The following is a 72,089-nucleotide window of genomic DNA, read 5'->3' as shown; positions in this document are numbered from 1 at the left end:
ACTGGAAACCACTAAAAAATACTACAGCCGCCTACAACTGAGCCTTCCCACCCTGGATCCAACGATCGAGACCAGGGCATCGCTGACTGGTTCCTTGCCAAAGGGAGATTACATCGCTGAACATCTTCCATCTGCCTACAAGACGTTTGCCAAGTAGAGTTTCCGGTAAGCAGAATCCACCATCCTCCCCCAACAACACACTGACAATTCTGCACATGTTCCTGTTTTTTTCCTGTTAGGCACACTGTCACTGTGATCTAACAGACCTGCGACGAGGACAGACCCGCTAGTAAAAACGAACAACCCGACAATCACTTTGTGAGTAGTTCCGTGATTACTAATGACCCTTTTGTATAAGGTTAATACACTATCGGGAAATTTCTTTCCCTTTTTTCTCTAGGCAATTAGGCAATCGACATCCAGAAGCGCACCTTCACCTATCTATTTCTTAAATCTACACAGGTGGATAAGTGGATCCACCAATCTTCTCGGTGCAGCTTTAACCCCTTGTACCTCACTAGCACAGCCCTTCATTTTATATCCTACCTATTCCAATTATGAGGCAACTAACCAAAAATGTAAAATAATACTTTCCTTTATATAAAATTATTTACAAGAGCTAGTTGGTTATAGGTTTTTTCTCGTACATTTTTATATTATACTGTTCCTCTGCAGTCTCTGTGGGACACAGGAACTAGTGGGGTAAAGCTCCATCCCTCCAAGAGGCAGGACACTTTCTTAACAAATGAAAAGAGGGGGCGTGCCAATAATCCCTTGTCTTTACCCCCGGTACTTCCTCTACATACCTTCGTTTTTTTAAGTGTCCTGCCTCAGGAGGTCACCATATCAAGATGGATTCGAGAAGCGTTTCGAAGAGCCTATGTGGCGAAGGGCAGATCACCACCATTCCATATTAAGGCACACTCCACGAGAGCGATGGGATCCTCATGGGCATGGCACAATTCGGCTAAGGCAGAGCAGATCTGTAGAGCGGCGACCTGGGCCACAGTTCACACGTTCATAAAATTTTATCGTTTCAACACCTTCGCTTCCGTGGAGGCGTTTGGCAGCACGCAGTAGTGCAGACCTAATGGAGGAAATTTTCAAATTATCATTTACCCTCCCTTTTTTGTTTTTTGGGGTTGCTTTGTTAAGTCCCCACTTGTTCCTGTGTCCCACTGAGACTGCAGAGAAAATTGGATTTATGTACTCACTGTTAAATCCGACAGGGGGACACAGGACTTCCCACCTGAAATGCTTTTTTTGAGCTGGAATAATTTTCCTGTTATTTTACTTTCGTCATGGTTTTTGTTTTATTTTAAACTTTTGGTACCAACTAAGGTATGTATAGGAAGTACCGGGGGTAAAGCCAAGGGATTACTGGCACACCCCCTCTTTTCATTTGTTAAGAAAGTGTCCTGCCTCCTGGAGGGATGGAGCTTTACCCCACTTGTTCCTGTGTCCCCCTGTCGACTACAGAGAAACGGATTTAACAGTGAGTACATAAATCCAATTTTTGGTTCTGCATCTGTGGTAAAGATGTTGTACAAGAAATTGGCTTTTATTTTTGTGTTCCTATTACTTCAGTCACTAAGTGATTATCTTATGTATTTTATGGCCAGATCTCAAATAGAGCATTTAAATTACTGATGTTCTTTTATTGTGACAAATAGTGATCAAAATACCTTTCCTCAATTGCTATATCCTATGCATGAGAATGGGAAATATGATGTCTGTGGTGCATCACAGTACTGGTGAGGTAAGAAGTGTAAAAGAAGGCGAAATATTGCTTTTTCAGACATTAAAGCTTTGTAGCAGTATGATGTGTCAGCTGTTCAATGACATACAAAGTCAAGTGAGGGGACAAGTATTAGCACTGGCCTAGCCACACGCCAGTTGTAAATCCAGTGAATAAATGAGAGCCAATACCTATTAATGCAGCAGATCCCAAATGTATTCCATGGTGCTGGAGACACTTAACACCAGATCAAACATTTCGGGACCACATGGCCCTTCCTCAGTGAACAGAGCATCAATGAGGAAGGGCCATGTGGTCCCGAAACATTTGATCTTGTGTTAAGTGTCTCCAGCAGCATGGAATAAATTTGAGATCACCCTGTTTGCTGCATTAACAGGTATGGGCTCTCATTTATTCACTGGAGCTGTTCAATGACCACAGTGATCGAAATATGACCTTAATTCCAATCTTGAATCAAACAGGAGAGTGGCAGAAGAGGAGAAAGAAAGAAACACTGTTTTTTAAACATTAACTAAATTAGTATCAATGCCTCATAAAAAAAACAATGAAATTGGTAAGTAGCAGCATGAAAACGTTACTATGTTATATAAACCCAGAATTGTTATTGGTTTTCAGTTTAAATGGTTACATAGTAGTTTAAAATATTTATCTAATCTGTTTATCAAATAATATTAATTTACCAAATAATTTGAACATTTTGCTAAACTTTCCAAACTCTTAAACATACATCTCATTCACACGAACATTCCATATTAGTGGAAAGTTCAGCGAACATGAAAACTCAGTTTTATGGAACAGTGAACATTCTTTTATCATTCCATAAATTGGAATGAATCGAATAGTGGTTCACAGGGCACACAAATGCATTCCTTAGCCGTTTACCCATTGTCTAACCTGTGCTCACTTTGCCCTGCAGCTGTAATGCAAATTGCCCTATTTTAATGTTTAGGATGATGTAATTTCTTGCTAAGTAAAGCTCATCTGGCCTCTGAATTATACTTGATGCATGCACAATTCACACCTTTTGTAAAATATTCTGTAAAGTACATGCACAAAGATTAAACAGGCAAAGGAACCTAGGGAAAGATGGCGACAGTGTGCACTGAAAACATTTCCATAAGCCAGTGTGCTCTTTTTTTGAAGAAGTGTAAGAGTTAAGCATCTGGTGTCAATGGGGTGGCGTCTAACAAACGGGCACCCCCGATGACTAAAGCTTTTCATGTTCTTTAAACATTCTGGTTCCCCTTTATTTTATAAATAATGTATTTCTACTTTGGAAAAGAAACCTTTGGATAATTAAAAAAAAAAAACTAGAATAAAATTTTAATTTGTACAAATAAATGTAGGTGTTTAAATGAGCCATTCTTTCCACCCTAGAAAGTATGATGCCAGTCACATAAAGTGCATAGTTGTTAGGCTCCACTTCAAATAAATAAAACTCCTAAATGTTCTTACTATCTCATTGGTACACATTTAAAACCACACCCTTTGCTTCCCTTATTATTAAATATAAATATTCCTTTAAAGTATACACCAAAACAAAACTTTCTGAGAAAAGCAAATATTGATTATAATAATTCTGTTTTATATACAGTATAAATGAATCCAAGCCAAATTGGATCACATCAAATATCAGTATAAATACAATGAGAAGACTCCTCATCAGAAATTTCTTTGCCATTCACAGACAATCGTTGTGGTCATGATCCAGAAAAAAAATATCCATTTCACCAGGACATAACAAGTCATATGGAAAATTAAAAAAAAATAGTAAAGTGACCAATAATATGGCTCAGCAGCTTTTGAAGTTAATGGCTCAAATGTAGCTCCTCTTCAATTCAGAACAGTGCCGTTACAGATCTTAGTGTACCAGATGACATTCTTTATTAAAAAATAGATGAGTTGTTGTAGAAGATCCAAAAGCTCAGCGTTTGCTGAAGAATTTGTAGTAGATTAAGCCACCAAGGATTGCAAATTCAAGAATAATTATGATCGACAGCAGAAGCTTGTTTGTCACAATTCTAAAAAGAAATGAGCAAGAGGATTAAATATGTTAAATTTGTGTCGTTTCTGCAAATTTTACCATAATTTAGATAACTAAATGATGCTAGACTGAAGAGCATAGCTTTGTTTCTAAAAATATTGTAATGTTGCTTGCCGATCTGTACTGTACTGCGCTATTGGGTGCTTCACCTGAAGAAGCGCCCAATAGCGTGAAATGCTTCAGGAAGGAGCGGCCAGCATGAGGTAGGCGGTGGGGGCATTGTGGTGTGTTGTACTAAAAGCTTTGTTTGGATGTATTAATATGAATTTACACCATGAATGAAATGCACAAATAAATGTTTAAAATAAGAGACTGCAGGTTTCAAATTTATATGTAACAGTAAGTATGTCAGATATAACATTTAGGCAAAGCATAAGCTTATTAATTTTTCTTACATGCCTCAGGGTGTGCAAGAGTACAGATATATAGTTCAAGGTGCCTTTAGAACCCAAAATAAACTAAAAACAGAACAGAAAAAGGTAAAAGGGAAACAGTTGGTGCTGCTATCATGCATAGATGGTATAGGTTATGCTAACTGCTATTTAGGTTTGGCCATGTAAGAAATAAAGACTTTTCATTGGCTGAGCTTTCAAAGTAACAACTTCCTTTTAATATATAACATGCCTTATGGAAACAGTAGTATTTCAGCAGTGACAAAAAGTTTATTGGATTAACAGAAAATATGCAATATGCATCATAACAAAATAAGACAGGTGCATATATTTGGGCACCCCAGCAGAGATATTACAGCCTCTAGACGCCTCCTATAGCCTCACAATCCTCCTTTTATGTCGCTCCTGCATTTTTCTTGGCCTGCCAGACCTGGGTTTTACAGCAACTGTGCCTGTGGCCTTCCATTTCTCGATTACACTCCTTATAGTTGAAACTGACAGTTTGAACCTCTGAGATAGTTTAAACTATGAAACTGAACATTTTTTGTTTTCAGATCTTTTGAGAGTTGCTTTGAGGATACCATGCTGTCGCTCTTCAGAGGAGAGTCAAACAGAAGCACAACTTGCAATTGGCCACCTTAAAGGAATTGTTCAGTTGTTCAGTATAAAAATAAAAACTGGGTAAATACATAGGCTGTGCAAAATAAAAAATGTTTCTAATATAGTTAGTTGGACATCAGTGACTTTCGGGGGGGCCACATGGGTCATACTGCTTCACTAAAAATCTTTGTTCAGAACACACCGCAGTACTCAGATGTTCCTGGGAAATGAAAGACATATCACTGTTATCTTTTTTGTTGAAAATGAAGTAAATTATTAAGCAGGCTGAGAGGGGTTCCCAAACTTTTTCATATGACTGTAAATTTGGCACATATCCCCCACCCAAATGGCATTATTTGTACTGCATACATCCTCTCCGTTTGCCAGTCATTACATTTCCCTAAGGGTGGTGGCACACGTGTCGGAACATTTTTTTTCTGAAGTCACCCGAAGTTGCCTCACGAGGAAACTTCAGAAAACCGAAACGTTCCATATGCCATCCTGCCGGCGAATCACATTCTTGCCGTCGGGAAGGCATTTCGAGGAGATTAGTCGCCTGAAGAAAAGGAGATTTGTCAATGGGCGACTACCCGAATCTGCACGTGTGCCACCACCCTAAAACAAATAGCTTTCTCCCAGGGGCCATTTTCACTCTGACCTATCATCAGTCCATTTATATCTGTAAACAGCACATATGCGATGTAAAGTTTATGCAATTAAAGAATGCACGCAAACACAGGCAGAATTTACTATGATGACAAGTACTCATTCGATTGAGCACTGTAATGGTTACTCTGAGCTCAGGAGAGGGGTTAGGATTTAAAAATGGGAGCAGACAGCTAAAGCAGAGTTTCTATGGGAACCAGCAATGCCATCTCTTCATTGGCTGTTGGCTGGAGAGTGTGTTTAGTAATCTGAGCTGAGAAATTTAGAATTTCAAAATTTCAAGTTTTTTTTTAATCGCCAAAACTGTCAAATTCAACTAGGGGAGTTATCCAAATTCGATTAAATCTTTTATCATTTTATCATACTCTGGCCCTTTAATAACTCTAATTAGACTATTCGCCACCTTAAACCTGCCGAATTGCTGTATAAGTCAATGGGAGAGGTTCAGGGATCAATTTGATGTTTGCAGCCTTACTAACATTGGAGTTTTTTTCTGAGAGCTTTTAAAACTCAAATCAAATTAGATTTAAATTTGATTCAAGTTTTCGGGTTGATCCTATTCACCCGAGTTTAAAATAAATTAAGTTTTTTAATTAATTTCGATTGGTCAAATTTCGAGTTCATGGGCATTTATGGGAGTTTAAAAAAAAAAAAAAAAAAAAAAACTCAAATGAATTTGAAGTCTATGGGCGTCAAAAAACTTTTGTCGCGCGGCAAATTTTTTTTGAAGCTCATCTTTTTATTTTGACGCACAACGCTATACAAGTCTATGGACGTCATTTTTTCGGCGAAACAAGGTGAAAAAATTCGCCCATCCCTACTCATAACTACTACTACTGTATCTGCATGGATGTCTCATTTATTTTCAAAAGAAAGCTACTATTAACAGGTAACCTTTCTCTCTACCAACAATCTCCATCCACTACAATACACTCTTCCTTCAACTTTCAGCCATTGCTGTTCTAAAGCCCCATTCTACAAATGTTTACACTGGCCCTGATCACTTCCACAATGAAACTTAAAATAGTAATTTAAACCTTTAAATATTTCCATGTACATACTGAATTGTATATCTGTCCCTTATGTTCCACCCATAATTATTACTTTCCTTCTCATTCATGTCCCCTTCCCAGAGACGAACAAAACTTCATCTCTGTAACTTACTTCCTAGGTACCTATATGTTCATCTTTAATGGACCTACATTTTCACAGAAGTCTACCTCTGTTTGAATGTTCCACTTACATACCTCCCAACATTTTGGAAGGAAAAAGAGGGACAAAAACATTTGGCGGGTGTAGCGCGATGCCATTTTTGACCACGCCCATTTTTTGTGGTCACACCCCCTAATTACCATGTTCATTTTACAAAATTTGGCAAGTTATGAAAGTTTGAAAATATTACAATTACTTATTTTCTTATCTCAAAGTATCTTATTTGCACCTGTTAGCTGTTCTGGACTCTCTGCCAAAAGCCAATTAAGTTAGAAACTTTTTATCTTTTTCTGTCTGTTCAGTGCAGAGAAAATACGGACTTTCCAGTACAAATAAGGGACTGCAGGTTGAGCTGTCAAAAGAGGGACTGTCCCTCTGCAAAAGGGACAGTTGGGAGATATGCACTTAGCAAAGTAAGCGAGGGAGAGCACAGAAGACGACCAGGAAGATGTTTTAATAAGTCTGTGCAAAGCATATGGTATTCGCAAAGGTTAAACAACTAGGAAGCCTTAAATGCACTTTGTTGCAGGCTCAGTAACTTCTATTTATTTCACTGTCTGTAGTTTGGGATAACTGCTGCAACTTATCACAAGTGTATCATAACTTTTATGTAGATAATAGGATGAATACTAGTCCTTATTCATATCTCTATGTATATTGTAACAGTACAATGTAGAAAAACCAACGTTCAAGAATAGTACTTACTTCCGTGACATGGATCTCAGGATTTTTCGGCTTTTACTAAGATTCTCACTTGTGTCCACCAACTTATGAAATTTAAAAAAAAAAATACAATTAGGGTAGAATTTCCCATAGGCATACTAGAATGTTGTAGCCATTAGCACGACATAAGGGGAATTTATAAAAATTCAAACTAATTAATTTCCTAATGAGTCTTAATGGATTTTCAGCTGAGTTTTATCACATTTATCAACACTTTCCTGACAGTCAGGAAAAACGCTCTCCTTCACAATGAATATAACTCACATTAAAAAAGCAGACCAGCACATGATTTTCCAGTGATTCTCCCTTTAAATGCAGATGTCCATTAACTGGGTGACAGTGTCTAGGAAATTATGATGATCTGCTTTTTTTTATGCCATTCCTATATATAACAAAGGGTCAGTGATTTTAGTGCGAGAGTTAAATGGACCTTCTTCTCTCTACAAGACACAATCGATCTGCTTTTTGTTCAGTTGAATCAAGTCTTTTATTATGACAGGAAGAAAAAAAATGGCTGCAGTAGCATGAATGCAGTCAAAGACTAGTGTATCGAGGGTTGGAAAGCATAATGTAATGGATGAACAAGAAACGATTAGAAACATTGAGGGCAATGTAATCTTCAAAATGCAAAGATTGAGGATTGCAAGGGAATGGGCTATTTAAGTTAGTAAACACTTATTATTCGAAGTGTTCCAATGGTGCAATACAAACTGCATTGATAAGTTTATTGGGGGGGGGATATAATAAGTACAATAACTAGTTTTAAAGCAGAATTTATTATTAAAATAATTATTCCTTTAAATAATACAGAGCAAATCAAACACACTACATACAATCTGAGGACTGATTTAGTGGTGTACTTATGTCTACATATTATTGGCATATTTTCATACACTTACTGATGAGCGAATATAGAAGAACTTACCCGTCCTTTGGTCCTTTCCAACTTTTCCCTCTGCTCACCTAGCTCCTCTATAATATCGGTGCCAATGGCATCAGTTTCAGCTGCTATACGATGAGATCTACCAATGCTGTCTGTTGCTCTGTTTAAGCTTTTAGTGCATTGGAGAAGCAGTGCCCTTCGGGATGCTAATCGTGTCTTAAAAATAAAAAAGTGCATTTAATATTTTCTTAGTGTCAATGATAAAATGATTTCAGCTTTCAGTTCATTTTATATTCTTCCCCATTTTTCACTGCCCTATTCCACTATAATTTCCAGTGTTTATATTGCCTGTACTTCTTCCTTTCTTTTTCTGTTCCCTAACCATCTTTCCAACTTTCTGGTAGTAGCTATTTGTGGTTCACTCACTTCCTTTTTCGGTTATTGAGCATTTCTCCATGCTCTATTCTCTCCTTTCTCTGCATTTACTGTACCTTTTGCTTATAAAACTGTATTACATTTGTTTCATAGTCTTTTATTTTTCCTAATTCTTGGTACCTCCATTTTCTTATCATCTTCGCCATTTTTTCTATGTCACATTACTACTCCTCTTCTTCATCTTCCCATCTTCTTTTTACTAAGAATATTTTTTCCTCCCACTTGCACTTCTCTAGGAATTTTCAGTTTTTCACATTCCCATAACAATTACTATTACTTACAGTACACTGTGCTCATTTTCCACACTGTAGATTTCTCTTTCTTTAGAGCCAGCTTCAAGTGCATTATAATTGGTTTCCATCTGAAGTTTAACCAGTTTAACCAGATCTCTCTTGTAGGCTCTCAATGTGCCCGTTGTTGGATGACAAAAAGTTGGAGAAGCAGATTTTAATTAATTTTCCATCTCAATCAGCTGGGAAAATGGGAATACTGCAGTGATATAATCACTGACCACAAAAACAAAATGCATCATATGGAGATAGATAGAAATGTGGTCATAAAGGATGAGAAAACTCCTGCTTTATGAATGAAAGAACGTGGTCATTTATTTAAACATCTCTATGCAAGCATAAAAGTGACCAACCTTTCCACATTTTCATAAACTCAATTATCCCAAATCTACTTTACTATGTCTTACAAAGTAGTTAAGTTGTATATTTAAAACATATTTTTCCAAAAAAATGTAATTGTGCTTGAAAATAGCCACCACTTATGCACAAAAACTACCTCAATTCATATGCTCCAAACTGTTTATATTCACATGAACTACTACATTTTAAAGGGGTGGTTCACCTTTAAGTTAACTTTTAGTATGTTATAGAGTGCCTAATTCTAATCAACTTTTCAACTGGTCTTCATTGTTTATTTTTTAGTTTTTTTTAATTATTTGCCTTTTTTCTGACGCTTTCCAGCTTTCAAAAGGGGACCCCATCTAATAATAAATGCTTTATAAGGCTACAAATTTATTGTTTTTATTACTCATCTTTCAATTCAGGCCCTCTCCTATTCATATTCCTGTCTCCTATTCAAATCAATGTATGGTTGCTAGGGTAATTTGGACCCTAGCAACCAGATTGCTGAAATTGCAAACTGGACAGCTGCTGTCGCTTGCCATTTTTGCTAATTCATTGATTCAATTGACTGAATGGTGTCAGCCAATCAGATCATGGTTATACAAATGAATGGAGCATGCACAGTAGCGATCTATGCCTGCACTTCTTCCACTTCAAATATTTTAAATACAAGGTACCGCCTCATTTTACAAAGAAAAAACGAATCCATAAAATATGAAAAACTGATTGTTTAAATTGGACTCTATTGGAAATGGCAATGCCACATTTCAGAGCATTTCTGGATAATGGTTTTCAATTAAACCATATATCAAGTCTCAAGTTATCTGTGTATGAGGGGGAAGTGCTACATCCCCTACACTGCTTCATGCGCGATTACATAGTTTTGAAAACAATATTTTTTTACCACTTCACTTGCTTCTTTCTGCTTTTCACCAAATTCTCTAAGCAGTTTTTTCTTTTCCTCTGCAACAATTTGAAAAGAATGTTTAGCATTAACAATTTTAAAACCACAAAACTATGATGAAATATTTTCTTCTTACAGACCATTCTGAAATCGCTTGCAAAATGCAGTTATGAGTGTAAATGTTAAAGACGTAAAGCTGCAAAAAAGGGGGAATTTTGAAGATAATATTAATTTTAGTCCCTAGTAAAACCAGCACTATGTATGATTCGTTAATGCCTGCAAAATGAAGTGTTTTTTTTTTGTTTTACATATCGTATAGGTCTCCGTTAAGAAAAGTGTTTGCAAGAAAATAGTTTACCGTAGCTCAGCATTTTTTCCTGCAATCCTTATTGTCTCAATATCGGAGACAGTTTTTAGGAAGTATTATATCGGAATCACTAATCCTTATACTTCCTTAATAAATCTATTTTATATATAGCTTTATGCGCATCTTTTCCTTTTCTAGGAGTTCCTAACCCTGTGACATGGTACTATCACAAAAACTGTCTGAAAAATGTAATGCTTGCTGAAAGCAACTGTGCAGCAAGCATTACATTTTAAATTAAAAATATGTTTTCTTTCTCTAGGCTCTTTAGCCTGTCATAAAAATAAATTATATAAAGGATAATGAGAACAACTAGTCTGCTTTAACGGTTAACTATACCCCCAAAATGAACACTTAAGCAACAGATAGTTTATATCATATTAAGTGGCATATTAAAGAATCTTACCAAACTGGAATATATATTTAAGTAAATCTTGCCCTTTTACATCTCTTGCCTTGAGCCACCATTTCGTGATGGTCTGTGTGCTGTCTCAGAGATCACCTGACCTTACCTAACTGTAACAGGAAGAAGTGTGGAAGCAAAAGACACAACTCTGTCTGTTAATTGGCTCATGTGCCCTAACATGTATGGTTTGTTGGTATGTTTGAGAGTACAGTGAATCCTACGATCCCAGGGGGCTGTCCTTATTTTTTAAAATGTCAATTTTCTATTTATGATTACCCAATGGCACATACTACTAGAAAAGTATATTATTATGAAAATGGTTTATTTACATGAAGCAGGATTTTACATATGAGCTGTTTTATGCAATATCTTTTTATAGAGACCTACATTGTTTGGGGGGGTATAGTTTTCCTTTAATAATAGGTCAGTGCTTATACAAATGATCAAATATGCCTGAAGACATCACATAAACAAACAGACTACAGTGAATATCTGGTATGCTAGATCATAGTAAACAGTTTCAAACCAACACACAAATATGTTGTATTGTGTTGCATTTTTACTAGCTGTTCAACCACCATTTCTACTGCATGCAACTAATTGCAAGACTAGCTTAGTTCTTTCTTTGTCACGTTAAAACTCACCTCCATAGCAGCTCTGTAGTCTCTGCTGTATTTTTTGAAGGCTGGCATAGAGTTCTTTGTAGAGCTCATGGAGTTTCTCATATTGTTCAGATGATATATCTGATACTCTGATTCCAGAATCGTTTCGTTTTCTCCACTGCCAAGTGCCTAGGCGACACCAGCACAGTTGTTTTGCCTTTAAACTAGTTTATTCAAGTATAATATATTTCTGCAGTGTGCTTAATACGTATGGATGGACATGTTTACTGCAAATGAGATTTTTAGTGTTGGCGAAAATACATTGCCATTTCGGATCAGGCGCACTCAGGTCAACTAAGAAACGGTGGCATGAAAGGAATTGTAGTTTTGGTCCCTGACTGCTCCGCTGCGAATATCCATAGCAGGCTCCCGAAACTACAATCCCTTCCCCTTTTCTGAAGGGAGTGGGACCTATGTAAATAATTTATGACACCTCAAGACACTTTATGCTTAAATGTATGCTTTTTCGGCGCATGTGATTTGTTTTGTTTAAATTATTTTTCATCATAATTCAAATAAGAAAATGACCCAAATGAAGACAACGATGAAACTTCCTTTTTAATTTTGTAGAAGGTCAGGCGCCAAGGGCAACTAAAACAGGGCAGCGTAAACTAAACCGGAAGTGATTCCGAGTACAAACAATTCTGTGTCAGACATGTCATCTGAGCAATATGAGAAGCTCAATGAGCTCTTTAAGGGACTGAACACGAATTCACAGGAAATCCCACAAAGGCTGCAGAACTGCTGCGGAGGTAATTGACAGAATCTTGTAATTTGTTCAAATGGATCTAAATCTGGGTTTAGTGAGCATAAGCGCACGCCGTGCAATTGAATTACTAGTGGTTAAGGCAGGAGTTATAATTGGCTGCACCTCAGTTTTATGAGCCCTTTGTGTATACACTGAATGTTGTGCTGTTGCTTTGCTTTCTAGAATGACAGGGATATTAAGCCTAAAATAAAAAGGTACCTAATTCATGTTTACATATATAAAGGGCTTAACATGTCCTACCATGTATTGTTGTAGCCAGTACTGCAATCACTAATGTTTGTGATATTGTCTGTGTGTGTCAATAAAGTTCGTTGTTACAAGCTAGCAAGGCCTCAGGAAACAATTTAAAAAAAATGGTTGTAGTTCTAAGCATCTGCATAAATTACAATTTCAGTGGTTTACAGTTGTTTGTACATGTAATTGCTATTGAATATAGTATTTGCTTGTCCCTTTCTATTCTTTACACTAGGGGTTCTGCCTTTTGAAACAGTATAGCTAGGGTTGCCACCTTTTCTGGAAAAAAAATACCGGCCTTCCTATATATTTATCTTTTTTCCCTATTAATAACATTGGGACCAGCCATCATTTTTACCGGCCAGGCCAGTAAAATATCGGCCAGGCCAGTAAAATATCGGCCAGATGGCAACCCTAAAGCTGGCCATAGATGTTGAGATTTTTATAAGATCAGATCCTGATCGTGAGACCACGATCTTCTCAGAACGATCGTATGATCGTACGAAATTACCATCAACTAAAAAGACCAATTTGCCAGGAAAACAAAGGGGAGCTGCCTGCTTGGCCCTGCAAACATAGATAGATTGCACTGGGATCGACAAAGATTTTTTGACCTGGCCGATCAATTTCCTGACAGATGTCGGCCGAAAAATCGTAAGATGTACGATCGTTTGAATACCACTAACCACACAATAATTTTGAAGGATTGGTCGGGCTTCCCTAAAATCGGTCGTTCGGCAAGAGGAATCGTCGCGTCTATGGGGAGCTTTAGTATAGCAGAAGCCAGCTGATAACCGGTTGTGAAAAAGTATGCAAAGAGAACTGAAGAACTAACTTCTATTGTATGTAGGGTTGCCACCTGGCCGGTAAAAATGATGGCTGATCACAATGTTATAAATAGGGAGAAAGATAAATATATAGGAAGGCCGGTATTTTTTTCCAGAAAAGGTGGCAACCCTAACTGTATGGCTTCCAAAGTCATAACTAGGAAGTCAGAAAGGGACAGCCCAACACTTCTTCAGTAGAAATTACATTTACACATAACTTTTTATAACAGCAGACATATTTAAATCAATTTGTACAGGAAAGTTGCTTAGAGTTGCATTATTTATTAAAATACTGTTTTTGGGTTTACATCCCTTATAAGTATCTTTATAGTACAAATGATTTAAATTGTAATTGTGTATATCTAATGCATTATTGTTATTGTAGTGATATAACTGGAAATATAAAGTGCAGTACTAACTACAGTGATGTCTTCCTTATGCTGTATCTATTATTCTATTGTCATCAAAGTATAATTTGCCATTTGAGATCGGTATGATTATATTTTATGTATTTAATTAAAAAAGTGACACATGGGCACATATCTGCACATGTTAAATACATAATTCTTATTTCTACCGGTTAAAACTGTATAGCTTTGAGTAAAGTTATTTACTTTAGCTATGGAAAGATCTTAAAATATTTTGCTTGAATAATGATATAGATGTTCTTTCACAATTCACTCCATTGGAATTGTGGCCTTATTTTGATTTTCCTTACCCTACTGAGTGATGTGTGCTGCGATGTTGTACTTTTCATCATTAGCTTAGTGAATTGTCATTAGCTTGTGAATTGTCCTGCTCCAGTTAATCAATTAATGAATAAGTATCCATACAACTGATGTGTGTATATATTAGGGAGAACAGTGTGGTTGATAGCGGATGCTTCAGTGTAGAACACTTGTTCTGAGAAATACATATATGGCCAAAAAAGACAACTTCATGAGTTTCAGCAATTTGAAGCCAAATGCTACATCTTGTTGCCTACAAATACATGTCCCAAACTTACACTCGCCCTCCCACGAGTAACCATCTGGGTGATGACTGATTAAATATCTGCAGGCCGAGAAGCAGCCCTGTCTGGCATTAGGCTTATCCAAAACAGGGCTGATTATTGGCCTTTTGATAAATTTGGACAGAGAATGCATATGGAGTCGATGTCAGCATGTCATACCTCCCAACTGTCCCGTTTTGAGCAGGACAGTCCTGATATTGACAGGTCAGCCCTCAGTCCTGGATTGTTACTGAAATGTCCTGACTTTCTTTTTGATCTCCTGCACTGAACAGCCAGAAAAAGATACAAAGTTTCTAACTTAATTGGCTTTTGGCAGAGAGCCCCGAACAGCCACCAGGTGCGCTTGGATACGTTTGTAACAACTGAAGATAAGCAAGATAAGAAAGTTTCTCTTGGGTAAACTGACTAGCAGCGTAAAATGCAGTCAGAAATGTGTTCAAACTTTCATAACCTGCCAAATGTTGTAAAATGAACATAGTAATTAGGAGTGTGGTCACAAAAATGGGCGTGGTCAGGAATGTTCACCGCGATACATGTGGCAAATCTTTTCCTCTTTCTATTTTAGAAAGAGGTATGTAATTGGTTTTTTTTTCTCAAAGCCCACTAATTTAGCCTATTACTAATCTACAAGCTACAGTTGTATAATCAAGTCTTTCAATAGATGATTCTGTGACATTTGTATCTCAGTGCACTCTTACAAAGACAGCTGGAATCTTAGTCATAAAGCAGGGCAGGACTCCTCAAAATAGACCGTAGCATGAGTTCCTAGAAATACATTACTTTGGAGGATTAGTACCAGTTACTTTTTTTCAAAAATCTTTATACAGATTTTATACCATTTTACTAAATCTAACATAATTCTAACATAATTATAGTAGGAGCACCAGGAATTTACTCTGCACCAGCATTTATTGCCTTTATAGGCTTCCCATTGATTGTAAGCTCTTTGAGCCAGGCCACTCTCTACCTGTTGTGTAGGTTATGGGGGGGGGTTGTATGTAAACTTTATGTTCATTGTATACATCAACTTACTGTATAGAGCTGTAAAATATACCGTATATACTCGCGTATAAGCCGAGTTTTTCAGCACCCAAAATGTGCTGAAAAACTCGACCTCGGCTTATACGCGGGTCATATGCGGGTCTTATATGCGGGTCATATACGCGGGTCATACCGGGTCATATAGCGCAGGACTGTCTGTGTGATCGCCGCCCGGAGCAGGTCCAGGAGCTCCGGGCGGCGCGTCCTTCCCTGCCGGCGTTCGCTCTCAAAATGGCGACGCCCATGGCCGCCACGTGGGTAGCGGCCGGCGCCGCTACCCACGTGGCGGCCATGGGCGCCGCCATTTTGAGAGCGAACGCCGGCAGGGAAGGACGCGCCGCCCGGAGCTCCTGGACCTGCTCCGGGCGGCGATCACACAGACAGTCCTGCGCTATGGGAGAGGGAGGTGTGTTGGGGCCGCGGAAGGAGCGTATCTGCTCCGGGACCTGCACAGACAGTCCTGCGCTATGGGAGAGGCACAGACAGTCCTGCGCTATGGGAGAGGCACAGACAGTCCTGCGCTATGGGAGAGGGAGGTGTGTTGGGGCCGCGGAAGGAGCGTACGGTACCTTTTTTCTGCTTTCCTAGGTGCAGCACCTCATTGATCTTCTGAGCAGCCATGACAGGTAGGAGGTCACAGGGAAAACAAGTGGCAATTGTCCAGCTAATAGTTCTGACTCTTTTAAATCGTTTTAGATAGATTTCTATGCCATAAAACATGATTACACATTTACACTTTCACATTTTGAAATCTGACATGGGGCCCCTAGGCTTATACACGAGTCAATACATTTTTCCAGTTTTCTTAGGTAAATTAGGTACCTCGGCTTATACACGGGTCGGCTTATACACGAGTATATACGGTATTGTTGTTTTATAAATGTTTGTTGATTATATTGTCAGGGAAAATGGTCTGTGGTGGCCGTAGGTGAGTGCTGTATATGCTATAATCCAAGCATCATGGATAAAAGTTCTTATTCAGAAATGGTGGGAAGCTGTATTGCTTGCTTTACATAGTTACATAGTAAGATAGGTTGAAAAAAGACACACGTCCATCAAGTTCATCCATGTCTTTATATAACCTGCCTAACTTCTAGTTGATCCAGAGTAAGGAAAAAACCCTTCTGAACAGTGGCATAACAACTCCAGGCCGCCCACCCCCACAAAAATTTTTTGAAGGGGCCAAGCTCCAAATGCAACTTACCTGGCCTAGCTCTCCCCTGCTCTCCCAACCCGTTCGAGCGCATGATCGGCTGTAGAGTAAGCTGACCCCACGGTCCAAGCCCTCCCACGAATGCAAAAATCTTTTTGTTTTTGCTTTAATTTATATATGAATGTGATGTTCTTAATCCATTTTTAGGTGTAGGGTATTTTTTAATTAAAGAATGGTTGTTTTATAACTGATGATGGCCATGACATCCTACAGAATTTAGGACTTAAGAAATCCGGAAGTCCTATAGATAGTTGAATTTTGTAAATTTTGGCATATACACTGCAACATAGGTGTGGCTTGGTCTGTGGCATTTTATTATTTTGAAACATTACTTTCCTATTCACTCTGCCAATGTTCATAGATGTATTATGATATATTCATTAATGCGTAGAGTAAAGTGATTTGTCCCTGAAAGCATGTGCAAAATTTTCAATAGATTGTGGGTTCATAGTCTGGAATTCATTGACACTGTTTGTGTCAGTTCAGTGGCGGAACTACCGGGGGAGCAGGGAGAAAGAGCTGTGCATACACATGTGATTTAATCTTTGGTGACTGTTTTTGTCTTTTTTTTTTTAAATTTTGTAACACTGGCTTGTTTTGGTATAGGTGGGATGCAAGAGCAAACACAAGGGTTTCCAATGATATCTGTGATGCCACCAGGCATGCAGAATATGATGGGAATTCGATATCCAGCCCAGATTTCACATGGGACCATGACTATGCAGGTACTCTATCTATAATATTGTGTGTGTTATTTAGTACAGGAGTATTTTACTAATACTTTAATACTAATTTAGTAATACTAATTTAATACTAATACTTTACTAATGCAAGGTCTACTTTTAGTGATGTTGTCCTATTATGATCTACATCCATAAAAGCAATGTTAGCATTGTATTCCTAGGAAAATATTACTTAAATACTGATTAATGGGAAAATGTATATTGCTATATTTAACAAACAACTATTTCTTATGTGACCTTAACATAATAAAATGAAAAGTATGAAATAGGTGATTTAGACAAGCTGTTTGTGGACAGTGTCTTGAGATCTACTGTTCACCAGCTAAAGGTCAACTGGTAGATCCCGATCTACCATTTGGGCACCCCTGGTTTAGAATTTATGTAGTTACATAGTTAATGAGGTTGACAAAGGCACTTGCCCATCTAGTTCAATCTTGTGTCCAAGTAAATGCTAACATCAGGGAAAAGACTGACACTATCTCAAATTTGCATCAGAGGGGGGAAAGTTCCTTTGTGACTGCAAAAGGGCTAACAGTTCTTGAAAAAACTTTATCGTAAAGATACTGAACCAATTCTGGAAAAAAAAAACTGCACTTATGAATTTTAACCTAAGACCAGCCAAATCTGGAGCACTCTATATGAACATGTGCCAAACCATGATGCTCCCAAATAGATTTTTGTGGTTATACCTCTTGGCAACTACTAATGTTTTATACATATATAAATGCTGTCTGAAACCAGTGAGAGAACTGTACTGCTTAAATTCATTTTTTTTTTAATGGTTGTTGACCATGAGGATAATGTCACACCTAGTGAATGCCCATGTTTTGACTTAGTTACTTTTATCCGGGAGAATTGACTTTGTTCAATTCATGTTATTTTAAAAGGATAGAAAGACTCACTATAAAGTTATTACTTTTTTCCCCAAGTATTAATCAATGCATGTAAAGAAATTTTCCTTTGTGTACCATAAAGATGGATATTTTAAAGAAGAATTAATTCTTAACAAAGAAGTAGGCTAAAAAAGGTGCACATTATGTTTTGATATTCTGTACCAGCCAAAACCACCACAGCCCTTTGGCAGGGAAGATCTGTGTTTCTGAAGATGTCTCAGTACCTCCCCATCTTCTTTTCCGCTGATTCACTGCACATGCTCTGTGCTGCTGTCACTTACCTGATCTTAGAGGGCGACTCCTAATGTATTGCAATATTTTTCATATATTACATATTACATGAAGGCTGATAAGTAATGAGTTCAGATTTATATTACTTGGCAGCTCAAAAACCAGGAAAATTTGCATCAGAATTTAATAATCACCCTGAAGCATCAGCTTATATGGCTTCAGTTAACCACATTTTTCCATATTTGGTTTTAAGGGTTCTCCTTTTTAAATGGCAATGACCACTTAATTTGCCATGCATAAAGTTAATACTACTTTTCCAATTTTAAAGGGTTGAACCGGAAATTATATAATTCAGTAGACAGCTGAAATCCATAAAACATGCAAATAATTCACTTTGCAGGGTCGAATGCCGATGGGACCTATGCAGGGCACAGCAGCATCTTTCATGGGGCAGCCTTCTTTTATAGGAATGCATCATCCAGCTCCTCAGTATTCCATGGAGATGCAAAAGCAGTTTGCAGAAGAGCAACAGTAAGTAATCCTTGACTCCTTAAATACTGTTCACAGACTCTCTACAGAACTTTTAGAATACATGCACTTGTTAAACGTGCCATAATCTTATGAAGGTTAATTATCTCAGTGTCGGTGTTTGGCTAGGCTTACCATGAAATAGCACCTCTTGTCTTTGTATGAATTTTTTGACACAGTCTCATTGCACCCCATGCCTAATGGTTTAAAATTTAGTGGCGAGCACAACTTTCCCTTTTTTGTTATATAACTATTTTTTGCAGGTCTTTAAAGGCATCCACAGCTAAAAGACATTTTCATGAAATGTTTCTGCTATTTGTAGACATAAATTTTTCAGTAATATAATTAAATAAACAATTTACACTATTGGGCATTATATGTGTATTATAGCTGCCTGATCTCTGTAGAGATAGAAATAGGGGGACATGGTTCTCTCAACTTTTAGCACTTTCCTTTTAGGTTTTACACTGTGTGGTTTATATAATACCAAAATTACCAAATTACCAATACCAAAATAACCAAATTATTATTATTATTTTTTTTTGCTTTCTTGGTTCTTTGTTCAAGCAAACTCAATCAAAGTTGTTTAAAGGTAAATAAAGTGGGCTTGACCGTTAATTATTTTACCCACTTAGGAAGAGGTTTGAACAGCAACAAAAAATGTTTGAGGAAGAAAGAAAAAGGAGACAGTTTGAAGAACAAAAACAAAAATTACGGATGCTAAGTAGCGTAAAGCCCAAGGTAAGTCATTAAATTATTTCCATCTTTTATATATAATGAAAGTGATTTAAGAAAATACCTGTACCTTAATTACTTAATAGAACAAAACAAATACACCCATAAAGTTCAAATTACTGTTTTGTTATTACCAAGAAAAAGAAAATCATTTAAAAAAATGTAATTATTTGATTAAAGGGAGTCTATGGGAGATGGCCTTTCCGCAATTCAGAGCTTTCTGGCTGATGGGGTTCCAGATAAGGGATCCCATACCTGTATATGAGGAAATGTTAAGATAAACCTCCTTTTGTATGCACACACGCGATACAATTGACTCATACTATTTTAAAGGAAATTCAAATTTTTAGAACAAATTAATGTAAAATTGCTAAGTGTGCTCTTCTAAGCACTTTTTTTATTCTACTAAACTGCAAATAATAACTGCACAGTGAAAGAAAAAATGAAGTTCTAAGCAACTTTTTAATATACATTAATTGCACATTTTCACTGGTTCTAAAGTTATCTGTAAATGTAATTGCTAATGAAAACCGTGTTAGTTTATCCCTTTCGGTTGCTTGGTTCTGAATCCTGAGACAATGTGCTACTGTTTCAGGAGTCAGAACCAGAAGATTATAGAATATAAGGGTGGTGGCACACGTAGCATTCCAGGGAAAAATCTCCTCTTCGGGTGACTAATCTCCCAGAAATGCCTTCCCACCGGCTAGAATGTGAATCGCCGGCAGGGTGGCACTCTGATCATTTCGTTTTCCCAAAGTTGCCTTACGATGAACTCACAAAATAACTCAAAAAACACTAATAATAAGAAATGAAAACCATTTGAAAATTGTCTCAGAATATTTCTCTCTACATAATACTTAAAGTTATTTAAAGATGAACAACCCCTTTAAACAGCAGTTACACTTACACATTTTTAAAATCGAATGTAAAAAAGAATATATATTGTAAATGATCTTTACAATATTACGTTTTATTTCCCAAGGCAAAAGTAATGTCAAAATACCAATTTTTAATGCAAACCCAAAAAGCAGCACAAAAGCCTCTGGCAAAGTATTGTTACTGTTAATAGAAATTCTAGTACTCATCAAGCACTAATACACAATATGCCACCGTTAGGCATTTATACTGACTTACATTTTACTCCATAATACAATATAATAAAAACACTGTAACTGACTGCAGATGACAGTGGATAACTCAGCCATTTGCCTTCAGGCTGAAAAAGTAGACTTCTTTGACTTTGGTTAGTGCTGTCTGTGCTTGTGGCAATGGTAGACTTGCAATAAGAATAGACAAGTGAATTCTCACAGGAAAGGGGGGTTTGAATAGCCCACAGCCCATCATAAGTTCAGGAGGAGTGGCAGAGGAGGCCTATCTATGCAAGGCTATGCTTTCTGTGTGTGCTTGTAACTTAAAACATGAGCAGAGACTGGTGCCATGCAAATTGCAGATTGTGTCTCAGGCAGCTGCCAGGTAATAGTGACCAGACGGCTAATACTTTTCCTCGGCGCTGGGCCTGGCCTGACTTGCTATCACTCTGTGTAACATGGCAGTCTCCCTCTGCATAAGCACATTTGAACTTCTGTAAATGTGCATAGAACTGTACACTTCTATTGGCCTGCTCCAACCCTCAGAACAATTGGCAGTTATTGTATAGTACAATCATGTTCAGTGAGTGCAGCAGGCTACTATGTATGTGTGGGGCGAGACATTGGCAAATAACATTTGGTGAAACTTAAAAAAAGACAGTGGTATAGTGGGCACACAAAATCAGTTATAGCAGATGCCTCTTTTGTCCCTTAATTAAGGTGCCCTGGATATGTTGTCCATGTCTTCCAAACTGCTGCTGGGTCGCTAACATTTCTAGCCTGAAGTGGAAAACAAATTAAGAAAACAAAATGTTGCAATCAGTTGCAGATTGTCTTAGAACACTGTCTACACCATACTAAAATTAATTTTAAAACGAATTTGTCAAAATTTGTGCTATTGTCAAGTTTTAAATTACAATGCCCTTTTAAAGCTTGCTTGATATGTCTTTAGATCCATACATTAAACTTTTAGTAATGCTAGAATTTCTGGTTTGGATTCCTAAACCCCATCCCCTGTTTTATCTCCTCTGGTTTCTGTTTACTTATTAAGACCAACTGGTCTCTTAAATGAAAGCTTGTACATTTGCCATGCTATTTGAAGTACAGTTCATTATCCAAATGTATTTTAAAATAGTCATAATGTGATTTCTCATAATGGGCTAGCTACCCAGATTGCATTATTGAAAACTATATTGTGTTGCTAATATGTCTTAAAGATTTGTACATGTAGTCTTTAATAAAGAAGTATGGATTTTTTTAATCTAGAAACCCATTATCCAGAAAAGTGTAATAAATCATAGTGTCCTGTTCAAAATCATTTGCTAATTCTGTTCTGATTTGTTCTTCTGTATAATTTTAAGACACTACTGTGTACTTGAGGGTAACTAAGCTAGCACAAACAATGCTATTATAGTTTATTTATTCTTCAATATGTTTTAGTAGCTTTAAACAGAAGCATCCCTTATCTGGAATATCCCAGGTCCCAAACATTACAGATAACAGACCCCATTCCTGTACAGTATGATGTGATATACTCTTCGTACGACTACTGATGTTTTGTTTTTTGTATTTTTTAATGTTCCCCAGACTGGTGAAAAAAGCAAAGACGATGCATTGGAAGCTATTAAAGGAAACTTAGATTTTTTTTCAAGAGATGCAAAAATGCACCCTCCTCCTGTGCTACATACCAAGCCAACAGGTATTGCATAGTTTTGCATATTTGACAGCTGTACATTTATATCTGAACATGACATTAACACATAATAATGCTTGGATTCTGAAATACAGAGGTTTGCTAAAAATGCAAATTTTCTTCTTAGGTGGAATTTTCCCAGCACCTAACACCATGACGCCAAAGCTACCATCCTGGATCCATAATGATAATCTTGTCCCAGGTATTTAAAAAATGCTCATTTTATTTGTTGAGTAATATACTTTGCTAAATAAAACAGAAACTGTATATAAGTTATGCATATTGGTATTATTATTATCATTAACAGCACATATTATGCATATTGGTATACATTGAACACACAGATTTACATACAAAAAGTACAAAAGGTAAAGATGGGCCTACCCAGATTAAGCTTACAGTCCAACTCACAACAGGTTGTTACAGAATATTAATTTATCAAAACGCTTTACTACCTTACAGTCTATCCATTAGATTACTTATTTTGTTAGTAAATGTTTCCTTGTGCCACTTCAGGTGCATAATTGCTGTGTTGTATGACACTTGAACCTAGAGACCGAAGGGGCTGCCATATACACTAGCATTATAACCTTTCACCATAAAAGAACAAAACTGTAGTCTGAAGAGTCCAATGCAAAATCCTAGATGCAGCGAAGAAAGGATATATGTGAACAGACAGATGGAATTAATAAACTTATGTCTTATTGAGATAAGTGATAGAAGGTCTATGACTGTTTGTCGTTGTATTATTCTCTAGCTTATATCTAGATTACAATGGTACATATAGTACTATGAAGAAGAGATTTGTAATCAATCTTAGTTAAATTGTAACAGTAGTCAACTCTCCTCCAGCCAAGACTTCAAGTTTCATAATGCTTTGCATGTTCTGCGATTAATAGGAACAGTAATAATAACAGAAGCATTGTGGGAATTGGAATATTGGCTGAAGAAGTGCTGATTTCTGATAGAACTGTTTATGAAGTCTGGCAAACTAAGCAAGCAATAATTAAGGACAGACAGAAACTACTTTAAAACATTGAAAATCATTTAATATATATCACTATATTAAATATTATTATATTGCTTAAAAATATGTGGATGCACATCCCCTTTAAAATGATCAGATTATAATTTTAAGATATACAACAGACAGTAATGAGATAAACACCCCTCTTAAATTGATCACATTGCCCAAGATGCACAGCGTAAAGTTTTATCTGTATCTAACCTGAACTTTAGATAAAGAACCACATGCATGATCCATAATTTATCTATGTTACGTCATATTAATTTCACTTTAGTAATTGCAAAACTTTGCATTTACATTTTGCTCATGCAGTTATTTTCTTGCTGTCCCTAAGAACAGGATACAGAAATCTGAGTCAGCAAAGTTTCTACTGGGAATATTTTTGCTGATGCTCTGCCGGGAAAGATATAAATAGTTTTTTTTTTTCTTGCAATTTGAACTTTAGATATGTTTTCATGTTTTTCCTTAAAGCGTTCACAAGGCGATGTGGTTCACTGTGTAAACAGTTACTACTGTACAAATGTTATTTTGAAGGAATTTATTTCATTTTCGCATAAACACGACAATCATTTGTTCTAAAAACAATTGCTGCCAGTTATTATAGTACAGGTGTGGGACCTGTTATCCAGAATGCTCAGGACCTGGGGTTTTCCGGATAACGGATCTTTCCGTAATTTGGGTCTTCATGCCTTAAGTCTACTAGAAATTCATTTAAACATTAAATAAACCCAATTGGCTGGTTTTGCTTCCAATAAGGATTAATCATATCTTAGTTGGGATCAAGTACAAGCTACTGTTTTATTATTACAGAGAAAAAGGAAATCATTTTTAAAAATTTGCATTATTTGGATAAAATGGAGTCTATGGGAGACAGCCATTCCGTAATTCGGAGCTTTCTGGATATCGGGTTTCCGGATAAGGGATCCTATACCTGTACTGCCAACAAGACATTTGAGGTCACATATTCAGTTTTAAGAATATATATTCATGCCGTGCAAACTGTTTAGACGTATATACTCTCCGTTTAATGTGTGCATAGTATAGCCACACTCCACAGTTACCATGAGGCAAGGTGAAAATCTTGCAAAAAGCTACTCATGGTTACTTAAATAGCTGAAATCCACTGGGTGTTCTTCACCCCTGATCACCTGGAACAAAACAGCGCCTATTCCCACATCTGAGGCATCTGTTTGAACTATGAATTCACAGTTGAAATCGGGGTAATCAAAACTGGGCACTTACAGAGAACAGTTTTTAGATTTTGGAATGCTGTCTCTGCTTCTGGTTTCCATGTAACCATGGCAGATTTTCTACCTCTAGTTAACTCTGTTAGTGGGGCTGCGATCCTGGCAAAATTGGGCACAAATCTCCTGTAGTAGCCCACCATTCCTAATAAAGCTCTTATTTGTTTTTTTGACAGTGGCTGGGGCCAGTTTTGTATAGCCTCAATTTTGTTTAATTACCCCTCTTCCAATTACATATCCCAGGTAACGGGCACATTTTTTTGGGTTGGCTGTTAAAACAGCCACTCTGATTGAATCCAGAACAGCCTGGACTCTGGGTAAGTGACTTTGCCAATCCGTGCTGAAGATGACCACGTCATCAGTATAGGCTGAGGCATATTTCTGATGGGGCTTAAGAACAAGGTCCATCAGCCTTTGAAATGTAGCTTTGAAAGGCAGTACTTTATACTGGAATAACCCTTCAGGGGTAGAAAAAGCAGTTTTCTCTTTGGCCCTGTCAGTTAAGGGAACTTGCCAGTAATCCTTTGTAAGGTCAAGGATGGTTATGTACCTTGCTGGGCCAAACCTCTCAATCAGCTCATCTACTCTGGGCATGGGGTATGCGTCAAATTTAGAGACTTCATTTAATTTTCTGAAATCATTACAAAAACGGAGACTGCCATCTGGCTTAGGAATTAAGACAATGGGGTTAGACCATCACTGCATGATTCTTCTATTACCCCAAGCTCTAACATCTTTTTAACTTCATCTGAGATCGCCTGCCTGCGAGCTTCAGGCACCCTATAGGGTTTCAAGTTTACTTTTACCCCAGGTTCTGTCATAATATCATGGTTAATCACCATGGTTTGCCCTGGCAACTCTGAAAACACATCCTTATTTCTTTGTAAGAACTCTTTTACCTCTTGTGTTTGACTTGGCGACAGGGTCTCAGATATTTTTACCTCTGGAACCATACTACCTGCTGTTTCCCTAGGGAAGTGTAATAAATAAAACTCACCCTGGTGGTCCAGTGGTGCGGTGTCCGGCGCCATCTTGGTTCATTAAGGCGCGCGCCTCCGTGTTCTTAAGGGCGCAGGCGCGCTGGCGTGATGACACCAGCGCACAATGGCGCGAAATTTGAAAATACAAAAGCCCAGTTTAAACCACAGAACCTTGCCCGTGATAGGATTGTTATCCTGGTGCTTCCTGAGCCTTGTGCTTTCTGTCCCTGAACCTGTATCCTGTTTTGATTGTCCGTGTTTGACCCTGCCTGTATCCTGACTATTCTGAACTCTGAATCCTGACCCAGCCTGAACTTTGACTACTCTCTCTTGCCTGATCCCATCTGTCTGTTTGATACCCGGTTTTGACCCTTGCCTGCCTGACTACTCTGATATCCTCCTGCCTCGACCCAGCCTGTCTCACCATCCGCTTGCCTTGTCCTTTTGTACCGTGACCTTCAGCCTTAAGACTCTGCTAACAGCCGTGCCCCTTTGCCAGCCAGAACATCTCGCCTTGCACCCCTTGTTAAGTCCATGTGACACCCAAGTAAGCTGAGGGCTCCTCGCGAAGCCCAACGGTGTTCACACTACTGGTGAAGCTGAGCCGAGACCAGGGTGCTTGGCACTTGTTCTGGTATTGGGTGCCGGCCGTGACAGGAAGGTTACAGCCGCAAGGGTCTCGAGGTCCTTCCAGGGCTTAATCAAATTTACATGATACACTTGTTAGGGTTTCCTTTTCCCAGGTTGATGAACCTTGTAATTAACTTCTCCTACCTTCTCTACAATCTCATAAGGACCTTGCCACTTTGCTAAGATTTTTCTTTCTACTGTGGGAACAAGAACCAGTACTCTATCCTCCGGATTAAAGGTTCTCACCCTAGCCGATCGATTATACACCCTGGACTGGGCCTCCTGAGCCTGTTACAATAGGCATAACCTTTTAGATTCTATCTTGCATTTGACTGATATGTTCGATTACACTCTTAAAAGGAGTGGCTTCCTGTTCCCAGGTCTCCTTAGTAATATCCAGGAGACCCCTTGGGTGTCTACCATACACCAATTCAAAGGGAGAGAACCCAGTGGAAGCTTGGGGCACCTCCTGTATGGCAAACATGAGGTAAGGTAAAAGGCCATCCCAGTCCTTACCAACCGTAGCTACCACCCTCTTTTACATGCCTTTTAGTGTTTTGTTAAACCTCTCTACCAGCCCATCTGTTTGGGGGTGGTACACTGAGGTACACAGTTGGGTGAGTTTCAGTAACTTACACAATTCTTTTGTTACCTTTGACATAAAGGGTGTCCCCTGGTCAGTGAGGATCTCCTTTGGGATCCCCGTACGTGTAAACATCAGAACCAACTATTTGGCAATGCTTTTTGCTGAAGCTTTCCTTAGTGGAATTGCCTCAGGATACCGTGTGGCATAATCAAGTACAACACGGATATATTGGTGTCCCCTAGCAGATCTGACTAGAGGGCCTACCAGATCCATGGCAATCCTGTCAAAAGGTACCTCAATTATAGGCAAGGGTACAAGGGGACTTTTGAAATGTGGCATTGGGGCCGTTAACTGACAAATGGTACAGGAATCACAATATTGTTTTACCTCTCAGTGTACCCCAATCCAGTAAAACCTTTGTAACACCCGGTCTTTCATTTTCTCATAGCCCAAATGTCCCCCTAACACATGGGCGTGTGCCAGATCCAGCACTGTACGTCTATGGGCTTGGGGAACTATCAGTTGCTCTATCCTCTCACCCCGTACTTCATTTACTCTATACAGTAAATAATTTTCCATTGCAAAATGAGGAAATATTTTATCAGGTTCCTGGGGCATCCCATTTACAACCTTTATTTGTTCCCGAGCTTTACTTAAGATGGGGCCCCTTAGTTGGGCAGTGCCGAAATTATCCTGGGAAATGGGTAGATCAGGCAGATCAAGTTCAGGCTCCGCCTCCTCTCCTACCAAGACCTCTAAGGGAAAATTGCAATTTTTATCCGAGACCACTCCTACAGCCTCACCTGGGGAAAAACACTCTAAAGGCTCAGGACAAATGGAAAGTTAGACTCTAAAGATTCAGGATATATTGGGGAAATAGACATTGGAGGCACACTTCCCTCCTCGCACCCTTTTACTTTACCCCATAAGTCCCAAAACACAGGAAAATCACGTCCCAAAATAACATCATGCATTAAATTTGTTACCACTCCCACTTCATGAATGCAAATTCCACCAGCCGTTTCAAAGGAGAGGGAAGCTGTGGTATAGTTTTTAACATCCCCATGTATGCAAATAACTCCCATCTGGTATGACTGTAGCTTCTGCTTGTCTAATAGGCTGGCATGAACCAAAGTTACCAGACTTCCAGGGTCTAGAAGGCCAGAAACTTCCTTCCCGTCTACTTTGACGGTACACATTTGTGGCTCCACTTCTGCACCCAGTTGGACAATACAAACAGGCTTAGCAAATAAGGACAAATGTGGTTGTGCAGTGCTACAATCCATGGGTTCCAGGGTAAGAGGGCAACTGGCTGCCATATGCCCTGGCTCATGACAGCGCCAACTTGTCCTCTATCCCTAACTTGCAGGTCTGGTTTATGGCTTTGCCCTCTCAATGGCTTGGTCATGGAATCATTTCCACGTTTTGGGGCCTCTTTCCACCCCTTAGTGGTTGGTAGGTCTTTACATATACCCGGTGCCTTTTGACTCTTAGGGCCAGCACTTTTAGCTGTTGAACTTTGAAGAAAATCCTCTGTGGTAAGAAACCGCTCCACCAGGGCCACCATCTGGTTAGCATCAGTTGCATCAGCTTGGCTTGCAAAACGTTGCGGGTAAAGCATGGATAAAGCGATCCAGGACCACTCTTTCCACTATTCGTGCAGGAGTTAATTCCTCTGGTTGTAGCCACTTTTGGACAAGATTTATTAGGTCATACATCTGAGACCTTACAGGTTTGACCACATCAAATGTCCAGGCATGTACCCGCTGGGCCCTCATAGCCAGGATTACTCCCAACTGGGCCACTATTTCCGCTTTTAACTTTTGGTACTGATGGGCATCCTCAGGATTCAAATCAAAATAAGCCTTTTGCGACTCTCAGGACAAAAAGGGAGCAAGCACCCCTGCCCACTGGTCAGGTGAAATTTTTCCTGCTCTGCCACTCTTTCAAATATGGCGAGATAAGCCTCCACTTCATCCTCTGATGTCATCTTTTGTAAAGAGTTTTGCACTCTTTTATACACAGAGATGGGCTCTCTTGATCCACTTTGGGACTTTTCCATAGTCTCAATCCGTTTTAGAAGCTGACTGTTGATAGCCTGCTGTACCTTTAAAGCAGTTTGAACAGACTCTGCAAGTATTTGATTAGTCCGCTGCTGATGAGCATTGGTTTGCTGCTGATGAGCATTGGCTTGCAGCAGATGATCATTGGTGTGCTGCTGCTGAGCATTGGACTTTACAAGTTCTTTTAGTAGTGAAAGTCACACTACTGTGCTTGATATAACAAACCTTTAATATGACTGTCTCTTTAAGGAGCTGCCCGCATCCGAGCAACAATTGTGGGGGAATCACTCTTTAGGCAGTAGCAGCTGCATCTCCTTTCACACAGATAGTAGACAGTACACAGGTTTCCAGCTGATCTTTGTACGTGATTTTTATTCCACACACCAACATAAAAGTTCATAATCTTTTAGTAGGCAGAAAACAAAATAGTTCCAGCTGTGCTGGTAAAGAAAAAATGTCCTTTTCCCAAAGGATCCACAGCCCCACTTGGGCAATATAAGTCCAGCAAATACAATAAACTGTTAACTCACAGTCCTTTGGAGATTCCCTGTGCTTTTCTCCTGGAAGCCGCTTACTCCCAAGCACTTTAGGGAAGTAGCTGGTAGCCAGTCCTTGCTACCGGAGAATTTGTCTCCTTGTCAAAACTTGCGTCCAGCAATACAGTCCTTATGCTCAACAACACAGGTCACATGCAGTTACACTGAAAACTTGTAACACAGCCCCAATAGCTCTCCTTTCTCTCTCAGCCAGGGCAGAGGGCAGCCTTAATTGAGCCCCCACCTTTTTACTCAAGGTGAGGCTATTCATCTCCCTGCTACTCAGAGCCTCATGTTCACATCCCTCTGCACTGCTTCATAGAGGATTCTGGGAGGGATATACTTTCCATCTATGATTTTCCCAACCATGCTAATATATATATATATATAGAGAGAGAGAGAGAGAGAGAGAGAGAGAGAGAGAGAGAGAGAGAGAGAGAGAGAGAGAGAGAGAGAGAGAGAGAGAGAGAGAGAGAGAGAGAGAGAGAGAGAGAGAGAGAGGAGAGAGAGAGAGAGAGAGAGAGAGAGAGAGAGAGAGAGAGAGAGAGAGAGAGAGAGAGAGAGAGAGAGAGAGAGAGAGAGAGAGAGAGAGAGAGAGAGAGAGAGAGAGAGAGAGAACATTTTTCTAATTTTGCTTCTGTACATTACCACAATGAATTTTAAATGAAACAACTCAGATGCAGCTGAACTGCAGACTGTCAGCTTTAATTCAGTGGGCTGAACAAAAAGATTGCATACAAATGTGGGGAACTAAAGCCTTTTTTTAACACAATCACTTCATTTCAGGGGCTTAAAAGCAATTGGACAATTGACTCAAAGGCTATTTCATGGGCAGGTGTGGGCAATTCCTTTTGTTATATAATTATCAACAAAGCAGATACAATCCCTTGTGCTGATTTGAGGGGGGTACTTGTATGTGGAAGATTTTGCTGTGCACAGACAACATGCGGTCAAAGATGCTCTCCATGCAGGTAAAACAAGCCATCCTTAAACTGCAAAAACAGAAAAAACCCATCCGAGAAATTGCTACAATATTAGGAGTGGCAAAATCTACGGTTTGGTACATCCTGAGAAAGAAAGCACTGGTGAACTCAGCAACGCAAAAAGACCTGAACGTCCACGGAAGACAACAGTGGTGGATGATCGCAGAATCATTTTCATGGTGAAGAGAAACCCCTTCACAACAGCCAAACAAGTGAACAACACTCTCCAGGAGGTAGACGTATCGATATCCAAGTCTACCATAAAGAGAAGACTGCATGAAAGTAAATACAGAGGGTGCACTGCAAGGTGCAAGCATCAAGAATTGAAAGGTTAGGTTGGACTTCTAAAAAAAAAAAAAAAAAAAATCTAAAAAAAGCCAGCACAGTTATGGAAAAACATTCTTTGGACACATAAAACCAAGATCAACCAGAAGGGGTGGAACAGCTCATGATCCAAAGCATACCATATCATCTGTAAAACATGGCAGAGGCAGTGTGATAGCTTGGGCGTGCATGGCTGCCAGTGGCACTGGGACACTAGAGTTTATCGATGATGTGACACAGGACAGAAGCAGCCGAATGAATTCTGAGGTGTTCAGAGACATAAAGTCTGCTCACATCCAGCTAAATGCAATCAAATTGATTGGGAGGTGTTTCATAATACAGATGGACAATGACCCAAAACATGCAGCCAACGCAACCCAGGAGTTTATTAAAGAAGTGGAATATTCTTGAATAGCCAAGTCAGTCACCTGATCTGAACCCAATTGAGCATGCATTTCACTTGTTGAACACTAAACTTCGGTCAGAAAGGCCCACAAACAAACAGCAACTGAAAGCTGCTGCAGCAAAGGCCAGGCAGAGCATTAAAAAGGGGGAAACCCAGAATCTGGTGATGTACATGAGTTCAAGATTTCAGGCTGTCATTGCCAGCAATTGGTCTTCAACCAAGTATTAGAAACAAACATTTTATTTTCAGTTTTTAATTTGTCTAATTACTTTTGAGCCCCTGAAATGAAGTGATTGTGTTAAAAAAAGGCTTTAGTTCCTCACATTTTTATGCGATCTTTATGTACAACCAACTGAATTAAAGCTAAAAGTCTGCAGTCCAACTGCATCTGAGTTGTTTCATTTAAAATTCATTGTGGTAATGTACAGAACCAAAATTAGAAAAAAGTTCTCTGTCAAAATATTTATGGACCTAACTGTATGTATATATGTATGTATATATGTATGTATATATGTGTGTATATATATATATATATATATATATATATATATATATATATATATATATATATATATATATGTGTGTGTATGTATATATATATATATATATATATATATATATATATATATATATATATATATATATAATGTGTGTGTGTGTGTATATATATATATATATATATATATATATATATATATATATATATATATATATATATATATATATATATATATATATATATATATATATATATAATCTCCTGATGGTGGTCCCTTGAGGTACCGAAACGCGTAGATGTTTATATGGTTTAGTAAAGGACTTCTAACAACCTTTATGCTCTGAGTGCTTCCTTTTATTTTTGGACTTTATATTGAATTGGGTTAGCACCCGGCGAAATGATCGAATGGTGGAGGTGAGTGCTGGCAACCAATGGCTTTATATATATATTGTAAAGTTCAGGGGGAGAGGGATCACCCATGCACTACGGCCACACAATAGTAGTATAAATGTCCTTTTATTTTAGTCAAGCTTAAACAAGCTTTATCTTCAGCAGGTACAAATGACAACATAAACAGGCTGTATCTTCAGCAGGTAAAAATGGCAGTTTGAACACAGTTTTTTCAGCATAAAGTAACAATGGCTTTCATGCTCAGCAAAACTGACAAATTAAACAGTTCATTTTTCCATTCAGGGATCAGGCTCACCTAGCCTTGCAAAACGTTGAACTCCCAGTCAAGAGAGCAGTTTCCAAACACACTTCTCTCGTGCAGACCTCACGTGTGTCTACCAACCCCCTTCCTGGGCTCTCTTAACTCCTCCACTGCTGCAGTAATTAGCCCTGCGGTGCACCCTCCAGGTACCTGAATAAAGGGGAAATATACTTGTTGTCTAGGACCCACCCCTGGAGTCCTGTACAATATATAGTGAATAAAGTACCCCCTTTTGTAAAATATAGGGATATTATAAGTTACCGAGGAGTTTCATGACCATATAAAAACACGAGGCCGAAGGCCGAGTGTTTTTATACAGGTCATGGAACTCCGAGGTAACTTCTAATATCCTCATATTTTACAACTGGGGGTACTTTATTTATTATAATACACAAATTTCAATGAGTCATGTGACAGAAATGACATCAGAACTCACCGTTAATAACTGATGACATCAGAACTCACCGTTTATAAGGATATAATTTACAGGATATTCATGGCTTTTGTGTATTATAACGGCTTCTAGTTCATACAGAAACATAAGCAGCGAGGGCATTGCGACTCGGGGCTCAGAGTGGGTGCATTTATTACATAGATTCTATTTAGCACTTCTTTATATTGCTCCACAAGGGTACGCAGAACACAAGATAAAAGCACACACAGCACTTCAATAAACACAAAATAATGTCATTGTGTTATATAGTGAATAAAGAAACCCCTGTTGTAAAATATAAAGATATTATAAGTTACCGAGGAGTTTCATGACCATATAAAAACACGAGGTCGAAGGCCGCATGTTTTTATACAGGTCATGGAACGCCGAGGTTACTTCTAATATCCTCATATTTTGCAACAAGGCTACTTTATTTATTATAATACACAAGTTTCAGTGAGTCATGTGACCGAAATGACATCAGAACTCACCGTTTATAACTGATGACATCAGAACTCACTGTTTATAAGGATATAATTTACAAGATATTCATGGCTTTTGTGTATTATATATATATATATATATAATACACAAAAGCCATGAATATCCTGTAAATTATATCCTTATAAACGGTGAGTAGTGATGTCATCAGTTATAAACGGTGAGTAGTGATGTCATTTCTGTCACATGACTCACTAAATTTTGTGTATTATAATAAATAAAGTACCCCCAGTTGTAAAATATGAGGATATTAGAAGTTACCTCGGAGTTCCATGACCTGTATAAAAACACTCGGCCTTCGGCCTCGTGTTTTTATATGGTCATGAAACTCCTCGGTAACTAATAATATCCTTATATTTTACAAGAGGGGGTACTTTATTCAATATATATATATATATATATATATATATATATATATATATATATATATATATATATATATATATATATATATATATATATATATATATATATAGCAACAGTAACAGCCTCTAGACGCCTCCTATAGCCCTTGATGACTGTCTGGATTCTAGATGGTGGTATTTTTGACTATTAGTCCATACAAAATCTCTCCAGTTCAGTTAAATTTGATGGCTGCCGAGCAGAGACAGCCTGCTTGAAATCATCCCATAGATTTTCGATGATATTCAAGCTGGGGGACTGTGACTGCCATTCTAGAATATTGTACTTTTTCCTCTGCATAAATGCCTTTGTATATTTCGAAGTGTGTTTAGGGTCATTGTCTTGATGGAATATCCAACCCGTGCGTAACTTCAACTTTGTGACTGATGCTAGAACATTATACCAAACAACTTGGGATGAATTCATCTGACCCTCAAATTTAACAAGGGCCACCTTAAATACCTTTTCTCATGATTGGACACACCTGCCTATGAAGTTCAAGGCTTAACAAGCTAATACAACCCATTTGGTGTTGCCAGTAATCATCATTGAGCAGTTACATGCATTCAAATTAGCACAATTTAATTAGCAAACTGTTTGCACAGACAGTTTTTCACATTTGATTTAATTCCATACAACTGAATACTGCTTCACTAAAAATCTTTGTTCAGAAAACACCCCGGTACTCGGATATTCCTGGGAAATGAAAGACATACCATTATCTTTTTTGTTGAAAGTGGAGTACATTATCATACAGGCTGAGATGGGTTCCCAAACTTTTATGTTAATTACTTTAAAATGCTTTCATAAGAATCCAGATATTGCTTAAGTGGGTCTGAACAAGAAAATAGCGGGGGTGGAGGTGGGACCACTTCAAAGAGATGTTGGTATAGAGGAAACTGGACCCAAGTTATAAACTGCTGAAATGTAAGAATAGAAATGTAAGTCTTCAGTACGGAGTAAGTCACATGTCAAAATCCTTGGCAGAGACAAGCAACATCACTGTTCTGGGGCATGAGCATTCATGATATGATTTTAGATTTGCAAATAATCTTCTTAGGCGTAAAATTTGATTAGTCGGGATGTACTAGTGATGTTGTCACTATGACTAACCTTGCTGCTAAAAAAACCTCATTAGAATGTTTTTTAATAAATGTTCAATTTTCAGTTTATCAACTGTGATAGTTTTTTTATTTTATTCAGAGTTTTACAAGAACATTTTAGAAACCACAATGACGGCTACTGGAATAGATACAGCGAAACTATATCCTATATTGATGTCATCAGGTCTTCCCAGAGAGACTTTGGGGCAGATCTGGGCTTTAGCTAATCGGACAATGCCAGGAAAACTTGCAAAAGAAGAACTGTACATTGTTTTAGCAATGATAGCCATTGCTCAGGTATGCTTTCGTATTTCCCACAGAACATATACACATTGAGATTAATGGCAGTTGCCATCCAGAATAGTCTGCTATTTTGTAACATGAGAAAGGCTTTAGCATGCACATTGCAAATGTGAGAGAGGCTTTATATACATTAAAGCAGATGATTTTATTTGAATATGTATATCTTGTGCTATTGTTCATTTACACCCTTTTTTTAAAATATATTTATTTATTTGAAAGTTGCATTCTAATTATGCTACCATTCATTAAAATGATCAAGTGACAAATTAACAGTATGCATTGCTTGTACTGCATCTGCAAGCACTGACTTACTGGTATAGTTAGCAAACTGTGAAAATTATTGTTTTCCCCCTTTGATAAATATGCCCCTAAAATCTTATGTGACTAGAAAGTGGCAAAATCATTCTCTGGCAAACTGTGGCGATCTCTTTTCTGAGTCAGTGTATTACCACTTCTATACTATTAAGGGCTGTCTGTTTGCTAGATAGCTGCTGTTCACAAAATGAAATAATTCAACAACCACTAAAAATTAAAAAAATTAAGCCCAAATGTGTATTGTCTCAGAATATTATTGTCGACATCATATTATAAGTTACTTTGAAGACAAACTACCTCTTTAAAGGGGACCTGTCATCCATACATAAAAAGCTGTATAAAAAAAAAGTCCTTTTCAAAGTAAACATGAAATTAAAATATTTATTTATTTTTAAATTAAAGCATCCATACCTGTTATAAACACGTTTTAAAGTCTTAGCTTCAAACAAGGATTGCCTGCCCCGACTCTGCCTAAATCATAGAGGTAGGGTAGCTATTAACCTTTTCATTCTGAACTTGCTAGATGTCCCTACTCCCGTCACATCCCCCCCATCCTCAGTATCTAATTGTATAGCCAGGCCATGGGTATCAGGTGCCCAATTCTGTTGCAAGATTTTAGAATGATGCAAAGCTTGCCTTAATACCAATGTCCACAAAATTCCAAGATTAAAAGAAACAAGATTTAAATAATTTATGTAGTAAAAATTAAGTCTATTTTGCTTGACTAACATCATAAAATAGGATTTGGATTTTTTTTAAGGTGACAGGTCCCCTTCACAGTTCAACTTTATTTTATTAAAAAAAAGATTACATTTTAGCATGCATTTTAGCTGGGAATGTATTTTTCTTTTCTGTTCTTGTCTTTTTTTTACTTGCAAACCCAGTGTGTGGGGTTTCCTGTCTTTGACAAAGGGGCGTGTCCCCGAAACGTTGCATCTACCGCATTAAACGTGCAAGGTGTTCCTTGCTTGCAGCAGCCTGTGTGCCTTTGGATTTCTTTTCCTGATACTAAATATGAGCTTCCATAAATTATAGGCCAGGGGCTAACCCTAGTATCCTAGACCTTTGTGCCACTCCCTCTTCTCTAATGAACTGTAGGCTGTTTTTCTGATACAGTTTGAAAAACATATACCTTCTTCAGACAGTGTAGTAAAACATAACCGCAAGTTAAAATCAAACATCTACTTTATACTAATTTAATTCTGTTATGCACTTTTATTTATAATGTTTTTATATATAATAAGAGAGGAGGACCTGCTCCCAATCTGGATGTTCTGACCCAGATTCCATCTGCTCCCATACCTGTTTTAAGTGGTTTTCCAGTGGCTTTGCCAACCCCATCAAATCAGCTGCATATGATGTCTACAGGACCTGCTTTGACGTTAACTCCTGTCCAGCAAGCTACAGTAATGAACAAATCTTCAGTAGCAGGGGAAACGGCATCAAATTTATTAAACACTTTCACACCTTCCTTCCTTGCTCATAAGGTAAGAAGATATGTATACATGCTTATAGTTTAATCATAGCATATCAAAGTTGATTTGTTTTACTATGATGTTATTATATCTTACCGTATTCTATTAATGGGGATAGGGGTGCACTGAATCCTGAATTCACTTCATACATTTGACAAATCTGAGCCTTTTTGTGCAAAGTCAGTTGTTTAGTTTGTTTGTGTTTTGATCAGGTATGTGAGTGGGATCTAATACATCTACTGGGGAAGGCACCCCCCCAATATTATATTGATCAGTGAAAATCTGACACCCAACTCATGAAGAGAGGCAGATGCTGAGAGGGAAATAGTGAAGAGTAACTTATTATTACAGAAGCTGTACAGAATGTTTGATTATATTTAGAAAGTGTCCTATTACAGAATCGTGAAGTTTATAGTAAATTTTCATTTTTGCAATAGTTCCCCTTTAACCCTAGACTAAAACTCAGCCGACAAGCACTATGCCCTCATAAATTATGAATTTTTGCAACTTTCTTTCTGAACTGGGGCCAGCATTCCTCTTGTGTCCCAAACATCCCATGCCATCCCATGTGCCCCAGGCATCCTATATGCTTGCACATGTGCAGAGAAGAATTTGTGTACTGCACTCATTCTGGATGCTGCAGAGGATGCTGGGAAACAAAACGACATAGCCACACAATGCTGAGAGGAACAGTACCCCAGACTGGTGCATTTTTTTGAAGAAGAGGAATGCTAGGTTGGAAGTAAGAGACTAGAATCACTGAGGTGATGCTAAACAACTTATAACCCCTCCCAGTAACTCTACCTATCCTCTAAAGCTCTAGACTAAACGGGTTTTTATAGGATTGTTACATGGTAAGGGCCTTTTCTGTAATCAACGCCTTGCCTCAGATTTACCTTACAGGGGTGGCAAAAAGCCCTTTTTACTGGAAATTGCAATATTTTCTTGCCCAGCACACATGTAGTGGGGTGGGGGGATGCATTATGTCAGAAATCCATTACATTATGGAATTAAAGAAATGGTCCCCTCTCTTGTATGACTTGTTGAAGCATTACAGCAGTCTTCATTGAAAAACAAAAGATTTTTAAATGGATTATTTTAATATTTTACCTTTTATTGTGTAGCCTGTTAAATTGGAAGATGATGATTTTCAGGATTTTCAAGATGCCTTTAAAACTGGACCCCTAAATGTCCCATCAGACTTCCAAAGTGACATTTCAATAAATAAAAAACCTCAGATACATAACAGGTAATGTTTTCTTGGTTGTCTTAAAAACTTTTGTGTTTGCTTTATAGTAATGCAAAGCTCTGTCTACACAGAATTATGCAAATGATTATACTTTAGAGTTTTCTTTGGAGCCCCACCGTCCAGAGGCTATTTATTTTTAAAATCTTGCTGTGGAATTATATTTTGAAAGACAAATTGATATACTTCATGCATTGGTTATTACCCTTTGACTGGTGTAAAACCAAACTAACTGGCCTTCATGTTACCACCCACAATGTCGTCTCCTCAGTCGAATTTGTATTTAGCAGCTAAGATAATTTTGCTGACTAATCGTATTAGATATTCTGCAAATCTATATATTGTACTTTATGCATGGTATATGTCTTACATCAATGGAAATATTATACCAATATAATACAGGTATGGGACCTGTTATCCAGAATGCTCGGGACCTGGGGTTTTCCAGATAATGGATCTTTCCGTAATTTGGGTCTTCATGCCTTATGTCTACTAAAAAATCTTTTAAACATGAAATAAACCCAATAGGCTGGTTTTGCTTCCAATAAGGATTAATTATATCTTCGTTGGGATCAAGTACAAGCTACTGTTTTATTATTACAGAGAAATCATTTTTAAAAATTTGGATTATTTGAATAAAATGGAGTCTATGGGAGACAGCCATTCCGTAATTCGGAGCTTTCTGGATATCGAGTTTCTGGATAAGGGATCCTATACCCGTATCTCAAAATGCCCATATTGTGTGTGCTATGTGTTAAAAACATATCTGGAAAGGTGATGTCATTTTGACTATCAAATCCAGCATGATTCTGCTTGTCATATAAAAGTAGCAGAATGGCTTCTAATGCAATTATAATATAATGTTTGTTTTGATATATTATTTTTCCCTTATTTTATAGCAGTAAAAAATTGATTATGCCAATTTCTGGTACAGCCGTTCCATCTGCCTCTGTTGATAAATATGCTGTCTTTAAAGAAATCACAATGGAAAAGCCTTCTGATAACACATCTACATTTGAAGGTAGGATTATCAATTTTGCTGAGTCTGTGTGTGGCATCAAAACAATACCTGAAATAAGCTAATTTTACTACTTTATACTAATACATTACTGCAGAAACGAATACAATTTTTTGTACTAAGTCAGTTAAATTCTTTAATTACACTGCAGCTATTGTTAGGATCCAGTATTTTCTGAACTTCATAGCACAGAATGGGGCATTTCTGCAGAAATTGATTGTCGCTTCAGACAGATAAAAGATATGGAAGGAGTTGGTAATCTTACTGCTAGAAATCAAAACATGGACAACAGGTCTAACATGAATGCAGTGTGAAAGGTGCAAAACAGATGGTGTTTTCTAAACCAGATTGCATCATTTTTCTATAGTTCCAGCCTAATTGTGTGCCCCACAAGTTCTGCATATCTATTCACGTTGGCACGTTTGCTTTTTGCTTTTTCCAGTGTAAGAGCAAATTCTGCCAGTGTGTCAATTATTAGTTGCAATTAGTGCTGGTAGTAAGCCTCAAGGCAGGTTTGTCCTATACGTTGCACCTGAAGCAGAAGCAAACACTGTTTTGGTGCCTGATGCAAGTATAGAAACAAGTACCTTTGTGAATAGGATTTAAATGATACAGTTTAATACTCTTTCTTGTGTTCATGAATGAGCCTTAATTCCTAAATTGTTAACCTTTTTGATAGAAATCATAACAGTAGATCTTTAGGTCTAATTTGGCAGAAAGACCATTTCATCAGAATCCTCCTGGTGGCAAAGACCAAACATCTTGCCAGTATTGTGATCAGGGCAAAGTCTGTGGTTGGCAAATCTCTTTTGAGCTTCAGAAATCATTTGCAAATTAGTTAGACATTGTAAAATGGATTATGCATTCACTGGCACACAGTAAAATATACTTGCTACTGTTTTTCCATGTTGAGGCAAGGTTGCAATTGTCTTTGTTCCTATATTCAAAATAGGTCATTTCAAGTACACAGAGGCCCAATCAGTCCCCCACCAGCCCACTAAACAGTGATTATCTATGGCATTTTACAGCAGCCCCTCTGAGATTTGCCAGAACTCACAGATTGCCAGTCCAAGCCTACCATGCCTCAAAGTGCACAAGCTGCCTCTTTAGTCTTTCATATATGAATCCCTCTCACCAAATAACATTCTGCTGTATAGACTACACACAGCCCTGGGGTCCTCTTGACCTTTTTTCTCCAAAAAAAACTCTGTTATTTTTCCTCTTGTGCTACTTATGTCAGGAATGATGCCAACTCAAACATCAAGGGGCACAGCTATATGGAAGTATCTTCACTTAGAGGAGTGTTGTAACTGTTTTGTCATAAAGCTTCTCTACCTGCATACTTGTAGAATAGCCTACATGCATAGAATATATTTAAGGTTTCCATGGGCTCTAGTTCTACTTTCAGATATTTGAAATAAGCATAGTGTTATCTGAGGATTTAGTGGATCAACTATTATTATTTGCCATTTAATTGTGTTTTATTTACTATAATCTGAGGAATAACGTTTATCACTGAAAGATTTAATTTTTTTTTGTTTACAGGAGAGAGCTTTGCAAACTTCAAGTCTTCTTCGGCTGAAGGTTCCATTGACACTAAAGCCTCAGATAGTATATTAACCTCTGATCTTTCTGCAGACATGGCAAATTTTTTGTCACCATCTCCTATTATACCTCTTCCACAGAAAACGACAGGTCAACATAAACCTTTAATAAATGCTTCAGACATTGATCCTTTCTCACTTGCAGTAACATCTACAACATTCAATCATCCCTTGCCAACCACAATCCCCTTATTAAGGCCTGCAACATCCAATGTACATTTTGTTTCATCAACTGATACTGTTTCTTCAATGACTTCTACTGTTTCATGTGAATTTGGAGATTTTGCACTTTGTGAGGCTTCTTCTGGTTCCCAGAATGACTTTGCTGATTTCAGGGCTTTTAACAATGACAACAGTGTTTTAGAACAAGATTTTGAAGACAAATATAAATCATTTAATACAGTACAAAGTACATCTAGTATGCAGTCTTATACAGCAACCACTGCTCAAGCAAAACACCATACAACATCATCTGTTACAAATAATTATGATACCCCTAAACCATATTGTTTGAACAACTCCAGTTTAATGCATGATGATATCAAGGACATAGTTTTCCCTGCTAGAGACCATTCCTTTGCCGATTCGCTTGCTGAAAAGGTCTCTGTGATGGAGAACAGCAATGAAAGATCATTTGTGGACAAGATTGCAGCTTTTAAACAGAACAGAGAGGACTCTGCTTCTATTAAATCTCTTGATCTTCCTTCTATCAGTGGCAGCAGCATTGGTAAAGAAGATTCAGAAGATGCACTCTCACTTCAGTTTGATATCAAATTGCCAGAAACGGAGGGGAATCTGAAGCATGTGATGTCTGATGGCTATCTGGATTTGCAATCAAGTGGTGGTCAAAGTCTGTCTCTAGCAGGTGAGGCATTTGATAGATGACATACTATATACATAGATATAGATATAAAACTGCTTGCACAATGTGTCAAAACAAATTAGCAATTACACAAAACAAGAAAATTGGGAGCACCTTCATAGTGCGGGAAACAATTATGGTCTGCAGGGCCAAGTCACATGGACATGTAACGAATGAGAGAACAATCAGAAAGAATGGCCCATTTAATTGCACCTATACATTGAAATTGTCCAATAATGTAAACATAAAAGAAAAGAAAATGTATGTATCTAAAAAACAAAACACAAAAGGTTAAAGATCAGGTTAGGAGAGAAAGCTATTCTGGGTATACCATCAATAGCTTCTGATCATTTATGCAGGGTCCGGTATTATTGAGAGACTAAACGTCTTCCATAAATGCACCCTACCAATGTATTATACTGTGCCCATACATATGTACTAGAATTTCAATAATCTTGAGCTGGCCTACTCCACCTTCAGAGTAACTCCCGGTTTGTGAGGGAGACAGGGGAGCATTTTGGTTAGAGTTCCAAAACCCTGTCTAAAAGAAACTAAAGAATAATACGCCTGATTAAAACTGACCACATGCACATGATCCATATACCGGTAATCCCAAGACACTGACACTTCAGTTTGGGGTGCCGCCATTATCGTTCTATTTAAGCAAAATCTCTTTTCTTTTCATGACTGGGGATATTGGACAATGCCAGTGGGTAGGTGCAATTAAATAGACCATTGAAAACAGTATTGTCGGCAGTATTTGTCAGTTGCTATTCTTTGCAGTGCTGTGAAGATGCATGCAAACTGTTGTGGGAACTGGATTCTTTGCTGAAAGAGAGCCAGCTTCAGTTACAGGGCTTCAAGAGTAAGGAACAACTGTGTTAAAAGGAACAAACAAATACAGCTGCAATTATAATGATTTAATAGGGCTCTATAAGAAATGTCGTATATTGGAACTTTCTAAAAAATTGGGTTTTTGGATTAATTATATCCTACCCGTTGTAAAAATTACAGTCACTAAAAAAAAGTTAGAAAATATTCTGTTATGGGTACCAGAATATAAAATGGATTAAAATGGCGTGCCTCAAATTTTATGGGAGACCAGGCACCCTAGGCAGAAGATCATTTAACAGGCACCTGCCCAGTGCCATAGGCAGGTGGCTTTTCTGCCTACCCCTACTTCCGACCCTACTACTTGCCACTCCCCCCAGTTTCATCATGTCTTGACCATAGATCTCTGAATCACACCCCTGTTCCGGCTTTTTAATTTTTGTTGTAACACAGAGGAGGCCCATGGGTGATAAGCAAACTTTTGACCAGAGTGCAAAAACATAGAGTGATTGCTAGGCAAGGCTAGAACTGTAACCTGTAAATTGTTAGTTAGTAACACTAGACTTCTGTTTGAAAAAAAAAAAACATAGTCAAATAGAAAAGGAAGGTATACATGGCAGAGACTGAATGTGCTTCACTTTTACAACATGATATTTGCTGTTTTGGCTGTCAAAATTATCCAGTTAAGTTAAATTCTCAGCCCTCTCTTTTAAATTGGGCTTTTCTAAAAATTCACAGTTACTGAGGGTCCTAAACTTTCCCTTTTCTGCAAGACAAGCTGCCGGCATCTTTCACCAACTTCCCAGACATCCCCGTGCTTATTTAGACTTGGCCCAAGTACAGTGCAGAGCTTTTCCAATAGGAGGCATGCCTTGTTCTTTAATGCCTAGGGTAATGTTGATTAGATTATTATCATTGTTATTATGCTATATTTAAATAGTTTATTTTGGTCCACTTGAGAGTGATCTATAGTGTCCTTCCCCATTCTGTATTTGCCAGCAATTTTTCATTGCTGCCCGCTCCCCTCACACCTTACACCCAGTGATAGAATTACTTTACAGAAGTATCAAACATAGCAGTCATCTGAGCATTCTTTAATGTACAGAATCTAATATGATGATGTATCTTTTTTGTAAATGCTGGATTAGGAGACTACCTATGGGATTTCTTAATGAAATCACCATTTTAAAAAACATTTACATTTTAAAATTCATTTATAGAAGAGCATGTCTTTGCAGTTGATTTGGTTGATTCTGACCTAACATTATTTTCTTAGAGACTTAAGTTCTCCCTGTGTGTGCATGGTTATTCTCCAGGTACTCCAGTTTCCTCCAACACTCCAAATAAATACAGGCAGATTAACTGGCTCTTGATAAAATTGACCATAGGATGTATGCATTGTAGGCACCTATGTAAATGATTATTAGTCTACATAAAGCTTTTCACAACATGTCGGTTCTAAACAAATAAAGGATAATCAGCAACTGGAATATTTCCCATGTTGTCTTTTTATTGAAGGTTTTCTTGTTTTTAGATATGGATGATTTTAAAGGAGGGAATAATCAACTGGAAAGCAATGACTGGTTTGAAAAGGATTTCATACTAAATCAACACTGCAGCACCAGTGATCTCGCTGTTTTGCAAGAAAAAGTGTCTTCCTTTGGAGACCCTACAGCAGCCATATCAAAGATGAATACATTTACAAATGAAAGCTTCTTTAAAGAAGGGAAAAGTACTATAAAGCCCTTGGAAGAACTAAATGAGGACTTTTTCAATAAGAAAGAGGAAGATGTGTCTGCTCTTAGTCTGGAACAAGACACAAAGAGCCATGAAAAGCCTTCTATTTGCATTGCTCCTGAGGACAAAAATAGTAGTGATTTTGGAGAGTTCCAAAGAGAAAAAACAAAAATAAGTAAGTTTGACTTTTTAATGGCCACCTCTCAGGGAAAAGTAAAGTCAAGTGAAGAAATGATTAAAAATGAGCTTGCAACGCTGGACTTGTGTGCTCAAGGTGAGTACTTTGTAGCTGGTCTTCATGGTTTGTTTTTTGCAGGAATGGTACATGTTATGCAGAATACTCAGGAACTAGGGGTTTCCAGGTAAGTGATCTTTGCACAATTTGGATCACTGTACTTTAAAGGAAAACTATACCCCCCAAACAATGTAGGTCTCTATAAAAAGATATTGCATAAAACAGCTCATATGTAAAGTCCGTCTTCATGTAAATAAACCATTTTCATATTAATATACTTTTCTAGTAGTATGTGCCATTGGGTAATCATAAATAGAAAATTGCCATTTTAAAAAATAAGGGCCGCCCCCTGAGATCGTAGGATTCACTGTACTCTCAAACATACCAACAAACTATACATGTTAGGTCACATGAGCCAATTAACAGACAGAGTCGTGTCTTTTGCTTCCACACTTCTTCCTGTTAGAGTTGAAGTATTTCTGGTCAGGTGATCTCTGAGACAGCACAGAGACCATCACGAAATGGTGGCTCAAGGCAAGAGATGTAAAAAGGCAATATTTTACTTAAATATATATTCCAGTTTGGTGAGATTCTTTAATATGCCACTTAATATGATATGAACTATCTGTTCATTTTGGGGGTATAGTTTTCCTTTAAATTAACTTATAGTATAATTTAGAGATTGATATTCTTAGACAATTTGCATTTACTTTTCAATTTTTATATTGTCATTTTTGAATTATTTTGATTTTTTTAGCAGCTGTCTGTTTACTAGGGTCCAAATTACCCTAGCAAACAGGCAATGATTTGAACAAGAGACTGTAATATAAAATAGGAGAGGACCTGAATAGAAATATAAATAATAAAATGTAGCAATATTGTAGCCTCACTGCACAATACTTTTTGGCTGCTTGGGTCAGTGGCGCCTATTTGAAAGCTGGAAAGAGTAATGCAAAAACTATAAGAAATAAAAAATGAAGACCAAATGAAAAGAATGTGCCATTGTATAACATAATTAAAATTAACTTAAAGGTGAACTACCCCTTTAAGTCTGATTAAAAAATAATTCAACCATTAAATATTGTTTTGTCTCCAGTAAGGATTCATTATGTCTTAGTTGGGATAAAGTACAAGGTACTGTTTTATTATTGCAGAGAAAAAGGAAATAATATTAAAAAATGTGAATTATTTTAATAAAAAGGAGTCTTTGGGAGATGGCCGTTACATAATTTCTTTACATTTAGTGATTTTTTTTTTATCATTAAATTGAGATGCTGAATTTCTTAAAAGTTTTTAAGATGGCAAATATTCCTTTTGATCCTTTTGATTTCATTCATAGGATCCCATAAAAGAAGTTTAAGCCTTGGTGACAAAGACATCAATCCTGCCCTTTTATCTGCTCCTGAGAAGCCTCGTGACCGTTCAAATACACTAAGTGAAAAGCCAGCATTGCCTGTCATCAGGGATAAGTACAAAGATCTTACTGGAGAGGTAGAGGTAAGAGACACCGGATGCTGACTAGTCATTCATCTAGTGAATATGCAGATTTTATAACACAGTTCTTTAATGACATATTACACTCAAAAGCAAAATGAGCTAATATATTATTAGCATAACTACATTCATCATGCGTTTTGCTCTTATTCTTTATGGTTTGGTTGGGGTTTCTTTTACTGAAAATGTCTAACAATCTCTGTTTCTTTGCTTTAGGAAAGTGAGCGATATGTATATGAATGGCAAAGATGCCTAGAAAGCGCCCTTAAGGTAGTTATATGATTCTTTCAAATAATATGAACACCATTTTTAAAAAAATGCTTACCAGTCAGCTCATTAATTACTTTATCACCGTAATGCTAATATTAAAAAGGGAAGAATGCATATTATAGAATAGAAAGGTATGGGACCTGTTATCCAGAATGCTCAGGACCTGCGACTTTCCAGATAGCGAACATAGAAAATCATGTAAACATTAAGTAGACCCAATAGGCTGGTTCTGCATCCAATAAGGATTAATTATATCCTAGTTTGGAGCATGTACAAGGTACTGTTTTATTACAGGGAAAAAGAAAATAATTTTTAAAGATTTTGATATTTTGTTTAAAATGGATCCAATAGGTGATGAATTTTCTGTAGGCTTCCGGCTGGCCCACACATCACTACTTCTAACATTCTCATTTTAGAAAGGTTGCAATAATAGCATGCTTATGAATCAATGGTTCAATATCATAAAAATCTTTTGTGTTTTGTAGTAACCATCCTTCACTGTGTTTTATGTATTCCAGATTATCGCAAAAGCTAATGACACTCTCAATGGAATAAGTAGCTCATCTGTGTGCACAGAAGTTATTCAGTCTGCACAGGGCATGGAATATCTGTTAGGTATGGTTTCTTCTTTAAAATGTCTTTTCATGCCTTTTCTGTAAAACATATATCAGATATGTTGGAAAATAACTACTTACCGTATATACTCGAGTATAAGCCGACCCGAGTATAAGCCGAGGTACCTAATTTTACCTACATAAACTGGGAAACCTTGTTGACTCGAGTATAAGCCTAGGGTGCTGGTAAGTTTTCTACTTTTTTACACAACTCTCCAGTAGATCCATTAAGTAGGTTCAGCAAGTTGAAGTCAAGTATTTAGGGGTGTCCAAACTGTATACTGTTGCCGCTTATCCACACCCAACAATTACATGTTAAAGAGAGAGGTGTACAAAATTTTCCATAATAAATAGCAACCCCTGAATGTTAATGGGTAGTTTCTGAACCAGTAGTACTTAGCGTCACTGCTAGGATGAGAGAGAGAGATTTATATTATGGTTGCTAATTTAGGGCAAGATTGAATCCACACTAACACATGTATAGTATGTGTGTGTATATATATATATATATATATATATATATATATAATATATAATATTAATAAAGCAATAGAAGGATCAGTTGGGTTGTTTTTCATTTACTTGAATGGTGTCAAATAAACAGCATTTTTTCCAAATCCCTCTCATCAATGTGTGACTGAGGCTACAAATCTCCCAATAGGCCATTACCTTTAAAGGGAAATGCTGTTTATTCGTGACCATTCAAATAAATGAAAAACATCCCAACTGATTCTTCTATTGCTTTATTATATATGTATATATATGTAGCATTGATATCTTTCTTCAGGCGGTATAGGGGCCACATGAAGTTGTGCCTGGTATGTGTAGGAGAGAGAGCAGTTAAATGAGCTGAGGGTGACTTGTGTGGGAGCTGCCTCTACTCACAGAAAGTAGTGCCATATTCTCCATTTCCTTTAGAGCAGCCAGGGGGGAGGGAGAGCGAGAGAGACTGGATCGCATGTTACCGGTTATTTACAGCAGCTGAAAACCGTCACAATCAACCTGCATCGGCACCGGAATATGCGGAAGGGGCCATGTGATCTTTTCTTCCATGGAAGCTCTGCCGCCCCAGGTCCTAAAGCCCAGGGATTGCATGTTAATTTACAGCAGGCACCGAGAACCTGAAAACCGGCACAATGAACTCAGCACCGGAAGATGCGGAAGGGGCCATGTGATCTTTTCTTCCATGAAGTCTCTGCCGCCCAGGTCCTAAAGCCCACTGGATCGCATGCCAATTTACAGCAGGTGCTGGACGCCCCTGCAGCAACAATAATTACGGTAATGGATTGAAAATGGCTTCCGGCTGAGCTAATGCATACAGCCAGGAACGAGGCAGCTGTGTGGGCCACAGGAGGGCCAAATTGATGCGGTTTGGGTAATGACTCGAGTATAAGCCGAGGTAGACTTTTTCAGCACATTTTGGGTGCTGAAAAACTCGGCTTATACTCGAGTATATACGGTAGTTTGACTTGACCAAATTTCTGTTTAAACACTTTTCATCTGCCATCTTTATGTGATATATTTTTGGGAGTATTCAGTCACCCGTGTCTATAAACAGCTTATTCGGAGAAGTTAGGTTGTGAATCTACAGTGGTTTTACACTTAGCAATATTATAGTCTGAATTAGACAATAAATACCACAGTGATGTAGTAAAGTCTATTTTATTATTTCTTAACTGTCAGAAAAGGCAGCAAGAACAAATATCAACAGTGACCCAGCATGTGACAAAGAACTTCAGTATCAGACAAGACATGCCCCAGAATAAACCAGCCTGTGTTAAATATGGCACAAATCTATATGTTAGCAAAGCCATTTCTTGATAAATAGGCATGTGTTGTGCCAGGTATATGCCCCAATTTCTTGTGAGTAAATCCAGTTGTTTAAATTAATTGTCTAATTAAAAAGTAATGTTTGTTTCATTTTAAGGTGTTGTAGAAGTCTACAGAGTTACTAAAAGAGTAGAACTGGGCATTAAGGCTACAGCTGTATGCAGTGAGAAACTTCAGCTATTACTAAAAGAAATAGACAAACTCTGGAACAACCTAATTGGATTCATGTCACTAGCCTCATTAATGGTAAGTTTTCTACTAAACCGAGAACAGTCTTGACTGAAACTTCCAGCACTGTTGAATTTTGCAAGTATAACTATTATTACATTTACTTATAAAGTGCAAACATATTATAATTGCCATACAGACTAACCAATACAGTAGGTAATAAGGACCCTGTCCACTAAGGCTTACAATCGGTGGGGTTGGGGTTATGTGAAATGCAAGGTATAAAAATATGTAGCTGTTTGAGTAGGTTGCATTGAAGAAATATTAATGTTAATTGATATGACTGTTAGTGAGGAGATCATGGATAATTAGGATGTGATGTGAGAAGGCTGATTTGTTATTCTGGGAATTTATGAATTGTGTACGGGAGTTGCTAGAGGTCAGTAGGTGTGTAGGCTTCACGGAAGAGGAGACTCTGTAGAGTAGGGGGATATTTGATATACATTTGATGGTTAATTATTATGTGGTGGAGTAATTCCATAGGTAGTGACCTACTGGTGAAGTCATGCATGTGAGGGTGTTTATTTGGAAGGTAGAAAGTATGTCATTGGAGAAATGAGAGGTTGTTTTGGATTGTATCTGAAGATAAGAATTGAAATGAAAGATGGACATTGTTGAGAGCTTTAAGTACATGACCTTTGAATCAAGAATGTATCGGTAGCCAATATAGGGTTTTGCACAGAGTTGCAGCAAAAGTAATTTGATGGATGAAGTAGATGGGTATAGTGTTGGGTCTGGACCTCGGTGTGAGTGTCTTTTCCAATGATACAGCCAACGCCCATACAAAGTTTCAATCAGAGAAGGAAATTTATTCAAGCACAGAATACAAAAGCATTCAGTAGCTTGGGAGAATTCTCTACCAAAACTCAGTTACATATATCTTTATAATATTACATCAGCATAGAAAATATTAGCCATTCATGATTGGTTACTGTCAGGCCTCACCTGTCTAGAGTCCAACAGAAGTGTCACAAGCTGTGGCAGGCAATAGTAGTAAGAAGGAATAGGCAGAAGCGTAGTTGGAAGGCAGGCGGGGTCGGTGCAGGCGCCGTTCAGTCGTTATCGGAAAGGCAGGCCGGAGTCGGATGCAGGCAGAATTCAATCGTAAACGTATAAACAGGCTGGGGTCAGATGCAGGCGTAGTTTAGTCGTAAGTCGAGATTCAAAGCCGAAGTCAAAACCAGAATCAAAATGGTCAGGGTTCCAAAGGGTACAGGAGCAGGTTTTTATCAACAAGCACAGAGCCTTCCCCTGAGCGTCCTTTTAAAGAGGTATTTTGGCGCCAAACGTAATGACGCCTGCGTCCTGTGTTATCACGCCACACACGTTCATGGACGTTTTTGACGCCCACGTCCGTTTCGGCGTGCGACATAAGATGACGCACATACGTCGGCGTGCGTCTTGGCGAGTGTGCTTATGCGCGCTGAAACCTCACAGTTGCATTCAGTATAAAGGTGTTATTACTTTTTTCCAAAATAATTTGTTTGTTAGTTATTATTCTAAGTAACCTAGAAGCCCAAGGTTGTATCATAACACAACATATTGTTTATAAAACCATCTTCCACCTTATCTAACAGCTAGCCTTGAGACTCCTCATGTGCAATCATTTTTCTGTCTGCATACATAAGCAAAATATCCAATCTGAAATATATGCTTTAGAAATAGAAAATGGCATAAAAATGAACCAGAGATTATATAGGCCTCGGAGACCTCAGACTATTTAGGATCCAACAATAGCAATATTACATTGAATGGTTTGTAGAGAAGATAAATGAGTAAGTGGCAGGCTAGTGTGGAAGAGGTGTGAATTTGATGCGAAGGAATTAACAGAGAGATGTATTGTATAGCTAGCAGAGTAGTGGTCCAAGCTTAAAGCCTTGAGGTACCCAACAGTGAGTTGGGAGGTTTCACCTAGAAAAGAGACAAAGAAGGAGTAGTTAGAAAAATATATCAAATCCAGGAGAGTGCTGTGCCCTGAAGGGTCTAGAAATATTATATCAGCAGTTTAAACAAAACTGTAGGTTGAGAAGGATCCAAGCACAAGTGTGTACTGTGACATTTATATTTTCTAGACTTGAGGCTAGATCTATTGGATGGAATTTTACATGGCAGTCTATATTGCTATTATGAGTCTAAGTTACCAAATCTATGGAAACATAATGCTGTATAGGTAATATTTTTACAGAAATAAAGGTAGACGTAGTAATCAGAAGGCCGAATAACACAAAATATAAGTGAAGACGGTCACAGTTATCCTAGTCGCAATTAATATTGTACTGTATCTATCACTGCTTTATAAATAATCAATGTATACTGTTGCTTGGTCTATACTCTCTCAAGGTGGTTGGGAATTGTGCATGTAATAATATTTCTAGGGCTCTCCTAATTTCTCTCTTCGTTATTTTTGTGAAATTATTTAATAATTTGTAATTATTTTATTGTGTCGTTAATTACAATAAAATACTCAAACGTGGAACTGTTTTGTTTTTTTTTATTATATTTACAGCCAGATGAAAGTGCTTTAGACTTTTCTTCCTGCATGCTGCGGCCAGGAATAAAAAATGCTCCGGAGCTGGCATGTGGAGTGTGCTTACTAAATGTAGACTCTCGCAGTAAGGTATGGTATAAATCCTACATATATGTACTTTATGAGAATTGGTCCCCCACTTAAATCTATTAAGTTGTCAAAAGACAGTGTGTGGTGTGTTGAACTAGCAGAGAAGCTGCTTGCCAGCTTCAGTGAATAGTATCTTGTAGCTGTACCTGTTTATCTTTAGAGGCTTCTAATTTGGGATCATGAGGCCTAAAATATTCATAATTGGTAATCCAGAATATGAGAATATTCATTTTACCTTTTTCATGTGTACATGAATCACTAGTTATAAGTGTAACGGTCAGTCTGTATGTGCATTATTTTCTGCTGGTATGTCAAATGACACTGTACTCTCAAATTTCCAGCACAGCTGCGCTTGGTAAAGGAGAGCACATGCATAGACTTGCATAGAGAGGGTACAGGTATGGGACCTGTTATCCAGAATGCTCGAGACCTAGGGTTTTACAGATAAGGGATCTTTCAGACATTTGGCTTTTCATACCTTAAGTGTACTAGAAAATCATATAAACATTAAATAAACCCAATAGGCTGGTGTTGCTTCCATGCGATCCAAAATAGAAGAAGGAAAAGGAACTCCAGCAGAATTACTGCAAATAAACTATAATTCCGAGTGGTGGCAAATACGAAACATATCCTGTTTGCCACCACTCGGAATTATAGTTTATTTGCAGTAATTCTGCTGGAGTTCCTTTTCCTTCTTCTATTTTGGATCGCAGTAGCAGTCGCAGCACAGAGCAACCGTAAAGGAATTGGACACAATTCGTTTGAAATTCGTACTGGCCACCATCCCCCTCTTCTATTTGGTTTTGCTTCCAATAAGGATTAATTATATCGTAGGTGGGATCAATTACAAGCTATTGTTTTATTATTAAAAAGAAAAAGGATATAATTTTTAAAAGCTTGGATAAAATGGAATCTATGAGAGATGGCCTTTCCGTAATTCGGAGTTGTCTAGATAACTGAATACCTGTATATGTCATTTCAGGATATGAGAAAACTACGGTTGCCACCTGACTGGTTTTGACCTGGACAGCCTGGTTTTTTGAAGGGCTGTTCGGGTCAAAACTGGCTGCCTGGTTTTCCAAATTCGGAAACAATACAAACTCCTGTGTATTATATTGTATTTGACATGCAATTGTTTATAAATCTGACAGATAAAATGAATTACGATGGCCATAGATGTTCAGATTTTATTCCTAGTATGACAAACATTCCCATATTTGTTTATTTCAATGTAATCTAAAACTAAGCATTCAGATTTAAATTGTAGGATTAAGTAAGGAAAATAAATCCGAAGATGTGCTGGCCATTTATTGACACACCATAATCATGTGAAAGTTTTGTCCCACAAAATAGTAGTGGATCCATGGATATCGTCAGATAGGCAATACATGCAGAGATATTATCGTTAGCCGACAGAAATGTCCTAACCTGTTTGATCACTACCTTTATGCAAACAAGGTAAATGGGTGTATAAAAGTGACAGTATAGATGAGTATTGGCAGGTATATAAGCAAAATCTGCCAAGTCTTGTGCTTTAACCTTAATTCTTTTCAAAGACTGCAGCTTTTTTTTTTCCTTTGCTTTAGTTGTATTTGAAGGAAAATATAATTGAAATGCTTTAGCAGCAACACTGTAAGGTGAATAGGTAGAATAGCTATGCTAGTCTGAAATACAATACTGTATTTTTATTAATAAAGATCTCTTACTGGTTGAAGCAGTATCATATCAATGAAGGATTCATTAGCGTTTGGTTGATTGGAGCCAGATACAGAGTGATTTTAAATGCGCTTGCTCTGGGTCAATGATCTCTTTTAAGGAATAAAGAGAAAGCTATTTTTCTCTGCAGTCTCCATGGGACACAGGAACTAGTGGGGTAAAGCTCCATCCCTCCAGGAGGCAGGACACTTGCTTAACAAATGAAAAGAGGCAGCGTGCCAGTAACCCCTTGGCTTTACCCCCAGTACTTCCTCTACATACCTTAGTTTTTTAAGTGTCCTGCCTCAGGAGGTGGATGAAGATGGTCTCTAGAGAGACCCAACGAAAGGAGACTGCGGTCAGTGGTTAGCACTGACACCCGGGGTAAGACTCGGGACAGGATCTCTCTGTACCCAAGTCCGCCAAGTCCGCCTGCTGGGCATAGTGTGGCAGCATGAGGAGATGCCTATTAGAGCGGGTAAGGGATCGGAGTGAACCGCTACCCATACGTCGCCCTGGTTTGCAATAGCTACGGGCGGAACGACATCACCAGCATCGCGAGAAGTGCGTTTCGGCATCGGTGGCCATTTTAGGATCTTGCTGATTGTGCCGAATGTCGCATTGAACGGCGTGCAGGCTGACCGCAGAAATGGGCAGAAGGGAATGCACACTTACTTCACCCAGGGTACTTCCTAGCATCCATGGCGGAAGGTAGGACAGGGGCATTATTCCCTCGTGGGGGGGTGAGGACAAATTACTTATTTAGCGTGCACAAAGTGCCGCACTAAATTTAGCAGTGGCCAGTCTCTCTGTCAAGTCTGCTCTCCTGGACAGATATTGCCAGTAGGGGGCGCAGAAGACCAGGATTTGCCGAGTAGCCAGCCAGCAGGTTTGTCTCAAGAGGAGACTGCACATGGTTCAGCATCTGGGGCATCAAAGGAAATCCCAGCACCATTGTGGGCCATACAGTTATCCCAGCCACTGGCATCCTTACAGCAAATGCCATCTATAGCTGATACCATTGCAGAATCAATTGGGAAAGCGATGCCCAAGATGGGGGAACTATCAATAGAGAAGCGTAAACGCACAGCCCCAAAAAGGGCAGTTTTGCCAGTTCAGAATCTGAAGGAGAAGTTATTTCCTCCCCTCTGTATTCAGGAGAGGAAGAGCAGAGACAAGGACCTTTACCACGATGTGGAAGGTACATTAAGGCAATTACAGATGTATTGAAATCAGAGTCAAAAGATGATCAGCCCAAGGCTAAAAGGCTTTCCAAAAGGCAGCGGAAGTCAGAAATTTGCTTTCCAGTCCATGATCAATTACTTGCAGTGGTCCAAGATGAGTGGGACACACCTGAGAGAAAATTCCAAACATCACAAACATTTTCGAAGTCATATCCATTTCCAAAAGAGTTAGTTGACAAATGGGGTGTTCCTCCACTGGTAGATGCGCCAGTCTCAAGGTTGTCTAGAAATACAACTCTTCCTGTTACAGACGTAGCAGCTTTCAAAGATCCAACAGATAAGCGTTTAGAGACTCTTCTAAAAGCCATATTTTCAGCTGTAGGGGCAGCAATATGCCCATCCCTAGCGTCAGCATGGGTCAGTAGGGCAATAGAAGCCTGGTCTGAATCTCTCATTACAGGAATCCAAGATGGTACTCCTAGAGCGGATCTTATTCAAACAGCAAATTATATCTCTGCAAGGCAGTTCTAGATACAACACAGCTGGCAGCTCGTACAGCGGCATTAGCGGTGGCCGCACGACATACACTTTGGTTAAAGAATTGGTTGGCAGATCTCAGTTCAAAGAAATCACTGACAGCACTGCCATTTAAGGGGTCACGTCTCTTCGGCGAAGAGTTCGAAAAAATTATCTCTCAAGCGACAGGGGGTAAAAGTACTTTTCTTCCCCAATCAAAATCCCGATCCGTGAATGCATTTCGGCGCGGAAAGTTTTTTCGTGACCAAAGCAACAGATCCACGAGATGCATGTCATCACCTCGAAGATCATTCTTTCATAATAGGGCCAATGACAAGCCGAGACCAAGCTGAAGCCAAACAAGCCCCAAGGCAAGCCTAGCCAGGAGAAGATTACCTCGGCATGACGGGGAACCCCCTCCGGGGTCGCAGTTTTCAACAGGGGGCAGACTTCTGCGGTTCTGGGAGGTATGGCTCCAACACTCTTCCGATATGTGGATAAGAGAAATTGTGACAGAAGGCTATCATCTCGTCTTCACATCAAGTCCACCTCGGAGGTTCTTCATGTCCTCGGTTCCCAAAGATCCAAACAAGGCTCGGGCATTTCAGGATTGTGTTACAACGCTACAACAGACAGGAGTAATTGTTCCAGTACCTCAGCAACAAAGATTTTATGGCTATTATTCCAACCTCTTCATTGTTCCAAAGAAAGAGGGAACATTCCGACCTGTACTGGATCTCAAGGGGTTGAACAAATTCATCAAAGCTGTGAAGTTCAAAATGGAGACGCTATGGTCAGTCATTTGCGGCATGGAGCTGGATCAGTTCGTGATATCGATGGATATCAAAGATGCGTATCTACATGTACCGATATGGTCGAAACACCACCAATACCTGAGATTTGCTTTCGCCAACCAACACTACCAGTTCGTAGCACTTCAATTTGGACTGTCACCCACACCCAGAGTGTTTACAAAATTGATGACGGTTACGGCAGCGACCCTAAGAATCCAAGGAATATCAGTAATGCCCTATCTAGACGATCTCCTAATCAAGGCAAGATCAGAACAGCAAGCACTAGCCATTCGGGAAAGGGCAGTGTCTCTAATACAACAATTTGGATGGAAGATCAATTGGGCCAAATCTCAGCTTCAACCAAAAGGATGATCTTCTTGGGTTTGGAGTTAGACATACAGGAAAAGAGTGTTTCTCCCAGCAGAAAAACAAGTCAGGCTAAAGAAGCAGATTTGGAACCTCAAATTATCTCGCAGGCCAACGGTTCATCAAGCAATGAGGGTACTGGGCTCCATGGTTTCGACGATGGAGGCGTTACCTTTCTCTCAAATACACTTCCGTCCTCTGCAAGCCGACATTCTCAGATGGTGGAAGAGGGGCTCTCTTCTGCAAACTTTTCCTCTGTCACAGGAGACCAAGGTCTCACTGAGTTGGTGGCTAGCCCCAGTAACACTGTCCAAAGGACAATCATGGGCCACACCGGAGTGGACGGTGATGGCAACAGATGCCAGCCTCACCGGATGGGGAGTAACGTGGCAAGGAAAACGGCACAAGGGGCTTGGCTCCAGCAGGATACACATATGCCAATAAATGTGCTACAATTGAGAGCAGTAAGTCTAGCACTTCTTCACTGGTCAGCACTACTCAGAACGAGAGCAGTTTGAGTTCAATGCGACAAAACGACAGCGGTGGCATACATAAATCACCAAAGGGGCACTCGAAGCAGAGGTGCATTAACAGAAGTAACAAAGATTGTAGAATGGGCAGAATAGAACGAAGTACTGCTGTCAGCGATTCACATTCCCAGAATCACCAACATACAGGCAGACTTTCTAAGCAGGCACGAAATAGTTCCAGGAGTATGGGAAATTCATCACTAAGTATTTCAGGATCTAGTTCAGCAGTGGGGTCTCCAACAGATCGATCTTATGGCATCCAGGTACAATTGGAAGGTTTTTCGATTCTTTGCCAGAAGCCGAGATCCCCTAGCAGAGGGGATAGATGCAGTGACACAAAAATGGATATTCAGACTGGCGTATGTCTTCCCGCCATTACCCATGCTACCCAGGGTACTCAAAAAGATAAAACAGTCGAATCTGCTAGTGATTGTCGTGGCGCCATCATGGCCAAGAAGAACATGGTACCATGATCTGCAAGAATTGTCAACAACAACACCAATACCGCTGCCTCGCAGACCAGATCTGCTTTGTCAGGGGCCCATACAGCACCCCAACCCAGGGCTGTTCAATTTAATGGCATGGAGGTTGAGAAGTCCATCTGGAGAAAGCAGGGATTCTCATCAGATGTAATAGCGACCTTGTTAAAAGCCAGAAAACCGGTGTCTTCTATGGAATGCTATAACCACAGGAAACAAAATGGAGTCACTAAGGCCTAGATAAAAGAAGTTCTGAAATGTACTTTAGTTCAACTTCAGGAAAGTCAAAGGTTAATGTTGTACTTGGTACTTGTGGATTTTGCCTAGGTAAGCATGAAACGCATTAGGCGCTCTAGGGGGTTTTTCTAATGTTTTTTAATACTTTGATGTAATAAACTACGGTATATGTTTTACTTATAAGCATGCCTTTGGAGAATTATTTAAGTATATATGGTTGTACCTCTGTTTGGTCACTAGAGGGCTCCGGCATGCTAAAGATTGATGTTATTTGACCTCTACTTCTAGGTTGATTAATATAATGTTGTACTTGGGACCAACTTATAATCGGTATTTGTGATTGTTTATTGATCCAGTATAGTAGAAGCAGAATTATGAAGTCTATGTGTAGTTCTGATAATTGAAACAGACGCCTAGTATGTTAAAGGGAAAACATATATCTGTCATGAGACTAGATACAATGGTATAATGGATGTGATAAATGTATTATTAGCATGATATAGTAAAGGAGGTAAATAAGGTCATGTCAAAATAGGAAGAATTTGTTTTGAGGAAAAGTGTGTTATGAGTAAATCTTGTGACATTGTTAATAGAATATAGAAACAATTTGTCATTGTGATGTATTTGTTTTGCTGAATTAACAGAATGTATTGTGTGAAAAAGGTATATAAGCTGAAACCTCTTTAATGTAAGCAAGCAATCTTCTATCTACCTCACTGCTCTGTGCAGCTGTTCTACTTCTATGCCGACCGAGAAGCTGTCTTATAGACTCTTGGTACCAACTAAGGTATGTAGAGGAAGTACCGGCAGTGGCGTAACTACCGGGGGTGCAATTGGGCCAGGGCCGCACCCCCGCAGGGCCCCCCGGCAGTCAGGTTGGCTGGAGTCGGCTGCGGCACGGACGAGGGTGGGGGGCGGGGCCCGGCTGCACAGCCCGCACCAGGGCCCTCCACCACCTAGTTCCGTCACTGAGTACCGGGGTAAAGCCAAGGAGTTACTGGCACGCCCCCTCTTTTCATTTGTTAATAAAGTGTCCTGCCTCCTGGAGGGACGGAGTTTTACCCCACTAGTTCCTGTGTCCCCTTGTCGACTACAGAGAAACGGATTTAACAGTGAGTACATAAATCCAATTATTCTGTTTCTGTAGTTTCTTAAGTCTCTGACATAAAAGAATGAATCCAAAGAAAATGAATGATGCATTTGGTACACATTAGCCCAGGGGCGTAACTATAGAGGAAGCAGACCCTGCAGCTGCAGGGGGGCCCAGGAGGTATAGGGGCCCCATGAGGCCCTAATTCATATACAGTTTCAATAAATATTGGAGAAACAAGTCAACCTCTAAACATTTTGGGGGCCTGAAAAATAATTTGCTGTGGGGCCCAGTAATATAGTAGATAATGTACCCCCTACTGTAATTTATAAAGATATTATTAGTCACCGAGGAGTTATGTGACCATATAAAAGCACGAGGCCGCAGGCCAAGTGCTTTTATACAGGTCACATAACTCCGAGGTGACTTCTAATATCTTTATAAATTTAAGTTGGGGGTACATTATGCATTATAATCTACAATTTTTGTGTGCAGTGGTTTATTTCCTATATAGCTGACTTTACTACATATCTGGCTTAACGTTCTATACAGTTGTAAATTTTAGTCTGTAATTGTTCCCTTGGCTGACTTCAGTTTTTGGTTTACCCTGTTTCCCTTATTTAGGACTAAGTACCTGCATCTGTACTCTTCTGGGTCTTTTAGTTCTTTTAATGTGGCCTGCTATGGGTGACGTCATCAGCTGAGGAGAGGGAAAGGAAGAGAGATTGAAACTGGTACCGGATAGTGGAGGGGAGCGACACTGGAGAGGGGCCTTGTGAGGGGAAGCCAGACAGAGCAGACTGTCACTTGATGTCTGCGAAGCAGAGGAACCGAAACTTGAGATGGTGGGAGGGAGGGGGAGCCAGACTGCAGACGCAGCGTGCGAGGAGGGAGCTGGGAACGTCATCACGTGAGGCACTAGACGGAGCCGACTGGATGACTTGCGAGTATGTTAGGAGGAGCGCGTTAGCTGGTCTAGGAAATTAGACGGAAGGGGGGGCAGAGTGGAGTAACAACTACAGGGAGAGCCGTGGCAAGTGCTCTCTGTCTTATAATCAGCGCGTTCTGACGCAAGAACGCGCCGTTTATAAGGATATAATTTACAGTCTGGTCCCATAGGGAAATGACCAGACTGTAGATTATATCTAGTTACGCCACTGCATTAGCCAATAGATGGCAGGCTTTGCTAACCATTGGTTCTTAGGATCACATAGAACCCTGATGTCACTGCTTGATTTTAAACTTTAACTAATAGAATTTAGTATTGGAAAATTAGATATTCCCTAAAAATGTGCCGTAAAATAGATTTCACAGGGAGAAGCAATGTGTTTACATTTTTAAAGTGACCAGAATTAATATTTCACCATGCTTGAAAGACAGCTCACATTAGAATTGTGTTAAATCACAGATTTAACTTCTTATACCTTTCATTGGTCTGCCTATCCCTTTTTTTCTTTTTAACTGAATTTTTATATCTTGTATCTGTTGAGGGTATTTAAATTTGGGGTTTCTGTTTCCTGCTTTGTCAGCCTGTGGAAAAGATTTTATTCAACGTTATATCTGATCAATTCACATTTTTTTTGCATACAAAATTGCCAAAAGAATTTTTGGTTTTCATAGAATTAAGGGAAGAAGGTGGAATTTATGCTTGGGTGGTTAACAATAGATGAGTAATGGCTTTCCATTGTGGGATTTAAAGGGGTGCTGTCATGATTTTTATGATGTACTTTTTTTTTTTTAAGTTGTAATATTGGTGTGTAGGCAGCCATCTCAGGTCATTTTGCCTGGTCATGTGCACAAGTCACATGACGGGGGCAGCTGGGAAACTAACAATATGTCTAGCCCTATGTCAGATTTCAAAATTAATGAGAAACGGATTTCAGTGCAGAATTCGGGTGGAGCAGAACTATTAACTACTGTGTTTTGAAAAAAAAAAATTCATGACAGTATCCCTTTAACGTTTTCTTTGAAGGCTGAGCCTCTCTATCTTCGTTATTCTGCATCTGTGAATAGAAAGACCATGGCTCTTTCTGTAATGACAGTGCAACCTAGAACCTGGTATACAAACTAACCCTGCGCCGCAGTGAAGCTGGAGGGCCAGTGTGTAGTAATGTGCTTCCTTAGACCTGAGCTTTTGGTATATTTGTTTTTTTTAAATATTCAATTCTTCAATATATGCTCAGCATTGCATCCATTTAGAGAAATGACCCATATTGATTTTTATTACACTTCTCTGTATACACTTCACTGCTGTCTCAGGTAACAGCTCAAGGATTTACTTTGTCCAGGCAAATATGTTTATTTTATTATTCTAAACATTTTCAGAAAGAAGAGAACCCTGCACTGGAACATCCTAGAAAAGTATGACACCCCATAATAACAGATCTTAAGTATACCATTTGTCCAGCCCATGTAGCAAACTTTTACATCTTTTTAAACATTTCATATTTTCACCTAACATATTATATATGTTTATTGGCTAATTATTCTTATGTGCATTTGTTCCTGAATTATGGAATGTTGGGTGCTTGGATAATAATTTCCTTTCTTGTCTGAGTCCTTGCATAGCAGGGGGCTTATATGTGTTCAGCTATGTGTTTTTAAATCACTTCTTGTTCTGGGTCAACATCCGCATTAAGTTACAATTGTTAGTCACATATGGAACCAAGCAGATAGCAAGTGTCTAGGGGTTGTTCGCTTTAAATTAACTTTTAGTATGATGTAGAGAGTGATATTCCGAGACAATTTGTTTGCAATTTTTATTATGGTTTTTGAGTTATTTAGGTTTTTATTCAGCAGCTCTCCAGTTTGCAGTTTCAACAGTCTGGTTGCTGGGGTCCAAATTACCCTAGCAACCATGCATTTATTTAAATAAGACTGGAATATGAATAGGAAAAAGCCTGACTAGAAAGATGAATAATAAAAAGTAGCAATAACAATACATTTGTAGCCTTACAGAGCATTTGTTTTTTTAGATGGGGTTCTTTGACCCCCATTTGAAAGCTGGAAACAGTCAGAAGAGAAAAGCAAACAATTCAAAAACTATGATAAAAAGAAAAATGATGGTCGATTGACTTAGAATTAGCCATTCTGTTACATGCTAAAAGTTAACGTCTAAAAAACAAAGGCCACAAATGTATTGTTATTGCTACTTTTTATTTCTCATTTTTATATTCAGGCCCTTTTCTATTTATATTTCAGTCTCTCATTCAAATTTTCAGCCTTTATAAGTGTATGTGCCATATCTGGAGTAAGCTCTATATTTTGATTCCCGTTCTTTCTTTCTTTTTTCTAGGCATTTAATTCAAAAAATGATAACTTTAAGCTTTCCTATGGTGGGCACCAGTATCATACCAGCTGTGCAAATTTCTGGATCAACTGTGTACAGCCCAAACCACCCGGACTCCTCCTGCCAAACCTATTATAGGAATATAATGGATTCATACTGGAACTCTCATAAAGAGATTACAATATTCATGAATGCTGCTGATCAAGAGTCAGGAAATGGAGTGAGAGAGGCTTACAATTAAAAATTAGGAATTTCTCAAATCAAAACTAAGCAAATCTTGCACTAATCACTGCCATTGTGTGCCCTGCTGTACATTTATTTTATTGTAAATATCTCGGCAAATTCAGGAAAGAATGAAAGCCAGTTACAGCTTATGAAGGTACCTAGGCATTCTTTTATTGTCAGATTTTTCCCTTGGGCGAGTGTAAGGATTGAGGGGGGATTTTGACAGCCACAATGTAAAAAGTATTTTTAAATAATTTCTGTTTTTTTTAACTTGTTGACAGCATGTTCAGTAAAACCAGAAAGACTTATTTAGAGCATGGCATGATTAAACAAGCTAAAGTGGTGAATTGTTGCCCACAGTGTCCGTAAGTAAAAATATGTTTTACAATCCAAAGCTTTCAAAATAATTGAAGAAACTCCTTTAGTCTCTATCTTTACTGCCTTGTAAGCAGTAGCAGTTCTTGTAGTTCCACCTGAGGCAGCTTGACATGGAGAACCCGTTGACCCTTACTGCCACAGCAAACCACACCCTGCTCTTTCTAAATTCTCCACAGAAGATTCTAGATCATTTATTCAGTTGTATTCTTATTCAGCTAGGAATTAGCATGCCCTAAATAACACACACGTGTATGTGTGTATATGGGTGTGTGTGATATATATATTATTTATTTTTATGTAGTACTGTATATATACAAACTGTCAAACTTTGCACAAATGGGTAGGGATGCTTTTTTTGTGATTATACATGGCTTATATGTTATACAGTGTTCTGTCATCCGTGGTATCGAAGGGAAAAAATGTTCCCCCTTTGAAATTCAGTTTGGTTTATGTAAAAAACATTGTTGGCAGTTCAAATAGTGTTTTAACATTTCTTTGGCATGATCCAAGTTGAGTGAGTTTATGTCAAAAAGGGGGTATTGTGTCCCATTAATAACAAAAACGGATACTGACACGTTCCATGAAGGTTCAGAATGTAGCATTCAGAAATAGGCATGTAAATTGCAAATACACTGGGAAAAAAGGAATGCTTGTTCTGTGCCCTCACACGCAAACAATTGTGCTGTACCCATACTGAGCCACTTTTTTTTTTTTTTTCCAAGAAATACAAATCCACAAGAAAAATAAATCAAGATCAAATACTCACACAAAATACACTCACACATACGTGTAATGCAAGGAATGATGAACAATTTCTAGCATGGCATGATTAAAGTGGTGAATTGTTGCCCACAGTGTCAGGCCCGGATCTGTGGAAAGGCCACCTAGGCCCAGGCCTAGGGCGGCAGTATTTTAGGGGGGGCGGCATGCTGCCCAACCACACCCATATTGGTTCAAAAACACTGGGGATGCGCTGGAGATACAATCATTTTTTAAATTTCCCATGCGCCAATCCCCATTGCTCCAGTCCAGATGATGAAAGGGTAGGGGACAGGGGCGACGAATGGCAGTGGGCCTAGGGGTGCCCACTATGTAAATCCGGCTTGCACAGTGTTAAGTAAAAATATGTTTTACAATCCAAAGCTTTCAAAATAATTGAAGAAACTCCTTTAGTCTCTACCGTTACTGCCTTGTAAGCAGTAGCAGTTTGGCAACTTGACTAGGAGAACCCGCTGACCCTTACTGCCACAGCAAACCACACCCTGCACTTTCTAAATTCTCCACAGAAGATTCTAGATCATTTACTCAGTTGTATTCTTATTCAGCTAGAAATTGGCATGCCCTAAATAACACACACACACATATTATTATTATTTATTTTTCTGTAGTACTGTATATGTATAGAAACTGTCAAACTTTGCACAAATGGGTAGGGATGCGTTTCGGGATTATACATGGTTTATGTTATACAGTGTTCTATCATCTCTAGTATTGAAGGGAAAAAAATATTCCCCCATTGAAATTCAGTCTGGTTTATGTAAAAAAACTAATTGTCGGCAGTTCAAATAGTGTTTTAGCACTTCTTTGGCATGACCCAAGTTGAGTGAGTTTATGTCAAAAAGGGGTATTGTGTGCCATTAATAACAAAAACGCATACTGACATGAGAGTTCAGAATGTAGCATTCAGAAATAGGCATGTAAATTACAAATACACTGGAAAAAAAGGAATGCTTGTTCTGTGCCCTCACACGCACACAATTGTGCTGTACCCATACTGAGCCACTGATTTTTTTGAACACATACTTGTAATGCAAGGAATGATGAACAATTTGTGTGCATACAGTTCCAAGGGCATCAACTTGAGGTTTTCTTTGTTGTATAAAAAGAAGCACTGAATGGATTGGGGGCATTGAGATTCTCATCGTGTTCATAGCCTAAAGCTGGCCACAAATTGACAAATTTTGCCCACTTAAAACCTCTGGAAAATAATAAAATTATCAAGAGGACCCGGTTGTAAAACAAACTGTAATATAAAAATGTTCTATAAATGTTCTAAATGTTGATTTATGATGTTTCTTGTATATTTTCTGTCACCCTAATAACATAATTTGTCAGTACTCCATTTTAATCTAATCTAATACAACAAAGGTGTTATACTGTATATGAGCCAATAGAAAAGCATTACATGATTTTAAAGGAGAAGTAAAGGTAAAATCACTGAGAGCACTACTTCGCCCAGTGATTGTTATTGGTAAGCTGCTACTACAGATCAGCACAAAAAATACATAGGCCTGGGCTACTTCTCACTCTGCCATTTTCTGTTGTCTCAAGCTTTCTTAGCCCCCTATTCTGTACTGTGCATGGGTGCATTCACATTAGAGAATCACACGGCTTCAGTAGGTACAGGGGATACTTGGGAAAAATAAAAAAGATAGCAGTGTGACTGAGAATAAAGTACCCTGGATTGGTGCATTTTTTTTACACCAACCTAGGGTAGCATTTTAGCAATTAGATGCACTGAAGAGGAATGAACAAATTGGCACTCAGTAATTTTACTTTTACTTCTCCTTTAATATTTTGAGTCCTCTTCTTGGTTTCTGTCTAACTCATTTAATATTATGAATCTCTGTTCACAGCATCAGAGTATCTCAGACAGGTTATCTGGAGGTAGAGAAAGGCATAACTCGTGTAAAGAGGTTTTCAGTTGCATTTAATGTATAATTTCTCATTGTTAACTGTAGGTGTTACTCTGCTGTAGGCTGTGCACCCAAAGTAATCATGCACTACGAGACACATGCTAAAGTTGTAAATCCTGTCATAGTCATTGCGGTTTTAATTACGCTGCTGGATGTCACATTCCATAAACTGTATAATTTGAGTTCTACTCAGAAAACGCAGTGGTAAATACAGACTCGTTTAATTTATAAAGCTCCATTTAATAGGACTAAAATCTATTTTATGAAGTAGATTTAAAATGGTTCTTTTGGCGCTAATACATTTTAATGTTTCCTTTAGATTTTTCTCCAGATCTATTTTAAGTGTTTGCTTTGTGTTGCCTCTGTGTGATATGTTTGTGAAGCCGTGTTAGTCTATTTATGTTGAATTGCTGTTGGACTGTTTTGTGTGTGGATGCGTGTTCTTTTCTTGTTTTGGTATTGCATGTTATTAAATGTTTGCCCTGCCTTTTAATAAAAAGGTTACAACTCTTAGGAAAATCTGTTCTGTGCTGTCATTTCAAATGTATCCTTTTTAATGTTTTGAAAATGTTTTGGATTTATTATAAGTTTTGTCACTTAAAGAAAAGTTACCCCCTCTACTAAACTGCTGATATGAAATTCCAATGTTTGACCCTTTTCTCTAAAGTTTCTGCTCTGTTTCTCTCCACTGACATGTTTTTAAATTCTATAAGTTACTTCTCCCATTTTGCATGACAGCAATGCACACCCACAATTCAAAAGCCTCCCCCTGCCCCTCAACACAATCCATACATGCATGCTTTTTCTTTTTAAAAAGAAATATGCATGCGCAGGAACATATTTAGTGCATGTATTTGTCCTGAGAACACTATTTACTATTACTACAGGAGTAAAGTTATTGACTTTCTAGTCCTCTAAGCTGGCTTTATTGATTACACAGACATCAGAATCATTGGTCTGGTAAGAATTTCTACTAACGATGGTTTATGGCTACTGTCTGTGCTACAGGCTAACCTCTGTCTCCTGAAAATAGTAGGGCCTGCACTCCCTTCCCTAGATTTATTTATTTTTCAAAATTGGACACTTTTTATTCAATGTGTTAATAAAAAGAAATTAATTAAATCTAGGTGTTGGTCCTACTATCACTTTTTGATATATACAGTAGGTATAGTAGAGAGAGTGTAAAAATAAAAGACCCACATCTGATTGGATGCTATGAGTTGCTAGATGTGGGAAACTTTTAACCCTTTAAGTGCCACAGAACGTAGAATCTACGTTCTGTGGATCAAAGGACCAAAGTGCCACAGATCGTAGATTCTACGTTCTGCAGCACTTCCGGGTTTGCGAGCGGAGGAGCGGCTGTTAGAGCCGCTCGCTCCGCTCCTTCACGATCCCCTGCCCCTAGACAACGAGCAGAGCAGGGGATCGTGTGGCCCCTGGGGCGCGATCGCCCAGGGGCCCCAAAGCAGCAGCAGGGACGCGTTTCCTATGCGTCCTGCTGCCTGCGCTTCACTTCCGCCCAGCTCCGCCCCCACATGCCTGATGATCGTTGGAGCTGGAGATCTGCTGCGTGGGACCCATTATCAACGATCTGCAGCATCTACCCCAGGTAAGTGTAACATTTACACACACAAAAACACACCAACACACACTTATTACAGTAATATACACTTACATTCACACTTACACACACTCACACATAGATTTTTGGGGATTGGGGGGGTCACACACACTCACAGCACCCATGTACACTTGCACCTATTGCTTCATTATACATAGAATAATGTATAGAATTCTTAATGAATCAGATAAAATTGAGCATAGGACTGGCCAGATATGGGATGACTTTGACGTAGTTGGCCAGCTTAAATATATTGCAATATATGGACAAACAATCCCTGTTTTGTTTAAAGGGTAAGGCATTTTTTAGTAGCAGTATGCACAAAATGTCGCTGTCTTAAATATATTGATAATGGGTTGAGTGCAGAGGACTCTTGTATTTGACTATATGTATTTTGTGGTCACAGCCTCATTGCACCCCCGCCTAATGGTTTTAAAAAATAGTGGTGAGCACAACTTTCCCTTGTTTGTTATAGTTTATACAGGAGCAGTGACCAGCTCCATGTTGTAGCTCCCACCCTTCCCAGCTATAGTCAGGTGATCCCACTGGTGTCTAATAAAAGGGCAGCCAAGTATGGAGGTTTACTTTGAAAGCAGCAAGTTAAGTTGCAGGTAATACCTAGTCCCTTTGTAAAATGTATAATGAAGCAATAGAATTCTTAATGAATCAGATAAAATTGAGCATAGGACTGGCCAGATATGGGATGACTTTGACGTAGTTGGCCAGCTTAAATATATTGCAATATATGGACAAACAATCCCTGTTTTGTTTAAAGGGTAAGGCATTTTTTAGTAGCAGTATGCACAAAATGTCGCTGTCTTAAATATATTGATAATGGGTTGAGTGCAGAGGACTCTTGTATTTGACTATATGTATTTTGTGGTCACAGCCTCATTGCACCCCCGCCTAATGGTTTTAAAAAATAGTGGTGAGCACAACTTTCCCTTGTTTTATATATATATATATATATATATATATATATATATATATATATATATATATATATATATATATATATATATGTATATATATATATATATATGTATATATATATATGTATATATATATATGTATGTGTATATATATGTGTATATATGTATATATATATGTAAGTACTGTGGGATGACGGCACACCAAAAAAAATCCAACAAGACAAATCTTAGAGAATAAATAGGAGGTTTATTGGACTGAACCAACGTTTCAGTTCCTCACAGGAACTTTCATCAGGGAGTGAAAAGCTTTGTGCACAGTGAGACGCTTAAATTCTGAATATGGCGCCAAAAATGGTTGCTGAGCAACCATTGTGTTAGTGTAAACAACCCAGTGATCGTGCCACCTGGAAGTGAATAAAAATAAAAACAAAGCCGCCTGTCACATAGTTAGGAGTTCTTACCTCATTAGCCGTGGCCTGGGCCCTTAACCCCGCAGTGATCGTGTACCAATGGCCAGACACAGTCCCCGTCCAGGGTCCTGTGCGCTGTGTGTGACTCGCGGCTTGCAGGCGCAGAAGGGGCGGAGCTTAGTACGTAGTGCGCATACTTGCGCATTCCTGCGATTGGAGGCCATTCCGCTCGGACTGACAGCCAGGAGCTGTAACCAACGCTGCTAAAGATAGCAACGGTGGCGCTCCCCTGCTGTATCTCCCAAAGCCCAGGCCCTGCAGCGTTATGAATGTATGGTCTGCGAGTTAACGCTGACCAATACACCCTGCTGTAATTAGCCTTGTTGGGTTTTGTTTGGCCAATGCTTGCCCACATTTGCGCCTCTCCCACAACATTAAGGGATACTGGGTCAGTGTCAGCCATAGGTCGACCAAAGAAGGGGCACAGTGTATCGGGGGTACTGCCCGTGGGTTCCTACTGCCAGGCTAAATCATGGGTAGGGTGACAAGGAAACATGGACCTAACGGCATAGACTGTGAACAAAGAAAGATTTAAGACATAAGGGGGAAATAACACAATAGCAAGAGACAATGAATATCAAGTGGCAGAACAAAATAGGTTATAACAGTCCACAATCAAGGCAAACAGTCCAAAAGTGGGTAATCATAGGTATGTTCATATGAAGCACCCCAGTGGAAGTATTTCGTTCAGACCTCGGGGGGATACAGTATCCAGCGTGTGTATCCACCTGGACTCCCTTCTTAGTAGGGCTTGTTCACGGTCGCCACCTCTTTCCAATGGAGGTTGATGGTCTATGGCCATACACCTAAACGTTGGGAGAGTATGTCCTTCCGCTAAAAAATGTTTAGCCACAGGTTGCATTGCTTTTCCTTCCTTCCATGCTTTGCTAATGGCAGAGCGGTGATTGCTGATTCTCTCTCGGAGAGTAGTACATGTTTTGCCAACATAGTATTTTGCCACATGGACAGGAAATAATGTAGACAATGTATGTGGAAGTGCAACTTAGTCTCTCTCGAATCTTGATTCTTTTGCCAGTGTGTGGATGTGGGAAATCAGGGCCTGTCAATAAGCTTCTGCATGTTACACAATTTGGACATTTGTAGCACCCCAATTTCTTCTTCTGCGCCAACCAGGTGGGGTCTGTACTTATAGTGCCTTTGAAATCGGTGCGCACTAACAAATCTTTGAGGGATTTGCCTCTTCGAAATCCCATCATGGGTTTTTGGTTGCATGCAGTGAAAGAGATTCGTCCATGTTAAGCATGGGCCAATGTTTGTTGATGCTGGTGGTAAGATGTTTTGATGCGGCTGAAAAGGTAGTGGTGAAAATCATAGGAGTATTTGTCTCAGTCTTCTGTTGTTTTCTAGACAATAGATCACTTTGCGTGTGTTGCAGAGCTTTATCCAACTGTGTGCATAATAACTCCTCAGAATAGCCTCTTTCAAGAAACCGACCAAACATGTCACGAAGTTGTGCTTCAGCTGTTTCTCTTATGTTATTGTTGCGTATTACTCTTAGGAACTGGGAATACGGAATTCCACGGATTGTGGCCGGCGGGTGGTTACTGGAGGCGTGCAATAAAGAATTGCGGTCCGTAGGCTTCCTGTATAGCCTAGTGCCCAATTTAGAGTCTTTGATGTAAATGTTTAGGTCCAGAAAGTCAATGTTGTCCGCGTGATGGTTGATAGTAAATTTAATAGGGCTATTTAAGTCGTTTAGATGTTGATGAAATCGCTGAAGGGCCTCTTGTGTGTCCACCCAGATCATGAACAAATCATCGATATAGCGAAAGTAAGTCAGTATAGACACACCGATTAGTGGAAGGATCTGGGAACATTCAAAATTTAACATGTATATGTTTGCATATGAAGGAGCTAATGCACTTCCCATGGCCGTCCCAGACACCTGTAGATAGAAAGACTTTTCAAATCTGAAGAAGTTCCTGGACAAAGTCATTTCTAGAAGTTGTATGAGGAATTCTGTGGGTACAGCGTTTGGTGGTGCGGCTATAAGAGCTTCTCTGCAGGCTTGGATCCCCTGGTCATGCGGGATGACAGTATAAAGACTCTTTACGTCCATTGTTACTAGTATGCTGTTAGAAGGGATGCAGTGTAGCTCGTTCAGTCGTCTGATCACATGACTAGAATCCTGTGTATAGGATGCCATGGTCTGTACAATTGGTTGTAAGAAGTAATCCACAAATGTAGAAATAGATTGGTAGAGGGAACCAATGGCGGAAATGATTGGTCTTCCTGGGGAGCCGACAAAGATTTGTGAATTTTAGGTAGTGTGTAAATTATGGGAGTTCTCGGGTGGTCTGTCACTAGGTATCTATGCGTGTCCTGGTCTATCCATCCAGCATTCTTAGCCAGTAGTAGAAACTCATCTAGTTCCCGTTTGAATTTGATGGTTGGGTCCCCAGGAAGGGACTTGTATGTTGTCGTGTCTGATAATTGTTCCAAGATTTCATTTCTGTAGTACGTATAGTCCAATAGGACAATGGCGCCCCCTTTGTCAGCTGCCCGTATTACCAAATCCCGATCTGCTTTGAGGGATTTGATTGCTTGTCTCTCTAGGGGAGTCAGATTACATTTAGGGTTGGATTCCTTTTTCATATTCATAATGTCTCTACTTAAGATGTTGCCAAAGGTTTTGATCGGGGCGGGGGTGTTGGGGGGCTCAAAGGTACTCTTGTTCTTAAACAGCGGTGTCTTACTTATTGTTGAGTCTTTGAAGAATTCTTTCAGTTTTAGTTTCCTCTGAAATTTATGAATATCGACCAATAGGTCAAAGGTATCTGGGACCACACTCGGGACGAATGAGAGACCTTTGGATAAAAGTGATGTTTCTCCTGCAGACAATGTGTGTCGACTTAAGTTAAAGATTATATTTTCCTGCCCCTTGGTGGTTTTCCTCTTATTATGCCTCCCACCTCGTCTCGTGTGCTTTCTCCTCCTGTTTTTTCTTTTGTTCTCTGAGACCTTGTAGCCACCCCTAAAAAAGAATTGGTGTTTATGTTCTCTGATGCAGCGTCCGAGTCTGTTGACTGATCTGAACTGTCTACAGTTTGGAATATTCTTGGTATGTGTCGTCTCCTACGGGGAGGTGCTCTATAATTATCCGTTCTCAAACCCATCAGCCATCCATACACTCTTTTTGCTTTATAATCCTCTGTTACTTTTGTCAATTTGTTCTGCTTAAATAGTGTCAAATCCTGTTTATACTTATCAGTTAGTTTTTGAAGTTTATCGATCCAATCAGATGAGGTGTCTGTTTTTAGTGTTTCCAGATGTTGATCCTCCAGTCGTTTGATCTCTTCTTTGACTGTAATAAGTTCTTTGCCCACTTGTTCAACCACCAACAGGATCAGATCAAAAGAGCATCTATTTAGAATCCCACACCATTTAGCACAGAAGTCAGGATTGCTACGTCCCAAAGTGGGGATGTTGGTGATTCTGAAGCCTCTAGGGATTAGTTCACTTCCAGGTGGCACGATCACTGGGTTGTTTACACTAACACAATGGTTGCTCAGCAACCATTTTTGGCGCCATATTCAGAATTTAAGCGTCTCACTGTGCACAAAGCTTTTCACTCCCTGATGAAAGTTCCTGTGAGGAACTGAAACGTTGGTTCAGTCCAATAAACCTCCTATTTATTCTCTAAGATTTGTCTTGTTGGATTTTTTTTGGTGTGCCGTCATCCCACAGTACTTATTAAGTTTTTTCCAGACTGGCACCCAATTTTTTACTTTGGCTATAGGTGTGCGTTCCACATTTCTCTCCATTTATG

The 72,089-nt window shown here is 38.7% G+C and overlaps 2 protein-coding genes across 6 annotated transcripts; one reads left to right on the top strand and one right to left on the bottom strand.

Annotated features, from left to right (window-relative positions):
* Positions 1-3,323: 3,323 nt before the first annotated feature.
* Positions 3,324-8,860, bottom strand: vti1b.L (vesicle transport through interaction with t-SNAREs 1B L homeolog). The gene is made up of 4 exons (XM_041581264.1): positions 8,771-8,860; positions 8,322-8,495; positions 7,379-7,440; positions 3,324-3,780 (listed from the first exon to the last, which is right to left on the bottom strand). The coding sequence occupies exons 1-4, from the start codon at positions 8,858-8,860 to the stop codon at positions 3,684-3,686; spliced, it is 423 nt and encodes a 140-aa protein (XP_041437198.1). The 3' UTR covers positions 3,324-3,683.
* Positions 8,861-12,240: 3,380 nt separating this feature from the next.
* On the top strand, positions 12,241-65,789 carry synrg.L (synergin, gamma L homeolog). 5 transcript variants are annotated; one of them, XM_041581961.1, is made up of 19 exons: positions 12,241-12,434; positions 17,385-17,503; positions 19,046-19,176; positions 19,809-19,914; positions 22,584-22,695; positions 22,817-22,891; positions 35,219-35,415; positions 36,981-37,223; positions 38,336-38,460; positions 39,360-39,478; positions 41,021-41,944; positions 44,307-44,783; positions 46,084-46,241; positions 46,455-46,508; positions 47,027-47,123; positions 49,050-49,198; positions 51,687-51,797; positions 61,014-61,049; positions 61,984-65,789. In XM_041581961.1, exons 1-19 carry the CDS (start codon positions 12,338-12,340, stop codon positions 62,113-62,115), a joined length of 3,462 nt encoding a protein of 1,153 aa, XP_041437895.1. In that variant the 5' UTR covers positions 12,241-12,337; the 3' UTR covers positions 62,116-65,789. The 5 variants fall into 5 exon arrangements, 3 of the variants coding, with proteins under 3 accessions (XP_041437895.1, XP_018101958.1, XP_018101959.1); XM_018246469.2 differs by having other exon boundaries at positions 39,357-39,478; XM_018246470.2 differs by lacking the exon at positions 61,014-61,049 and having other exon boundaries at positions 39,357-39,478.
* Positions 65,790-72,089: the final 6,300 nt, after the last annotated feature.

Source organism: Xenopus laevis, chromosome 2L, assembly GCF_017654675.1.
Source record: "Xenopus laevis strain J_2021 chromosome 2L, Xenopus_laevis_v10.1, whole genome shotgun sequence".
Lineage (NCBI taxonomy): Eukaryota > Metazoa > Chordata > Amphibia > Anura > Pipidae > Xenopus > Xenopus laevis.
This window is presented reverse-complemented; position numbering and strand designations above follow the sequence as displayed.

Bases quoted from the DNA above. Each gene is read 5' to 3' on its own strand.
- vti1b.L (XM_041581264.1), bottom strand. From the start codon at position 8,860: ATGGCGAAGATGATAAGAAAATGGAGGTACCAAGAATTAGGAAAAATA. The intron at 8,496-8,770 runs GTACAGTAAATG...TTTATTTTTAAG, and splicing joins TACAGTTTTATAAGCAAAAG to ACACGATTAGCATCCCGAAG. The intron at 7,441-8,321 runs GTAAGTTCTTCT...AAATTTCATAAG, and splicing joins TGGAAAGGACCAAAGGACGG to TTGGTGGACACAAGTGAGAA.
- synrg.L (XM_018246469.2), top strand. From the start codon at position 12,338: ATGTCATCTGAGCAATATGAGAAGCTCAATGAGCTCTTTAAGGGACTG. The intron at 12,435-17,384 runs GTAATTGACAGA...GTTTTGGTATAG, and splicing joins GCTGCAGAACTGCTGCGGAG to GTGGGATGCAAGAGCAAACA. The intron at 46,509-47,026 runs GTAGTTATATGA...TATGTATTCCAG, and splicing joins GCCTAGAAAGCGCCCTTAAG to ATTATCGCAAAAGCTAATGA.